This window comes from Zalophus californianus, chromosome 2 (assembly GCF_009762305.2).
Source record: "Zalophus californianus isolate mZalCal1 chromosome 2, mZalCal1.pri.v2, whole genome shotgun sequence".
Classification (NCBI taxonomy): domain Eukaryota; kingdom Metazoa; phylum Chordata; class Mammalia; order Carnivora; family Otariidae; genus Zalophus; species Zalophus californianus.
In genome coordinates this window covers 111,028,542-111,100,630 of record NC_045596.1, presented here as the reverse complement: position 1 = coordinate 111,100,630, position 72,089 = coordinate 111,028,542, and the positions used below count along the sequence as shown (strand labels likewise).

At 35.3% G+C, this 72,089-nt stretch overlaps 1 pseudogene; it reads right to left on the bottom strand.

Moving 5' to 3' along the window:
• Positions 1 to 35,145: 35,145 nt before the first annotated feature.
• On the bottom strand, positions 35,146 to 35,248 carry LOC113925994 (annotated as a pseudogene).
• Between the last annotated feature and the right edge of the window lie 36,841 nt (positions 35,249 to 72,089).

Sequence of the window (72,089 nt, the reverse complement as noted above, 5' to 3'; positions counted from 1 at the left end):
GGTAGGAGCAGGCAAAGATAAAACACTTTCAAAGTCCACACTCAGAGTAAGGGCACTAGGCATTATGAACTCTAATTTTGTACTCTGTCACTTTGGTTCTGTTACTTGGATTTATACATTTTCAGTGGAATTTAAGCAGGATTATTTCAATGATTGTTAAGCTGTCAAGGCTCTGATGTGATTTCCTTCTTCAGTTCAGCTCCTAAAATATAGGTTACTGTGTTTTATAGTGGGCATTTGAAAGCCTATGACTGCGCTTCATATTCTAATTTACACCCATTTCACGTGCTGTATGGTTTTAACTGACTCGCTTTAGAAGGATCCCAGGAGTTGCTAGGAAACCTCTCTGTTCTTTTCACTTTTCATATAGCATTAGTCTTTCGAATGATAAGGCTATACCTGTGGGTACAGGAGGATTTAATAGAATGAAAGAGTGACAGCAAGGCTATGGCATAGGTAACCACCCTTTCAAAGTTTCTAGTTCTTCATATAGATAATAAGGTATAATACCAGTAAAGAAAAGAGCAATACGTGTTTTCTTTAAATGCCAAATATTTAGGAAACATATTTTTTTAAAGTTTCAAGAAAATATACATATACACACATATATAAGAATTTAGTTAACCTACGTATATAAATATATACATATATATACACATACATAATGCCTATAAATGTATACGTATATATGTACACGTTATATATGTATATATAATGTCTGTTCTCATTCTTTATATTTTGGTTTTCTCTTAGATCTCTCCAGTGTTGTGAGACAAATGACATTCAAGATAAAGATGATGAAGAACTTCTACAGTTTTAAACTAATCTTCCCATTGAAAATATCTGTCATTCTCACACTTGGTGTATGGGCCCCATTTATATTTTTTGGTACAAAAATATTTTATGTTATTTTGCAGGGTTTTTTTTAATAGATGATTTTTTTAAAACAGTGCAATGAACCATTCTAATTCATCAAACATCAGATAAGAGAGCAGGTCCATCTGCAGTGGTTGCTTCTTAGCATTCTTGATCAAATGAATTTTTTTTTTTTTTTGGCACTTCAAGTCAATAAACATAGCACTCAGGAAAAGATTTGAAATAAAACGTAAATAAAGAAATAATGATCGAAGAGGTGATTGCTGCAACGTCATTTCTATTCTTTCTATTCTTCATTAGAATAAACAATGAACTTTTCCTCAAATTTTTCATTTGGAGAAAAGTAATACTTTTCCACCTTGTTCAAAATATGAATGTGTATGTATATAACAGATAGAAAAACTAGTTCAGTCAGGACGATTTTTTAGAATAACATTTCATAATGACACGTTTTTCTTAAACTACTGTATTGGTTCTTTTCAATAGCTTCAAATGGCATTTTTAAAGGTTAACTGCAAAGGGCCTGTTGAATCTATTCCTATTTCAAATCTTTTATTATTTTCCCATGGATGTTTCAAAGTCTTTGTTATACTGTCGAAGCTGTTCATCTGTGATTGCACTGCACTGAGCTGTGTATGTGTCAACTCATTATCCGAAACAATAGTTAATACAGCAATTCTGAAACACAACGTTATTGCGTGATTCTGGACTTAAAGAAAATATTTATCTGCTCTTAAATATGCGGGTACAGATACTAGTATTGTCTTCTTACTTAGGGAAACATTTTCATTAAAAGGCAGATTTATTTTTGTAATGGCTTGGCCAATGTTCTGAGTTTATTGTGTCTAAGATCTATGTTTCAATCATAATATTGTATACTGAACAATAAAGTACACAGCAAAATTTAGTAATTGTCTAGAAATTGGGTTAAAATGAGAAGCAAAAATTCTATTCCATTAGCATATTCCTAAAGGGAAACAAATACTCCATTTTTAAGATTTTATTTATTTATTTGAGAGAGAGAATGAGAGACAGAGCACGAGAGGGAAGAGGGTCAGAGGGAGAAGCAGACTCCCCGCTGAGCAGGGAGCCCGATGTGGGACTCGATCCTGGGACTCCTGGATCATGACCTGAGCCGAAGGCAGTAGCTTAACCAACTGAGCCACCCAGGGGCCCAAATACTCTATTTTTTAACATGAAAAATAAACAGGTCGATAGCTCGTGTGTTTATGTAGCTTATTTTAGCTGGCTAATTTTGAGGATATGGGAAGAAAATTAGAAAAAATATTGCAATTATTTTCAGTTATTTATGAAATTATTTCAACTTAACAGAATACTAACACATTCAAAACTCTTACAGTTCTAAACATACAGTCTAATACATTCTTTAAAAAAAATGTGTCCTAGTTATGAGTCATAACCATTGCTTGGTTATCCATTCAGCTAAATGGCTGAAATAAAGATATATATATATATATATATATATATATATATATAGACTCTATTACAGTGTTGATCTCTATCCTAAGGACTTCTCTATTATAATTAGAGTTTCTAGTGTGAACACATAAAACCCCCAAGTGGTCTGGAATGATGTGGCAGTTACTTATTTAAAATTTTAAAGAATGACTTTTTAAGTAAAACCTTTTTTACTGCGAACTTTAAAAATACATCACCAGGGCACCTGGGTGGCTCAGTTGGTTAAGCGACTGCCTTCAGCTCAGGTCATGATCCTGGAGTCCTGGGATCGAGTCCCACATCGGGCTCCCTGCTCAGCGGGGAGTCTGCTTCTCCCTCTGACTCTCCTCCCTCTCATGCTCTCTGTCTCTCATTCTCTCTCTCTCAAATAAATAAATAAAATCTTTAAAAAAATACATTACCAAATTTTCTTCATTAGTAAACACAATATAAAGAATTAGTTAAGACCATCTGGTTTTAGTTAAGACTGTTTGGGTTTTAACCCAAACTAGTTTGGTAGCCTACTTTGGCAAGTTACTTAGCTTTTCTGTGCCTCATTTTCCCTATCTATAAAGTAGGGGTAATAATTGTAAATACCTTATAGAATCATTCTGAAGACAGTGTAAGTATTTTTAAAATACTTGGAATAGAGCCTGGCACATAGGATGTATTATATAAGTGCTGGTTAAATAAAAATAAAGGCTTAAAATAAGAACATAAATCATGTTCTTGGACAGAAAGAATTGTTATAATCCAAATGAAAGAGGACTGTAGCTTGGATAGGAATGTTGGTAGTGTAGAGGAAAATAAGCAATCGTATGAAAAAGACTTTAGGAAACCTTTGGCTCTGAAAGATGGATATTATGCTTAGACTTGGCATAACTCTAAAAATGGTGGGAACATTCACCGATACAAATTGATAAAAGTAGATTTGGCCTGAGGAAGGCTATCTGCTCCCTGTTTTACACGTTATGTTTAAAGAAGCATTGAAATATCCTGCAAGCATCTGAAGCTCTGGAGCTCAGAAAAAAAGAGGTCTGTTCTAAAGACTTGAATTTGGGCTTCATTTTTATATGTGCTCATCACTGCAGCTGTCAGCATGGAAGAGCTCACCTAAGGAAAAAGTAAGGAGAGACAAGAGGGCCTAGAACTGACCATCAAAAAACTGCAACAAATAATGTCTTCATAGAGCAGGATAATCATTCAAAGAAGGGGAGATTGCCAGGACAGGGAAAGATTGCCGTGATTTAGAAGCAAAGGAAAAGAATGTTTCAAGAAGCGCAACAGCATCCAATGATGCTGAAATAATTATGATATGGAAATTAAAATATCCATTAAATTTAGTGATGTGGAGTTAATTGGAAACATGATCAGGAGTCATTATTCTTTTTGAGTAGTAAGAATGGAAACCAACACTAAATTTGGTGATGAAGAGACCAGAGTAGAGAAAGCAGAGATGCTGATCATTGACCATTTGTTTGAAGAGTTTGGCTGCTGATCCAAATATAGTAGCTGTACAATGGAGTACCCAAGGGGGGGAAATAGATCAAAATAATCAATATCTGGAATCTGAATTTTTTTTAGTTTTACCACTCAAGTATTTTTAAATTGGCCTATTTGTAGGCTAGGTGATAAATGAGTACATTGTCTACATCTTTTCCTGAAAATAAATTAATGAATCAAAGTTCATTTAACCTGGACAAAATTACTTCCTTGCTCTCCGTATTTCTTTGTAGTTTTTACCCAACTTATATAAGCAGGACTAAACCATTGCTTAAATTATCAACATCGGTAATATATGATTCTACTCCCAGAATCTTGGCCCACAGGTCTGTGATAATTGCATTAAGAAGATAATAAGAATAAATAACTCTCCTGATTTGAAGATATGGTATCAACTACCTTTATGTATCTTACCTCAAAGTTTGCAAATTTATCCTTATTAAGTAAAAATGCTACTGCCAAAAGAAGGTAGCTTATAACTTTTCCCAAGTACGTAGAAGTTTAAAGACAACATGTAAAAATGAACCTTTGATCTTATGATGATATTGATCATAAGATATTGATCTTATGATATATATTGCAAGCATGATGAATGTATTTGAAAAACTTCTTTTAATAGTGCACCCTGAATAACATTTTTGGACCACATAGTTGAATCAGTGAGTAATTACAATAGGCAGGTAGACAAGAAGTTTTATCAGACATTATGGTTTTTTTATACTAAATTTATTAATATCTAGAGATATTTTTAATTTTATAGAATTTTATAATTTTACTTGAAACCTAAGGTTATCTTGTAAAAATCCCTTGTTTCTTCATTTTTCACAAGTGTCTGATGCTATGCCCTTTCCCCATATCAAAGGAGATGACCTGGAATACAATTTGCTGAGCAATGGAATCCATCAAGATGGCAATCAATTTCCTATATGCTTCTGAATATAGGAAACACCTTTGCTCTATTTCCTCAACGTTGTTTTATGGAGGGAAATGCCTTTTCCCTCCACATGTAATTAAAAATCAGAAAGTCCATATTAGTCTTTCTCATCCTGAAGGTCAATAAAAGAAGTAAAGTATAAGGTGTATCTCTTTCTGGCAAAAGCATCACATATATATCCCAACATTGGTTTTTGTTTAAGTGATGGTTTCTTAAAACACTTCTTGAAGGAATAAGGTGCTACCATGATGGTTGTGCCGCTTATTATATATAAACCTTAGAGAGTTGTTTAATATTTTGAAGCCTCAGATGCCTCATCAGATAAATAAGGATATTAATAGTACTAACCCCACACTATTAGTGTTTTGTAGGGAATTAAATGAATTATTATATGTAAAGTATTTAGAGATAATAGTCTGTAATACAAAGTTTTTAGAACATTTCAGTGTTTAGTACTTCATTATTTTTGTTTTTGTTGTCAAAAATTTTTTAAGCTCCATTGTTCATCACAGAAAGAAGATTCTGGAAAAACAGTTTTGGAATGCAATTGCTATATTGCCAACAGTAAAAGACATATCCTACTTATTACTACAACATAGAGTATTGCATCATTGATAACTACTACTTTTTTAAAAATAGTAATTGTTACTTAAATGACTAGTAATTTAATAACGATCAATTTAATTAATAACAACTTTAATAATTAAATAATTATTATTTTAATAATTAATGATTACAAATAATAATGTAATGATTATTAGAGCTTATGGTATTAAATAATTATTATTTTTATTTATTATACATTATTGTAGCTTATATTTTACATGCTAAATATAAATGTTAATAAATGACAAAGCAAGTGAGTTAATTCTAAATATTGTACTCTAAAAATACAATTCCTACTTACTAAATTATATTGCAGTAGGAATGAGAAAGGACATACAAAGTTGACTCAAAATATTTTAGAAGGTACATTCAACAGGATGTGGAGTCTATATGTAAGACAGATATGAGGTAAATGAAGCTGTAGATTCCAGTTTTTAAAAGACCAATTACTTTTCCCATATCACTTGTTTTATAGCCTGTACCCCTGTACAAGGGTACAGCCTTATCTTGTGTCTTCTGGGTTTTTCTATCTTGTACTTTTAATTCAGGCATTACCCTCTACCACTCATGCAAGAATGTCTTGACTGGTTTCTTTTTTCTATTTTTTTTTAAGATTTTATTTATTTATTTGACAGAGAGATAGGGGGAGTGGGAGAGGGAGAAGCAGGCTCCCCCCCCAAGCAGGGAGCATGATGTGGGGCTCAATTCCAGGACCCTGGGATCATGACCCAGGTGCTCCCTTTGACTGGCTGCTAGTCTATCCTATCTACTTTTCAATATTATCCCCTTCTGGTCCTTGACGATTGGCTCCATATTTCTCTTGTACCACACACCTGGAATCAGGAATATCTTAATTATTTTCCTGTTCTTGGCTTTCTGACACTAATTTTATCTTGAGCAGTGCTATTAGCTATTTTCATCTTAAATGCCAATAATATATTAACTTTCATTGATAACTTTGTTTCTTTTTTCACGGAAGCAATAGAAGCAATTAGAAGATAACCTTCTTACCACCAAATTTACTATGCTACTGTATGAACTCTCCCCTTGAAAGTTGTACTTGATGAATTTTCCTCACCCAATTTATGCCATTCTCCAACTCCTGCACTCCCTATCTCATCTCCTTCCATGTACTTAAGGAATATATTCCTGCAGATATCTGTCTCTCTCATCCATTAAAAATACACATTACCAATATATTAAAGAAAACAAAAGGCCCCTGCTCATTTAAAATACACAGCAAATCATTCCTTTGATCCTCCAGATTTCTCCTCCACCCTCTATGGAAGGCAGAGTAATGGCCACCTGCCCCGCCTAAGATGCCCACGTTCTAACCCCTGGAACCGTGGCTGTGTTACCTGGCACGGCAAAAGAACATATCACAGATGTGATTAGGTTGGGGATTTTAAAATCAGAAGGTTACCCTGCATTATCTGGGTGGTCCCAATGTAAGTAATTAAAAGATGAAAGAGGGTGACAGAAGAACCATGGGAGGATGCGCACCTGTGGAAGCAGGGGCACTGAAATGGAGAACAGTGCCATGAGAGTAGGCTCGCAGGCAGCCTCTGAAGGCTGGAAAAGGCACGGAAGCAGATTCTCCCCGAGAGCATCCAGAAGCGATGCAGTCCTGTCAAAACACTGATTTTAGTCCATTTGGACTTCTGACCTCCAGAACAGTAAGATAACAAACTTGTGTTGTTGGAGTCACTAAATCTGTGGTGATTTGTTACAACAGCCATAGGACATGAATGCAACCTCCATTCCCTCTTCAACCCAGTCCTGTCAGGGTTTCCTCTTCGCAACTGGAGACAAAACACTCATTTCAAGGTCATCAACATCATTGTGCCTTACCTTTCAGCAGTCTTTGACATCAAGGTTTGTTTCGAAATATTTTCATTATTCTTTGATTATCAGCTCACATTCCTTTATTCTTTGTCAAATCTTTTAGGTCTGTTTCTAAAATGTGTTCTTTGAGAAAGGAAGAGTGTGTTATTTCTGTCAGGCACTTGCCTAGAGCCTGATGGTATAACCACCCTATGAAAAATGTTAATGTCAATTCTCAACTTGAGTCTTTTCAGACCACAGAAAGAATTCAGACACCCACTGAGTGAATAGTGGTGTGCAGTTAGGATTTATTCAAGGAAGCTCTTTTATTACCCCTGCTTTATTCAGAACAAGATTGAGACAGGAAAGTCTACTTTTGAGGGCCTTTTTCTCCCTGAGCTCAACAGTTGGGTCCTGACTCTATATGGGCATCTGTAACTCCATTTTCTGCCCAGATCAATCTACATTTTTGCCTCCTCTACTTGCACATAGATGGTTCTTCAAGTCCAGGGTCCAGGCCGCCAGGGAACAGAAGAATAATTTGAAGAAAAACACCAGCTCCAGTGTTAGTTTAAGTTTGTGGAATGCAGCTTTCTTGTCATTATTGGCATCTGGTTGTTTCCCTAACATTACCACCTGCTCTGTTTTGCCTTAAAAACAACTTTGTTTAAAATATTATGTCCATCACTCATAAGAATCTATACTGGGAGCATCTTTCTCTGTACATCTAGTGAGCCATCTCCTGGAAGTAGAAAACCCCTACTTCTTTAAATATTTATACACTTGGCTATGGAGATACCACACGCTTTGATTTTCTTCCTATTACTTTTGTGTTCCCTCTCAATTTCCTCTTCTATCTCCTCTTTTCCTTTCCAATTATTTGAAGTTGGGATAAACAAGGATTCACTACTAGGACATCCATTCTTCTCTGTATGCACCCACATTTTTTTGCTCATGTAGTTTCAAATGTTGTTATTATATTGATAACTTTGAAGACTCCAGTCCAGAGGTTGTCTCTAAGTTCTTAATTCTAAGATCTAGCTACATGTTCAAAAAATATACTTGGATTACTGGTAAGTATCTCAAAATTAATATGTCCAAAACAAAAACCCATAATTCCCCTGCCCAAACTATTTTCACCAATCCCCAGTGTTTACTTTCTCAATAATATTGCAACATCCTCTCTGTTGCTCAGAGGATCATACATCATTGGTTCTTCTTTTTCCCTCATATGCCACATAAAATTTATTATCAAGTTCTCCAATCTAGCCGCTCTTCACCACCTTGCATGTGCCCACTTCCCCAATTCAAGCTATTATTTCCTCTCACTTGTTTTAGTGTAATATCTTATATCATCTTCTTGTGCTAACACAGTTGCCCAGAACTTGACTGTATACCTATAAAAATGTTACCATAAATGTTTGACTTGAGATTTATTTTTAATTTAACACATGTCCCCTCTACTTGCCCAAATGTTTTCATCATCACATTCAGACCAAAATGGAAATATACGCAAGACCTGAATGAATGCCTAACTAAATTCCTTTTTGCTCAGTTCCCCCTACCCTTCTCCTCCCTGATTTGGCTCTAGCCACACTTATTTTTACTTATTCCTCAATATGTTAAAATCTTATCCTTGAAAGATTTTTGTACTTCTTTTTCTCTTTCCCTGAAATACTCATTCCTCTGTTATCAGCCATATCTCATTTTTTACCATCTCCCTGTGCTTCTTTTAATGTCCCTTTTCCAGAGAAGTTTTCATGACAGCACTACTTTAAAAAATTGTATTCTGGAAAATTTCAAACATATATAAATGTGAGAGAGTAATTTGGAAAACCACTGTTGGAGAGGAAGAATTTCCTATGCCCTTTGAGATTCTTTTGGCTAGGCTAAGAATGAAACTCATGCGACAAGAGTAACAGGAGAAAATCAAATTTAATAGCATACCTATGTGGAATCCACAGAGACATGAAGTTCCAAAAACAGTGAGACAGTTTGACACTTATATGAGCTATGGGGAGAGGTAGAGTCTGAAGATACAAAAGGGAGAAAAGCCATTAGCAGGAAGGTGAAAGGAAATGTTTGGAAAACAAAGGTTGCCCTACTATGTAGATAAGCTTCTTTTTTATTATTATTATATTTTTTTAAAGATTTTATTTATTTATTTGACAGATAGAGACACAGCGAGAGAGAGAACACAGGCAGGGGGAGTGGGAGAGGGAGAAGCAGGCCTCCCGCCGAGCAAGGAGCCCGATGTGGGGCTCGAACCCAGGACCCTGGGATCACAACCTGAGCCAAGGGCAGATGCTTAACAACTGAGCCACCCAGGCACCCCTGCAGATAAGCTCCTTAAGTGAAGAGGAATCACTGTTAATCGCTCTCTTCCCGGTACCAACAGGCAGTTGAGGGGGAGGTAAAGAGCTTTTCCTGAATCTGCTAGGTTTTGATTGCTTTTAACTCAAAATAATGTTCATGCCATAGTAGCCCATCTTGGGACTGCTTGCCCTTGTTTCTGACACCACCATGTCTGTGTTAGTTTCAACAATTGTCATCTCATTAAGCGAAGATTTCATCTTGCCGATGTTCAGACATTTAACTATGAATAGCCTAGATGCTCAGAACCAGGCTGGCCCATGACAGAAATCAAAATTGGCTCAGACAGTCCCTTAGCCAGGAGTGGCTTAAATAACCTCTTTTTCCCATCTTCAGAGGTTAAGGAGCCTGTTAGTTAGGTTTGACTTAAGCTCATCCTCTAAATCCTTGTTCCAGTACCCCCTGGAGGCCCACCAGGAAGGGTAGGAGGAGGCGGAGGTGCAATCGGGAACCAAACTAATCTGCAAGACTGTCCCTGGGATAAAGGGACACTGCAGGCACAGAGAAGGGAAAGGATCAGACCCCACACCAGGCACCTCAGGCAATGAGGATACTCACTGAGAAGAGGAATCCCCATAATACTGGGCTTTGAAAACCAGAGGGGCTTAACTTCAATCTGTGGGGCTTAACACCTGGAACTTTAAAAATCAGCAGGCTCAGCTCTGGGAGAACTAGAGGGTGTTAAGAAACTGAGTCACACCTTAAAGAGACAGCATAACAAAAAGCCCCACTGAGATACAGCATAGAAGAAGATCTATTTACTAACCTCAGAAGCTGTGCTGGATGGGCAGGGATCTTTAGGAGACTTCTCCAAAAACAAAAGAGCTGGCAGATACCATTTCCCTCCGCTGCCCCTCAGCCCAATACAGGGACACCTGTAGGAACCAGTATAGTGCTAATATTCTCACCTAGCTTGCTAACACCCAGCCACTGTGCTTCTCTGCCGACCTGTCCCCTCCAATCCAACCTCAGCAGTTCTTCAAAGAAGCTACAACACCCTGCCAACCATAGCAGACCTGCACAAACCTTGCTAACACTATGCGCCCTGACCTGCATTCTCCTGCAGACCCACCCCATCCAACATGCCCTCCAAAGCAGTGCCACAAATATGACAATGAGAAAGCAGCTCCAGCAGGGCCAGCACCATTCTAAAGTGACTCCTTCCCTGGGGAAAGAGGAAGACAACCACACAGACCAGTTCAACTGAGGCCCCAGCAGTGGGCTGGGGATAGACATCTAGTCTGTCTGCAGGCCCCACCCACCAATGAAAGTTTCTCAGGGAACAACACAGGGAGAGCACCCTGCTCTTTCATTTAACTCTAGCCTGGCAAACACCTCATCTGACTCAACTCAAGTCCGAGGTAGCCCCAGACTGGCCCATGAATAACACAGGGACCAAACCCTGCCCACAGCAGGCAAAGAAAACCATTGTAGATCACTACACAGAAGGCAAATGCAGCTCAGCCACAATGGTACAGACAACACACATAGAAGACACCCCTGAAGTGCCAGGTTCTGGTGAACAAAAGACACTGCACTGCAGGGCACTACAGGACCTCTTCTTCATAACGCCCATACCTTCAAGAGCAGGAGACATAGCTGAGTTTCCTAGCACATAAACAGACACAGAGAGTTGGACAAAATGAGGAGACAGAAGAAGAGACCTGAGGTAAAAGAACAGGACAAAATTACAGCAAGAGAGCTAAATGAGACAGATATAAGCATTATGCCTCATAAAGAGTTTAAAGTACTGATCATAAAGAAACTCACTGGGCTTGAGAAAAGCGTGGAGGACTTCAGTGAGACCCTCAAAAAAGAGATAGAAAACATAAAAAAAAAAGAACCAGATGATGAAGAACTCAAAATTTAAATTAAATATACACTAAATGGCATAAATAGTAGACTAGAGGAAATAGAAGAATGGATCAGTGACCTGGAGGACAGTGTAATGGAAAGCAATCAAAGTGAACAGGTGAGAGAAAAAAATTATAATAATAAATGAGAATAGATTAAGAGAACTCAGCAACACCATCAAACATAACAACATTCACATTATAGGGATCCTGGAAGGAGAGGAGAGAGAAAAGGGAGAAAAAATTTTATTTGAAGAAATAACACCTGAAAACTTCCCAAATCTGGGGAAAGAAACAGAAATCCAGACCCAGGAGGAACAGAGAGCTCCCAACAAAATCAACCCAAAAGGGTCCACACCAAGACACATAGTAATTCAAATGGCAAAAAAAAAGTAGTAATTAAGAGAGAATTTTAAAAGCAACAAGAGAAAAAGAAAGCAGTTACATACAAAGGAAACCCCATAAGGCTATCAGTTGATTTTTTACTGGAAATTTTGCAGGCTGGAAGGTAGTGGCATGAAACATTCAAAGTGCTGAAAGAAAAAAAATCTGCAACCAAGAACACTCTATCCATCAAGGCTATCATTCAGAGATGAAGGAGAGATAAAGAGTTTCACAGAGAAACAAAAATTAAAGGAATTCATCACCATTAATAAGTGAATAAATATATATATTCTAATAATCATTTTTCATCCAAATAACATTACCAGCAATATAAATAATACAATAAGGTAACTCTAAAATAGTGCTTGAATTTGAGATTTTTTTTCTGACTCAATGTGCTACTGCACTACCCACCTACTTCTTACCTGTGATTTGGGCTAAAGCCATTGTGGGAATGTTAAGTTGGTCTTCAAGGGCACCTGAACTCTGTCTTCCAGAGAGAGGTCCATAATTAACCCAATGCCATTATATCCTGTACCTATTTGACAGCATGGTGTAATGAAAAATTGCATTGAGAATTAGAGATGCGTGTTGTGGCCCTAACGGAATAACACTTACTATCATTTGGCATTAGGCAAGTCATGAGTTTGCAACTTAGTACATTTGTACATCCAGCTTATCTACAAAGGGGTTTCAAGGGTGATGCCATAAGTGAAACTGCTTTGATAGCTCTAAAACATGAATTCAATGCAAAATGCTCTACTGAAATTACAGCATCACCTGCACCTAAACAAGTCCCATGCCATAATGAGGAGTTTAAAGCATTCTTAAAATTCTGCATGTCCAAGTAAATATTGGAAATTTCTTAGTTCCCATGGGATTATTATGTGGTTTCTCCTATCAAATAATCAGAAATATTTACTGGAGTAACTAACCGAAAGAGGTGTTTATTCTTTTAAAATCCCCTCTAGGTAACATTTTGCTGGCCATTTAATAATGAGTTTTTAGGTATATATTTAGTTGCATGTAATATTAAGGAAAAAATTTCTAAATGCAATTTTGTCAGACCCACCATCTGTCTTATAATGCAAATGACACACACTCTTGGTTTAAGCATGCGAAACACACTCTCACTTAAGGTAGAGCATAAGGTAGAACTGATTATCTGGAAACCTGTAGGTCAACTAGAAAAAGCTGCCTGCTGGTGATGAACCCAAAGGCTTTCCCACACTCAGCCTTGGCCTCCCTCTCTGTCAGTGGTGGAAGGGCCAGCAGTCTACCACCTCATAGCTGCATCTATAGGAAAAAAGACAACCAGGGCCACAGAGCTCTGTCAAGCTCCCCCCTTTGGCTGGGTGTATGCTGAAACTTTCTTTAAGATATAAAGTAACTTACTTTCTTCCAGTCCTTTCCCACTTTTTCTTTTAGTCCTTTTCATTTGCTTATTGCTACTTTTTTTTAAAAAAGATTGTATTTATTTATCTGACAGAGAGAGACACAGTGAGAGAGGGAACACAAGCAGGGGGAGTGGGAGAGGGAGGAGGGAGAAGCAGGCTTCCCACCAAGCAGGGAGTTGGGTGTGGGGCTTGATCCTAGGAACCTGGGATCATGATCTGAGCCGAAGGCAGACACTTAAAGACTGAGCCACCCAGGTGCCCCTACTTATTGCTACTTTTAAAAATCTACACTGGAAATTTTTTTTAACTATATTGGAAGAAGAAAAAATAAGATGACATCTAAAGTCAAAATAAAAATAAAAATATCTGGAGCACCTGGCTCTTGGTTTCAGCTCAGGTCGTGATCTCCTGAGACTGAGCCCTGCATCCGACTCTGTGCTCAGCATGCAGTCTGCCGGAGATTCTCCCTTCCTTTGCCCCTCACCCCCACTCTCTCTGTCTCTCTCTCAAATAAATAAATAAATCTTCAAAAAATCTGAGTATTGATAATTTCAGTGGCAATATATACTCAAATGAAAATTCTAAAAAATTAGGAACACATAAGTTAAATGAAGACAAGAATAATGAAATAAGGATAGAGATGGCAAGTTGGCAAAACTTACAAATAATCAAAAATCTCGGTGAGAAGGAAATTTTTAGTCACAAGAGTATAATCCAGGAATAATCTTAGTAGACCTAAGGCAGTTACAATTGCGTTTCTCTTAAGACTTTCGGATGTTTCGTAAAATAGCGAGAGAGTATACTTGGATCAACAGACAAATCAGTAAACAAAATTAGACTTTGGATTAGGGCAAACCTATCTTCAAAGCCTGACTGCAACTTACTGGTTATTTATTTGATTTTAGGTAGTAAAATTACTATTTATATCTCCTGAGCCTCAGCATGTGACCTGACTCCTAGGGTTGTTTTAAGTAGTAAATCATGGACTTATGGAAGGTACCCATGGTGTTTTTCTGCCCAGCAAATGCTAGAACTGAACTATGTCATGCTTGTTGTCTCCTCTAGCATGCATTTTTAAAGCCTTATTCATTTTGGATTTCTTAATTCCTACAGAAGGCCTGGCGCACAGAGAATATTTATTAATGAAAAAAACCTTCCCTTGAATATTTGAAAATTGGCAGCAACTTATTTCAAAATGTCAATGATATTTAAGTACTTAACTCAAGTACTTAATTTTTTTTTATTTTATAAGGACAGGAAAGGTAGTCATAGTATTTTAAAAAATAACTTCAGAATTGTTGAAATACTCTCTTTTCTGTCGGTGCAAAGAATAACAAAAAACATTGTTTAAAAATCTAGACATTTGAAACAGAAGATTAGCAAGTGTGTTATTTTGGAACACCTTTGGAACAACTTTTCATTAGTTGACACAATTTCTGCCTGTTTAAAAAAATTTCTTTTTGTTCCTTAAATTTTTTATTGTTATGTTAATCACCATACATTACATCATTAGTTTTTTTATTTTTTTATTGTTATGTTAATCACCATATATTACATCATTAGTTTTTGGTGCAGTGTTCCATGATTCATTGTTTGTTCATAACACCCAGTGCTCCATGCAGAACGTGCCCTCCTCAATACCCATCACCAGGCTAACCCATCCCCCTACCCCCCTCCCCTCTAGAACCCTCAGTTTGTTTTTCAGAGTCCATCATCTCTCATGGTTCGTCTCCCCCTCTGACATACTCCCCTTTTCTTCCTCTCCTGTTATCTTCTTCTTTTTCTTTTTTCTTAAAATATGTTGTGTTATTTGTTTCAGAAGTACAGAACTGTGATTCAACAGTCTTGCACAATTCACAGCGCTCACCGTAGCACATACCCTCCCCAATGTCTATCACCCAGCCACCCCATCCCTCCCACCCCCAACCACTCCAAAACAGCATATAATCCAGTAAAGAAAATTTCTATAATGTCAGTAATTCCACTGCATCTCATAATAATTGTGCTATCTTTTGTTGCCTGTAGAACTCATAAAGTTTAATCTCTTTTCTATAAAAATTATTTCTCCTCACTCCCCAAAATGTCTAACAAGATTGATCATTCTTTACCTTTCAGGCAGCTATGATAAACACATACATACACTTACATAGACACACACACACACACACACACACACACACACATGCACACACATGCACAGATTCAAAGAAATTAAAAATTCAGAGTGCTTTGTTATGCTTTTATGTTAGTAGTAAACATGGCACACGTTAAAAGGGATGGTTTGTAACCTCACACCAAGATACACATGTCCGAAGTGCACCCAGGACTATTTCAAACAGCTGTTTTTGACATTGAGCTAAATTTGATGCAGTTTGTCTCAAGACTACTCTCAGTACCATTTTAAGTGACAATACAGCTGGAGTACCATCCAACTTGTATTAAACTCTCCTTTTCAAAATGTGTATGTAGAGACAGAAATACTGATTTGATATGAAATGTACTCACGTGCCAGGCCTTATATCTAATAGCTACTTTTCCAATGTCATGAAATTTTACATATTTTATAGAATTTTTTGTTACTTGAAAAATAATCACTGCAAAAGCAAGAATGAAGTCTTTTAAATTAGAAAATTGTATCTTTTCATTATATATATAAGAATTTGTTTACTTTCCAGAGCAGGGATCTGCAAAGTATGACCCCTGGGTTAGGTCTGGCCTGTGGACCCTTTACCTTTTTTATAGCTTTGATGAACTAAGAATGGTTTTTTAAATGGTTTAAGAGATATGAAATAAAGCCGAAGGAGAATTTGTGAGAAAGATCACATGTGACCTTCAAAGCTTAAAATATTTACTATGTGACCCTAGGGAGAAAAAATTTATAGACTTCTGTTCTAGAGTAATTCTCTAACCCTTACTTGTATTTACAGTATGTTTTAACAAAATATTTCAAAAGAACAAGAAGATTTTCTCCATTCTTCCTATGACATTTTGGTGATTCTATATCGTCATAATAGATGTAATTCCTTCCCATTAACACATTGATCTGTCAAATTACCATGATTTATAAAATTAGAGGCTTTAACTTCATATTTTTGTAGCTATTTCTCTCACTTCGGACCTAATTTTCTCAGTACATTTTGTTTTAAGTGTGCAAAATGAATGTTGACTCTATGTCTACACTGGTACTAATGTATACATTTTAAAAGGCTGAATTTAAGCCATAATTTTGCCATGGGGACTCTAAATAGACACACCAGCCTTCTAATAGATCTGGGGAAATGCTGAATTTTTATTTATGTCTTCAGGTGACAAGCCATGATGGATGGCCTGACAAGGTCCCATAGTCTAGCTTTGCACTGCCAGGGAAATGATCGTAGCATCAGGCTGCCAGTTTAGTTATCAACAGCTAGCAGCCTAAAGGCAGCAGTTTAAAAGTCATTTGTCTGCACTTCTAACAAGTACATTCTATTGTGTCATTTATTCAAGTAAGCATAATTTTATAACAAGTTCTTAAAGGCCCTTTTGTCAACAATAAAAGTCTCTTTTCCTCATATGAACAGTCCTAATAACTGAATATCTTGAAAATTGTATACTCTATTTAAAATCAAAGCAAACACTTCACTAAAGATTGTTAAAGTAATTAGTGTGGCACAGATTTTTGTTATTCTGCCATCAAATCCTTCTTAAGTAATATTTTTTTATCACAGAAATTGTTCATTTAAAGTGGATTATTGCTCTCTCTCTTATCATGAGGTGAAGGCTGTCATCCTGTGTTGTTGTCAGGGAATGCATATTTCCAAGAGGAAGGTATCTAATTTTAGCAGTCATAGCTAAAAATGATGTTACTGTTAGTTGTCAGAGAAGTGATCATTAAGGAGTCTATTTTCTCTTTGATGCAAGCAGTTCGGATCAACTTTTCAAGGCACTTCGAGTTGCCATGAATATTCCTCCAATTTTCACCTCATTCTTGCTACTGTCTTATCAATGTCATTTGTTATGAATGTAATACAAATAATAATAAAAAACATTGTTCTTGTTCACTTTTTCCAGATCTATCTTTTCTTAAGTCGATTACTTTTTAAAACCATTTGTGACACTTCTTTTAAACTGATCAATTTTAATAGGAAACCCTATTTTCATGTTTGTGCTATTAACATTCTGTGTGTTACATGACTTTCCTAAATACAAAAACATCTAGATTTCAATGTATTTAAATCTTACTGACAGGAAGCTTTTGCTTTATTTCCATGAGGAATATGATGGGAAAATATTTGGGTTTAATTTGGTGCTTCCAACATCCTATATCTGGGCTTAATACAGTAATCAGCTGATTGTAACTTTCTTTTAATTTTGTCCTCAGGAGTCTCAACCATTGGGTCGAAACTAGGCATCAGGGGCGCCTGGGTGGCTCAGTTGGTTAATCGACTGCCTTCGGCTCAGGTCATGATCCTGGAGTCCCGGGATCGAGTCCCACATCAGGCTCCCTGCTGAGCAGGTAGTCTGCTTCTCCCGCTGAACCTCTTGCCTCTCATGCTCTCTATCTCTCATTCTCTCTCTCTCTCTCAAATAAATAAATAAAATCTTAAAAAAAAAAAAGAAACTAGGCATCATATCTGTATTGTATTGTTCATAAAAATACTAATTTATGGGCGCCTGGGTGGCTCAGATGGTTGGGCGTCTGCCTTCGGCTCAGGTCATGATCCTGGAGTCCTGGGATCGAGTCCCGCATCGGGCTCCCTGCTCCTTGGGAGCCTGCTTCTCCCTCTGCCTTTCTCTCTCTCTGCGTCTCTCTCTCTGCCTCTCTCTCTCTCTGTCTCTCATGAATAAATAAATAAAAAAAAAATCTTAAAAAAAAAATACTAATTTATAGCACATTTTTCTATAAAGTAAATGTAACTATATAAAACAAGAAAAGAAACCAATTGAAAAGAGTTTTCATAGAGACATAAAAAGTATCTGAAAAATTTTGACATAACCTCCAGAGTGTAACAAATAAAAATAATATTGAATTTAAGACGGAGATGAACAGCTGTTTTCTCTTTTGCTCTTTAATGGAGACTGCTAGTAATATATTTCTAAGCCTAATACAAAGACTGAACCTCGTTCTCACTGGGTCTCAAATGACATTTAGCTGCTTGAGAGATCCTGCGCACTCCGCCACCTCCATGCACAGAGGAGCTTTGTTTCTCTGGGTGATGGGTTCCATAGGAGATACTTTTGATCTGAAGATTACTATCATCTTTTGTAGAGATCTGACTGGTGGTCGTGGAGCTGCAGAGTTGAGAAGGCAGAATGGATTCAGTTTAGTTTTTGGCTATTGTGTCCCCAAGGGCCCCCTGACCTACTCCGGGTTACATCACGGGCAACGAGTTGTTCTGTTATATTTTCATGTACACTCTCACATGGAGACTGATCCTTCACATTTCCTTCGTTTCCCTTACTGTCTACCCCTGAAGACTGCCATCTATTTGTTATGTTATGAAGATTCTTTCTATATTGTAGCATACATTTCTCTTATTAGCTCAAGCTAAGTTATCAGGTATTTAAAATTAAGTTCCAGTTTCTGACATGTCTGCCTCTATTGAGAAAAACAAAGGTATCCAAACACTTTTTTAAATAATGGGGAAACATACTGTTAGTTACAAGATAAAGTGTTCTTTATCTCAGTAGAACATCCAAGATTAAACAGGGCTCTTCTCCTACAGGTGGGTAGCACACAGATGATGGCACCCTGTAGAGGTGGGTAGCAAAACGTGAAGGAAAATATGTGTAGAAAGCAAATGTGCTTTGGGATGGTCTAGAAAATATTACAGACAAGAAAAGCTAGTGGGACCTTGGGAGCTCACATGGGGACAAACAAACACAATATGGGACTCCATGAATACTAACAGTCCGACTTTATCCTGGACCATAAGCCCAATTCCTCGGTTTTAAGAGGTAGGTTTGCTCAGTGAGACAAAGGCAGCTACTTTTGCAAGGGAAAGCATCCAGTTGAGAAAAATCCAGTCTTCCTTTAAGGAAACACTTTATTTGGAATTTATCAGATGTAACATGCTCATAATACTCAGTGTGCCATAGAAAAGGTAGGATTCGAAAGAAAGATATAGGCTCCAAGGGAAACTGGAAATAATTCGCTGGTAAGTAAAGAAAAGTTTAAGATACTGAGAGAGAAAAGTTGGGGATCTTGGTAAGTGAAATAAAAATGCCTCTCCTCCCATGAGAATCATCTGAGGTTCAACATCGGGGATTAGTGAAGGAAGAGGAATAGTTCAGATGTGTAATAGTTTAGAACTACACCTATTTTAGGGTGTGCAGTATAAGCATCAGATAGGAGTAGCAAAGAACCCCTAAGACTCCTCACATGCAATTCCATCCCAAACTAGAGCGTGATAAGGTCAGGAATGAGGAAGCATGTGAGAGAAAAAAAAAATTTTTAATTCGTACTTCCAATTAAGCAATTCTTTGAAATTTGTTTGTTTGTTTGTTTTGCTTAGTTGAAAGCCATTCTTTTACCCATCACTGAATAACAAAGTACTCCAAAACATAGTGGCTTAAAATAACAACAAATTTTTATTTTATCTCACAGTTTCTGTGGGTCAGGAATCCAGGTACAACTCAGCCATTCTGGCTCAGTGCCTCTCACGTAGTTACAATCAGGCGGTGGTTGAAACTTGAGGAGGGGGAAGCTGGAGCAGCTAGCCAGGCATCCTTTTCTTTCAAAGCAGTCTCAAGGCATTCTGTGTATAGCTTCATGTGTTCTTTCCATGTTAGCTAATTGGGCTTCCTTACAGCTTGGTGGCCTCTGAAGGTTTGGCCTGCTTATGTGGTGCCTGAATGCTTCAAGAGTTAGAATCCCAGTGGATCAGGCAGAAAGCAGCATCACTAGGACCTGGTCTCAGAAATCACACAGCCTCCTTCCACCCCATTCTATCGGTTATAGCCAAGCCAGGCGTCCTCACTGATGGCAGAATATCTAAGTCACATTCTAGAAGCAAATAAGATGGAGATATTGTTGTGGTTATATTTGGAAAATCTACCTCGCAGGCGAATGAAAACCAGACATACCATAAAGTGCTGCATGCATATTACTGGTATGGACATGACCGATATTATTGCCATTCTGCTCCTGTAAACCAGCTGCCGTTGCATGGCTGACGCCAAAAGCAATTCTCCGTGACCACTTAGATTTTGCATCACTGCCTCCCAATTCAAAGGTTGGGTCAAATTCATTTGCTTAATTTCAGATGCTCATGTACTAGTGTAAGAGAGGCTAAAAAGTGATTATCTTGTCTTTAGCCTTCAATGGTGCAGGGTGATTTATAACTCCCACCAGTTCCAAGACTCATTGCATAATGAGTCATTGCATAGGTCATTTAGTAAATATTCTCGAATAAAGAGGGATTCCTAGGTGGGGTAACCAAGAAAATTTCTATTTCACAAAGTACATTATTCTTATAGTAAATGGACACAGAAAAAGGTGGGGTGTATAAGTCTGGCAGTGGTTTATGAAAATTCAAATACAACATCTCTATGAGGTAGGCCTGAGCAAATTATATATAGCTACATATATACTGTTATATATATAGTTATACACACATATTATTTTAACACAACCTCTAAAAAATATTGATATAGAGTTTTTAAATTTTCCAAATGACTTAAAGAAGAAAGTCAGAAAATATAGAAAAGTTTTGCCCTAACATAATCAGTGAATTTGTCTAAATTATCAGCACAAAATCAAGTTTAAGTAAAAAATCTACTAGTTTTTTCTTGATAATTTATAGAGTACATACACATACATATTTACTTATTTGTATAAATGTATATTTACATGTAGAAATGTAGACTATTTTTATATCCTCAGTATTATTTAACTGCTTCTAAAATATTCACATAAGGATGTCTATGGAATAAATCTATAAATAAAATGTCACACACAATAACACAAAATTTAATACAGATAGACCATTCTTTCTGTTCTAGCTTACTCTGTTATGAATGCTGTTTCAACTACTTATGCCATCACTTTAAAAACTGTTTATTAGTAATTATATTTCTAACTACACTGAGCCTATTAAACTATTTTAAAAAAAACAGAAATAACACTGCTTCCTGAATTAAGGGTTTTTTTTAATCTTTAAATTCCAATAAAACAATTTTTAAACAAATTCTTGCTATCTTGTGAAAATCATTTATGTTAGCTCATCTTTAAGTGGTCCTAAGCTACTGTTTGGTAGTTGGATCTTTGAAGTGTTCATAAATCTTTAGATTAATGATGAATGCTCTAAGGCAAGCTTGTGAATGCAACATTCTGTTCCTCACTTTCTGTGAAAAATCATTTTTCTGCTATACTTTCAAAATCTATTTTTAAGATTTCCCATTGTACACATCCACATAGCTAATCACTTATAATAATGACTGCTTCTGAACGTTTAACCTGCTGACATACTGATGCATCTTAACACAATAAGATGGCAAAACTCCTTGACCTAGAATCGTTTAATGATTTACACAGAAATACATACGCATACACATGTCCCCAGTGAGCTGTGTAAACTCAAATAAGGGTAGGGACCGTGGTTGTTCTGTTTATCACATATGTAAATTTTTTTCACACTCCCTCGAACAAAGAAGGCACTCCAAAATTATTTCTTGAATTAATGACTAGATAAATTAAAGATCAATTAAGTGACAAGACTATAGAGCTAGGGGCATGATTGCTCTCTTGAGACTTTGAAATTACCAAGTTCTACTTTTCCTTTTTAAAGCTGCATCAAAGCTTTCAAGCTAAAATTTTAATTCTGTGGTTCAAACCCAAAACCCGGCCATCCGTTCTGAAGTTTATACAACTTGGGAAGGGAAAGTACACAAAGCATGTTTCCTCCTGGCCTAAATATTCTGATGTCTGTATTTCTTATCCTTTGCCCATCCTACACACCCCTCCCATAGACTATCCTGCTCTTTGCTCAGGCTTCCCCAATTCAATAAATGGCAAACCTATCCTTAAAGAGGTCCTTCCTGATTGCTCTTTAATCTCTCAGAAAAGCTACCTGGTAGATTTCTAAAACATAGGTCCATAACACCCCCACTTACACATGATTTTTTACTGCCACAACCCTGGTCTGAGTCAACATTGTTTCTCACCTAGATTGCTGCACTAAACCCAGCATGTCTCCTTTCTGTTCCCTTTACCCCAACCAAACTATTCTTCATAGTTCGATCCCAGGACCCTGAGATCATGACCTGAGCCGAAGTCAGATGCTTACCTGACTGAACCACCCAGGCGTCCCAGGATGACCTTTGTAAAACATGTGTCAGAGCATACTGAACTTCTAATTCTCTCAGTAATTTATCTCATAATATTAAGGATAAAGCCAAGGTCTTTCTGACAGTCTCCTAGACCTTCTGTGATCTGGCCCCATTTATGCCCCACTTCACTTCCCAAGTTCTTCAAATGTCATCTTTCAAGGATGACTGCCCCAGCTACTCTGCTGAATATGGCATACTTTGCCTGACATATTGTTTATTTTCTTTGCTTTATCTTTCTCTTAACACTCCTACCACCTAGCAGCCATTATATTTTAATAATTTGATATTTTATTTATATTGTACTAGAATCTATGCTCCACGAAGGCAGGGTTTTTGTTTATTTTCCTGACTGAATTTCAACACCTAAATAGTGGAGACAGTCAAGAAATCTTTGGTGCATAAATGAATGAGTGTTCTAGTTCACCAGCATCTCTCTTCACCTTCGGTGACTTCTTTCTGTGTCTTCCCTTCATGAGGTTTACAGAGGTTAAAATGAACAAGAACAGAATCCTCTGAGAACGCAAGGCATATCACTGTTTTTCCATTACTCTAATTTCCATAAGTCATGAGAGAGATCTGGACACCAAATTAATAATGGCTAATATAGTTATTAAGCATTTTTAGGCGGTAGGAAGCCGCATTGTGACATCCCTTATATTAGCTTAAAATGTCTATAAACCTACATAAACCCAATGAGGTAGCTGCTTTAATTATTCCAGTTTCATAAGTAAAGCCAAGTCTGAAAATGGTTAGGTAACCTACACAGTCATATAATCTGTGTGTTTGGATCTGAAGAGTCCAACTGCAGAGCTTTTATTTTTCAATTCAATACTGTAGCATCCTCTCACTGCTCCAACCTGCTGTGCTCTGGTCATTAAGCAAACACTCTTTTGTTCTGTCTTTCCGGTTTCTGTTCTCCTTTCTTATGGGTTACTACGGTTTCCTTGGCTTCCTTTGGCTTCCACCATTTAAGAGCTACAATTTTATTTGAGCTTGGAGTAGATATAGGGAAAAAGACAACCTTCAGTTGATTAGATTCTAAGCCCCTTAGTTCTGCCTAATTTAGATGACAGAGACTCCCCTCGTGGTCTACCCAAACCCAACAGAATCTGGTATCAGAATTTGACATGGAAGCCCCAGTCAGCAATAAAGAGTTGATTTGTTAGCTTTGTATTTTATGCATACACTTCCTTCCAGAACTTGTGGGAAAGGGAGATTGGGAATGGAAACATTTAAAATACTTGGGAATCCAAGTACGTGCTTGATTTGTTCTTCTTGTGAAGTTGTCCAAAAGCTAATAAATAAATAATTGTCCATAAAAAATTAAAGCAGAATTAGAAACTGCCAGTTTTAGTGGTTATAAATTCATTCTAGATTATATAAGACTATATATAAGAATAGCAGCACATTTTACCCAATGAAACAGTAGTGACCGCAGTACTAGTGTCTTCTATTCAATGCCGGGTAATTTGTAAATTATAATCATGCAACCAGAAACTTAAAATTGACTATGTATCCTTACCATCACTTTCTATTAGTCCAGGAAATGACACATATGACAGATCATTAAGTAGCATGGAAAAAATTATTTTACAGGATATTACACAGCTAAAGTTTTGCAGAATGTTCTTTGAAAGATCAAGAACAACACTGATATGTATAGTAGTGGTAATGTTAGTACAGTGATTGTAATAATAAATGTACTTAGCATTACATAGAATTTAATACATGCCAGGCACCTTCATGTTTCACACTGAGTAACCCATGTAAGAATCAAAGCGATCTATAAGATAGGTCCTTTTACTATCTCCCTTATACAGATGAATAAACGTAGTTATAAAAAACTTACCAAGGTCAAGAGCTAGGGAAAGGAGAAGTCCAGTTTTAAAATGGGACACCCAGCTCCAGAATCTGTGGTCTTTACCATTACATGACACTACTTTTGCAAAAAAAAAAAAAAAAAAAGTTTATCTAGAACTAAGGAAATAGGATTGGTGAGAATTTAGTAATTTCATCAGAAACCTAGATACAATTGTAGGTGAAGATACTAGGAATTCTCAGCAAGTTATTAAAAAAGATGCAATACAACTAACCTTTCTCATCTAGATTGTGTGGTTCATGTAGGGGCAGAGCAACCAAAGTTCACATGAATAAGTAACTTAATTAAAAAAATGCACTGCTGAGAAAAATCCATCTTTTCTAGGCATATATAAAAATAATATTATTTCTTTTCAAAGAATAATTAAAATAAATACCAGAACTTTGCCATACTTTATTATATAATATGTTATGTAAAACTTTGTTGTGCTTTTCAGAAATTGTATCTATATCACTCTAGAATGGTTTTGGTCATTTTTAGTTAATCTTGTATTAAATCTAATGTTAATGGACATCATACACCAAAGTTGCTGATTAAATGCATGAAAGGGTACCTAAATGGATTTTTTTAATGTAGAAAATACTGCAAGAAAGCCAATCAAAATGAATGGTGATTTTTAAAAATATTTTATTTATTTTTTGACAGAGAGAGACAGCAAGAGAAGGAACACAAGCAGGGGCAGTGGGAGAGGGAGAAGCAGGCTTCCCGCGGAGCAGGGAGCCCGAGGCAGGGCTCGATTCCAGGACCCTGGGATCATAACTTGAGCCAAAGGTAGACGCTTAACTGAGCCACCCAGCTGCCCTGAATGGTGGTTTTGTATTAGTCACTAGAGATAAAATGACGAAGAAAAAAATCTATTTGCATAATGGAAAATACATTTAACCATAGTCATAGGTCCCCCTTCTGTCTAAATAGACAACCTATTCAAATATGCAGCCAGTTATAACGTATTGGCATGGCAACCAGCCTTCATGATGCATCTCTACTCTGGGAATGTTTTGCTTCTCATTTTTGGAGTAATATTCACACAACCTTGTAACTCCCATGGAACATTGTTTCCTGGTGTAAAGCTTTGTCATGTATCTATCTATCAACTTTCATCTACGATTTATTTTTCAGTCTTATTACTAAATTTTTCAGCCTTATTACCATAGTTTTGGTGTAAATTCTTAACTTCTTTTACTTTAACTCAGCTTTGATTCCCCACAGCTTCTTGTTCCTATTTGAGATGAAGGAATGTTTCATCTTCTCTAGAATGTCCAAATTCTCGTCTTGGAAGAAGAGGAATTCACTAGCTTCTCCCTACAAAATCTGTCCTCCTCATTTCAGATTCATATTTCATCATTTTCTTTCATGTCAACTCAGCTTTAGACACCCCCAACAGCTTATTAGAATCATTTCTTATTTTATATTCCTTCCAGTCTATCTAGTAACTCTTAATGTGCTCGGATATATTAGAAAGTTGAGAATTTTCCACAAGGTCTTTCCTGTTCTTATCAAGATCAGCCAAAAGTCTTGCATTTAGTATATACACAACTTCCTTCTGTAAGGATGATCAAAATAGCCTACTACCATCAAGTCATGGGGGCCGACCAATAAGCAAGTGCACTTTGACTAGGGTTCATTCAGATACTAAGTGGACAGACTACTCCCTGGCCTCTACTCTGTAACTAACCAAGTTAATGAAATCAAACATCAGGTGTGGCTTTAACTAAGAAAGGGTTAAATAATCATTCTCTTTTTAGTACCCTAGACTTTCTTTCCATTTCCCACAAAGTCATATTTAATTGATTTTTAACAAACAAACAAACAAAAAAACATTAAGCTAGATATGGAGCATATATTCCAGACTACCCATATATAATTTTGAGCATCTTTAAAATAGCTATTTGCAATTTATAAATCTTTTGGTGAATATTGTAAAATGTTGACCCATTTAACAAGTAAGCCCTTTTAAAATTAATTTTAAGATTTTTTTAGAATTGATTTTGCATACAAGTCTTTTGGAGATTTATGTTTCAACAATGAATTTTACCAGTTTGTGTCTTGCCTTTTTACTTTTCTTAAGATTGTATTTTGAAGGTCAAAAGTTTTAATTTTTCTTTTTTCATCCTTCCTTTCCCCAATTCAAGCTAGATTACAGACACGTATTTCTCAAGAAGGTAATTTTAAAGAAGAAAAGCAGATTTTTAACAATCAAAAGATACAAACAAGAAATTTGGAAATGTTTTCCCCTGTTTCAGATTTTCTAAATTTTCTACCAGGTAAGAAAGCAAAGAGTAGATTCTTCTTCCCTCCAAACCACATGAATTAGCTCCATGCCACCCGTCAGGGCTCAGGTCACACAAGTCACAGGTCAGAGTATTTTCTATCTACTCCAGCATCTCCTTCCAAGTTCAAGGCATGCTCTTTTGTTAAAAACTTTATAGTTCTACCTAAGAGGGAGACAAATCATAACAGACTCTTAATCTCAGGAAACAAACTGAGGGTTGCTGGAGTGGTGGGGGGTGGGAGGAATGGGGGAGCTGGGTGATGGACATTGGGGAGGGTATGTGCTATGGTGAGTGCGGTGAATTGTGTAAGACTGATGAATCACAGACCTGTATCTCTGAAACAAGTAATATATTATATGTTCATTAAAATAATTAAAAAAACTTTATAGTTCTTTGTTCCCTCCCCCAATTTTTAAAAGAAAATTATGTTTTAATTTTGAATTTATTATCGTGATTCTTTTATTAATATGTCTTCCCACACTAAGGTGCAATTTTTGTAAGGGCAGGAATGATACCGATTTTTATTCAGTTTATCCTCAGTTATTAGAGCAGTACACGGCATGTTGCATCTGTTTAAAAATATCTATGTACCAAATGTCTGTGCTTAGTTAGGTCTGCCATGAAGCTGTACAATCTTCTGTGAACTAGTACATATATAGAATGATCTGAATTAGATGTGCACTATAAATTATATGTCCGATAAAACCTACATTTCTTGTTGTCTGTTGCTGATCTCTTCTTGCTTTTGGGCTCTCATGTCTGCTTACTACAGGTTAAGCCTGAGCTTTAACTCAGTACTCTGATTTTGAGATTCATTTAGCAAAGGTTTAGTCAGTTCAAAGTTCCTACTCCCTCTTCTGGCTGTTCCTGCCATCTCAAGATTTCTCCTCCATTTCCACATTTTCCCTGGTTGGGTACAAGGACGACTGTAACCATCCTGACGTCTAGGGTATAGGCCTTTCAGACACGTACTGTATTCTGCCAGGCCTCACTGAAATGTCTGCTAATCCGCAAGTCAAGCTGTGGTTGGTAATACTTTACTTCTTAGAAAGGGACATCCTAGCTCTATTACACTGAAAAGACTGTATCCAATGCTCTGCTGTTAATTGCTTTGTGTGTTATAACAGAATTCAAGATTATTCTTCTTTCTTAGTGCAATTTCAAAATGAAGAGGTTTTTTGGGGGGGTTGTTTGTTTGTTTGTTTGTTTGTTGTAGAACATATACAAGGGAGATAAACTGCTTGATTTAAAAATAATTGTTTTTGGGGCGCCTGGGTGGCTCAGTCGTTAAGCGTCTGCCTTTGGTTCAGGTCATGATCCCAGGGTCCTGGGATTGCATCGGGCTCCCTGCAGCAGGGAGCCCACTTCTCCCTCTCCCACTCCCCCTGCTTGTGTTCCCTCTCTCGCTCTCTCTCTGTCAAATAAATAAAATAAAATAAGATAAAATAATAAAATAAAATAAAATAAAATAAAATAAATAAAATAAAATAAAATAAAATAAAATAAAATAAAATAAAATAAAAATAATTGTTTTGGGGCACCTGGGTGGCTCAGTTGGTTAGGCGACTGTCTTCGGCTCAGGTCATGATCCTGGAGTCCCCATATCAAGTCCTGCATTAGGCTCCCTGCTCAGTGGGGCATCTGCTTCTCCCTCTGACCCTCCCCCCTCTCATGCTCTCTCTCTCTCAAATAAGTAAATAATTTTAAAAAATCTTTAAAATACAACTGTTTTATAAAAATATTTGTAATATGAAATTCAAATGATCATATTTATATAAATGTAAGATAATAATGGCAATAAAAGAAAAATGTATCTTTTTGCTTTAGAATATTCTAGGACTTGTAAAATGTAGATTCAGATTTAAGTGTAAGTATAGTATAAACCCAGGTATAAATTTGTTTTTAATGAATTCCTTGGGATACTAATCATGACTATATTGTATATCTTACATTGTTCTTTTCAGCATGATAATTAGAAAAATCATAGCATTATTACATATGAGTTGATATATAGGAATTATGATGAGACTAAATAAAGTTAGATCAACTGTACTTCTTCTACAACCTCAGTGAGCATCATTTTCATTGCATTCTATGTGAATGCTTTCTTGGAGCACAATTCCAGAGTACAATGTGAACGGTGTCCTTAGAAGTAATACAACTCAGAAGCCCTGGAGGAAATAAGCTGCTGTACATCTGTCTTGATATGCCAATGTAACGAATTCCTAAGGGAAGAGTTGCTTCCCAAATAACCCATCTCATCTGGGTCTCCCCCTTCAAAAATCCAGGAGAGAGCTGATGTTGTCTGAGATTAGTACAGAATAATAATAGCAAGAAAAGTGGCAAGTATAAATTTTTACAAAAGACCTTTAATTTATAAAAAAGTATATAGGGCTCTATGTTTATAAAGATATATAGATCAAAAGCTAATAACAATAAATTTCAGGGCGCCTGGGTGGCTCAGTTGGTTAAGCGACTGCCTTCGGCTCAGGTCATGATCCTGGAGTCCCGGGATCGAGTCCCACGTCGGGCTCCCTGCTCAGCGGGAAGACTGCTTCTCCCTCTGACCCTCTTCCCTCTCGTGCTCTCTATCTCTCATTCTCTCTCTCTCAAATAAATAAATAAAATCTTTAAAAAAAATATGTATAACAATAAATTTCAGAACATAAAAATTTACCATCATGAGAAGGCAAGCTCAGAAAAATATATTCAAATATTTGGAAAAATTGGAACATAAAGGAACTTCCTGGTTTTAAAATTCTAGATAGAAGTGCTTTTCCTTTTATCAGAAAGAATAATATTAAAACAAATATAATTATGAAGACAAATTGTCTCTATAGTTAAGTAGATTTTCACATTTTAATTACATTACTCATTATACAGTTGTAATCAAAAACAATGTGCATTTTTTAGACTCAACTGATTTAATGAAAATAAAACGATCATCCCTGACTTCCAAAAGTCTTCTCTTAAGTCAATTCTGAGGTCATAAAGTCTATATTCCTCTAAAAACTTTCATCTTCTTTATTTTTTATTAAGGCTAAAAAATATGGTTTCCTGCAGTTCCTGGGTGGCTCAGTCGATTAAGTGTCTGCCTTTGGCTCAGGTCATGATCTCAGGGTCTTGGGATCAACCCCGTGAGCCCCAGATTGGCTCCCTGCTCAGGGGGAGTCTGCGTCCCCTTCTCCCTCTGCCTCTTCCCTGCCACTGCCCTCCACCACTCATGCTCTCTCTCTCTTTCTCAAATAAATAAAATCTTTAAAAATATATGTGGTTTCTTTTTTTAGATTAAGCCAGTTTTCTTGCTGAGTTATATTTCCTTCTTTTTTTTAGTTTTTATAATATTCTAAATATTCTGAGTGAATGAACCCATGCTAAATCTAAATTATATTAGAAAAGCACTTGATTGCCTTTAACAAGTGATAAATACAATTACCATTAAATAATTCAGATATCATTTGAAGAACACAATTGTTTAATTTTCAGAGTATTTAACTCTAATTATTGGAAGATGACCAAGCACCTTTATAATTAGTATCCAAACCAAAATCACTATTTATAATGAATTATATTATCATTAGTAATGATGGACAGCTCCAGGGATTCATGCTACTATATAGGCAATTGTTAATTCCTGTTGCTGATAATCAAATGGGGACGATGATGCTAATGAACATCTTTCAGAAAGGCATACTTCACTCTGAGTAGATAAATGCAGAATACAACATTCACAATATCCCCCTCATGCCTCAAGTTTTTTGTACACAATTCCACAAATTAAAGGGGTTAGTTTAGATAATCTGCTGTTTTCATTAAATTATTCTTCTTTAAATAGAATCATCATAATAGCACTCATCAAGAATCTGTATATGATAAATGGCTAAGAATTATTGGGTACTCCTGTGTGCTAGGCTCTGTTGAATCACTTTAGAGTTAACTCCTTTAAACTTTATAAGAAGTCTATGAGAGGAATAACTATTGTTCACCATTGTACAGATAAAGGAGCTGCACAGAGATTTCCTCTTTACCATATTGCACTATACTATTCTACACTCTATTCTAGACTGCCTCTTCAACTGGAAAAACATCTTCTTGAATGAATTCTAAATGAATTACAATTAGAAATGACTGGTAACTTTAGAAATAAATTGAGCAAAATTTAAATAATGGTGGTTTGCTTCTCTGTTTTTCCAGTCTAATTCTTCTACTTTCCAGATACAACCTACTGGGTACCTGCACAGCCAAAACATGAGACCTCAGCACAAAGAGTAATACTGAAATCAGGAATAAGAGATCTGCACCCAGGAGAAATCACACTTTAAATTCAGAACTACTGTATTATAAGTGCTGATTAATTACAATTTTAGGGACAGGCAGTTAAAATGAGGTATTAAAAGTCTTCCAATCAAGTTATTTTGCAATTAATTCAATTTTATCCCCTTACTCTTGTAGACAAATATTAATCACCATTAAGCCAGGTGGAAGGTCCAGGACTTCACCATGGATGGTGCCATGATAACATAACCATAACCATTTTCAAACTCTACATCAGGGATTCTCCAAGATTTTATGTTACAAAACCATTTTAGAATATAGTTCTATTTCTAGAAAAATACACACTTATATTTAGAAGCACACATTTATATAATTCCCAGAAGTCACACATATTTTTCTGAAGACCATCCATGTCTTCTTGAATTACAAAACAAGAACTTCTGCCCTAAGCTTTTGAACACAATCTCTTATCTTCCTTTATTTATCTCATTAATTGGTGATGGCATTTATTTATATGTCTTGCTCTTCTTTTCTTCAACTCGACATATTGAGAAAATACAATATACTTGGCACTGCTAATTAATGACATAGTAATTAAAATAAAGTAAGAAGACCACACTTCACATTGAGATTATCAGAAACTTGTGGGAGAGACAGCCAAAAAATTTCCCAGAGTAGATTCTCTTAGTGCCTAGCCCAGTTCCTCTGGCCTCCATTTACCAGTTAAGTGAGCTCTACTCCCAATCATTATGGGTGTCGCTTCTAGCTAACATCTTAGAAGGCTTGCTCTTGGGTAAGTCAAGCCACCTGCCCTGAGTTGCCTGTATATTTTATCTTCTACTGATTCTTCCTTTTTCTTGGCAGGATGGCTGTTAGCTAATGGCAGATTCAGGCAACTAAGACTAAGCTTCCCTTTTGGGGGGCGGGGGAGGCATCAGGATAATCTCTCCAGTTCAATCTATGTTCCAGAGTTCTCATAGGATGAGGCTGAGAACAAAACACTACCTGAACCTACAGTCTTGCTTGACTTCTTATTCTTTCATTTCGTGTTGTCCTTAACTCCACACAAAGTAATTCCAATGCTGTGGAATCAATACTATTACTATTTCCACTAATAGATAAGCAATTTAAACTGGCTATTTAATGCATGCCAGGCATTTTTCTTAATTAAAGATAATTTAATAAGAGAAATTAAGATAATTTCTTAGATAATTTAAGTTTTCTAAGTTTGAAATATTTATTCTGATAAAAAATTTGTAATAATTACCGCTGAGTTCCTACAATGTGATTAGCTCAGTTAATCTGCATTTCAGCTGAATATGGGAGTTATTGTTTTCCCCATTTCATAGATTAAGAATATAGAGCACTGTGGCTTTAAGTAACTGCCCAAAATGATACTTCATAGATATTATTTAGTAAATTAATGAATCAACCATATCTGGTTTGGAAGTTCTAGAAGAAAATTAAAGCCAATGTAAAAAGTCATGCAGTTCTTTCTTTGTCCCTTTCCTGTCAGTAACTTAGAAAATAAAATATTATAGTAAAGGGACATTTTGGAAACCCAACCAAAAGTTGAATTATATAATAGAATTGTCTTAAAATTGTTTCATATGTAATTAAACCTATTTTTAAAGGGGTTTCTAATAATGTTACTGTAAAAAACAAGAATGATTAGTTTTTATTTAATAATATGCAGTTGCTTAAATAAGTTGTTTAAAGAGAAAACATATCTACTAAATATTACTAAGCAAAAGTAAGTATATAAGAGTATCTAGCCCAGTGACTAGATGGTGTGGGTACTGCATATACATTGTTCAAGCAAATCTGACTTTGGACCCAGAGCTTAGAAAGTAAAAAATCAACCTTGATGAAGTCCTCTTATAAAGGATTGTATTGTTAGAAGAAATAATTTATAGTTTTAGAATTTAGTTTAAATGTGTATAAATATATTGGGACAATTTATAATAAGAAAAATGAGAAAATATAAAATGGTAAACTAATTTAACTTCTCTTTATACAAACCAAGGAAGAATAGTAATCTCATATACAAACCAAAGAAAAAGTAATCACAGAAAATCAATTGAAAACCATACTGTAACTATTTTATAAGAAAGAGATAAAAATTCTGTTTAATGTATAAACTATTGGAAAGCATATATATTGTATATATGTGAAAACAATTTTATTACATAATTTAAAATTACCTTATATGCACTCATATGAAGGTTAAATGCAGAAATACCTACTTAAATATATTCCATCAAGTAAATATTTAGATGCAGGTAAACGTTTAACCAATGGGGGCGGTTTTCGTTCAACATGGTGTTATTCTCACTATCCTGTACACTAGGTATACTTCATTATATGTTTGTATTTAGCCCCTTAAAATTTAAGAAATGGGAGAAAATAAACCAAGAAGGAGAAACAGTAAAGAACTCAGAGTGGTATAAAGTATAGAAGAGATTTTAATTTTTTGCCTTGCAGAATAAAAGAATATTATGAAATTTCACTTAAATTTCATAACCGTCAGTACCTTTAAACCAAAATTGTCATCGTTGCTCTTTTAAATGTGGCAGAAGAAATCAATTTCTTCAGCACAAGAAAAGACAATTTTTACTATCAGATAAGAAGGATTCTGCAGACAGGAAATACACAAAAGTGCTCACCACCATCTTCAATCATAAAGGAAGCTGAAAAAAGAAAAAAAAAATTAAGAAACTATCATAAGTATGCCTCAAAGGATCAAGAAATAAGGGAGGCAGCAGTTCCTAAAGGGTAGTAATAGTTTTGTATTTAAAATGAGAGTACAGTCTTTTCACTCCATTTTTATGGTAGATGAAGGAATTCTAAGATGAAAGAAAAGACCCAGCTCTGTAAGGAGACAAAAGGGCATATCCTCAGAGCATTGACTTGATATTCTCTGGGAAGGTGCAGGGTAGTGAAAATATGTCAGGAGAGGAAGAAAAATAAGTACTGATAGAATATCATTAAAATAAAATAACAAATGAGTTTAAGATGTTACATTCAGCAATTCAAATGAAAGAGAAAAAGTTAAGGAATGAAATATTTATATATTAAGTCAATGCTGAGAAAGGAAACATACTTGGCGAGTAGTTTTTATGTTCTCAAAACCATATGTTACAAGTAGATAAAAAATTAAGTACACTTTTCTGCTTAAAATTACCTCGACCCATCCCCACACCTCAAGATCCAGGCGCAGCATCTATTCTACCCATGGATCCTGTCCCAGGGCTTTAATAATCCACCATTTTGCACCAAAAAAAAATTACCTCAACCATTTTGATTTCCATCATTTTATGAGTCTTCCTAACACCGAATCTCCGAAATGGGAGATTTGGTGCCATTTGAAGGTGTACATAGTCTATCAAACAGACTTTTCCAAATAATAGCAGTGTATCTCTATTTAGAACCTTAATGTTTGCTCATATTTTCTTTTTCCTGTTCTGCAATAACAATTGGTACTTAAAGTAATTTTTCTATTTGTTTAATTCTGCAAGTTACTTAATATATACCACATGCTAACAAAAAGGAAATCTTACATCTCCTCACTATTCAAGAGAACAGTAGCACTGCATTTGTGTGGTGCTGAATTAGGATATATTTGTATTGTAAATAGCACATGCATTTTACAGTTTGTGTACTTTTCACAAAGAAAATTGAGAGAAATGCATAGATTTTAACAAATATTTGGAAGTTCTACTAACAGAAATTTTTAAAAATCATAAATGGTCTGGCTAATAGGTGTATTTTTATATAACTTAATAAGGGACAATAATCTATTTTGACACATTTTATGTGGAACTGGTAGATGTAAAAAGTTTTAAATATGATGTCAATTATGTCTCAATAACAAGAAATTTTAAGTATGAATTACACTGCGTCATGACGAAATGGGCCACTTTATGTTTGTTTTCCCATACTTTCTGGGATTAATTTGCTAATATAATATTTTTAAATATTTTATGAATATAAGGGTCACTTCAAAATATTCAATTAAGAAATAATGTGAGAATTGTTTTTCTCTGTTCTTTTTGAATGATATCAATTCCTATCTTTTTAGTTTTATTTTATTGGGAAAGACATAATAGCCCTGGAACTATTATTCTAATCCTAAACTACATATTTTGGATTGTATATTTTGCTTAAGCAAACTCATCTTACATTTTGTTTTATATACAACTCCATTCATTAATAACTGCTATAGGTCTCATGGAATAAAACATTATGTTATTTGAAAATATAGAGTTACAAACTATAGAAATGATCCCTGAAAGTATAGTCTTAAAAAAAATCTGTAATGGACCATTAAGGGGGTTACCAGACAGAGAGAGAGAGAGAGAAAAACACGTGACCTTGCCAAGCAAGGATTGCAGTAGAGATTTTGTCTTTATCAAATGAACTTAAAGGAACAAGTTACAGTTAAAGGGCATGTGCTATGGTGAGTCATGTGAATTGTGTGATGAATCACAGACCTGTACCCCTGAAACAAATAATACATTATATGTTAATTAGAAAAAATAAAAATAAATAAATAAATTTAAAAATTAAATTAAAAAAGAAAGAAATCACACAAAAAATGTTTGAATGGGAGAGCTTGCCATTGTTACTCCACAGTAGGTTGTTGCTGTTCACCTTCCTTTGTTGAGCCTAAATCTTCATAAGCTTTTTCGCAGGTATATTTTGAACACCTCTATTCATGGTCAAGACAGGATCAGAGGCCATGGATACTGACAACTGATTTGTCTGTTTTTCTCTGTCTTTTTCCATGACTCGTCTTGCTTTATAAACAAAACCAGGAAAACACAAAAATAAGTGTTTTGTGGTTTATCTAGGAATAATACAGAAAATATTGCTGTTATATTTGGTGAAGAAAATCAATTTTGTATAGTTTATTTCAACCTAAATAAAATGTGAATTTTGTTTAAAAAAAAGGAAAGAAAATATGGAGTTACAAAAATACCATCAACATATCTTTTGCTTTCACTGTTTTTGCTACTTTGTAAATATGCATTCTTAACTTTAGTAAGATAATTTTTTATACCATATGCTAAATGAAATAACAAATCTACTGCACTGATAATGAACACTTTTGCAACTTCTTGTCCTCAATGAAATCTACCTTATTTATTTTATTTATTTATTTATTTTTAAAGATTTATTTACTTATTTTGAGAGAGTGAGAATGAGAGAGAGAGAGTACATGAGACGGGGGAGGGTCAGAGGGAGAAGAAGGCTCCTCGCCGAGCAGGGAGCCTGATGTGGGACTCGATCCCGGGACTCCAGGATCATGACCTGAGCTGAAGGCAGTCGCTTAACCAACTGAGCCACCCAGGCACCCAGAAATCTACCTTAATTAAAATACCATCCTGTAGGTTGTTCAGAACTGGACATTTTACTGTTTGAATAACCTTTGGAGGAGGTAGATATGTGGCATAGTCCTTATGCAGGTATTTTAATCATATTATGATATTAAAATAAATTTTATTGCATCTTATTATGCTACATTAAAAGATGCAAATAATATAGCATCTAATTATATCTAGGGTCATGTATTTCAGAGCTTGAGACAATCGTCATCAGGTAGAGTATACACTGCTGGAAGTGTGCGTGCATAAGTATGATCTTTATATAACTGAAGTGGGATCTTTTAGTATGGCATAAGTTATTCTCAAAAGTGGGGGAATCTTGGCATTCACATTCTCTTTCACAGTTAACCTGAAGAAGAAATCAGTGCTGAAGTGCCTGGGTGGCTCAGTTGGTTCAGCGTCTGCCTTCAACTCAGATCATGATCCTGGGGTCCTGGGATGGAGCCCGTGTTGGGCTCCCAGCTCAGCAGGGAGCCTGCTTCTCCCTCTCCCATTCCCCCTGCTTGTACTCTCTCTCTCTGTCAAATAAATAAAAAATAAAATCTTAAATAAAGAAGAAGAAGATCTTATTTCTATTCCACCACTGATTCCCTTGTTCATTTCCCTCTAGCCACACTGGCTTCCTTTATTACCCTTGACCCCACAAGTTATTTCTCTCTTCTGAATCTTTGGAATTACTCTTTTCTCCACATGAATTATTTTCTCTTGTTTTTGTGAGAGTTAACTAATTTCCTCTCTTGAATTTCACTAGAGTTATCACCTCTCAGATATATCAGCTTGATCACTCATTCAAAAACAACTTCACTCGGGTGCCTGGGTGGCTCAGATGGTTAAGCATCTGCCTGCAGCTCAGGTCATGATCCCAGGGTCCTGGGATCGAGTCCCACATTGGGCTCCCTGCTCCTGGGGAGTCTGCTTCTCCCTCTGCCTCTCTCTCTCTCTCTGTCTCTCATTAATAAATACATAAAATCTTTAAAAAAATAACTTCACTCTTCTAATCACACAGGTCACTCTCATGTCTTCCTCTTTATTCCCTTCATAACATTTACAACCAATATGCAAATGTTTAGTTTAACCCTGTACTTAATCTGTGTATTTCTTTTTTTTAAATTTTTTATTGTTATGTTAATCACCATATATTACATCATTGCTTTTTGATGTAGTGTTCCATGATTCATTGTTTGTGCATAACACCCAGTGCTCCACACATAATGTGCCCTCTTTAATACCCATCACCAGGCTAACCAATCCCCCTACCCTCATCCCCTCTAGAACCCTCAGTGTGTTTTTCAGAGTCCATCATCTCTCATGGCTCGTCTCCCCCTCCGACTTACTACCCTTCATTCTTACCCTCCTGCTATCTTCTTCTTTTCTTTTTTCTTAACATATGTTGCATTATATGTTTCAGAAGTACAGATCTGTGATTCAACCGTCTTGCACAGTTCACAGCACTCACCATAGCACATACCCTCCCCAATGTCTATCACCCAGCCACCCCATCCCTCCCACCCCCACCACTCCAGCAACACTCAGTTTGTTTCCTGAGATTAAGAATTCCTCATATCAGTGAGGTCATATGATACATGTCTTTCTCTTATTGACTTATTTCACTCAGCATGACACCCTCCAGTTCCATCCACGTCATTGCAAATGGCAAGATCTCATTCCTTTTGATGGCTGCATAATATTCCATTGTGTATATATACCACCTCTTCTTTATCCATCCATCTGTCGATGGACATCTAGGCTCTTTTCACAGTTTGGCTATTGTGGATATTGCTGCTATAAACATTGGGGTGCACATACACCTTCGGATCCCTACATTTGTATCTTTGTGGAAAATGCCCAGTATTGCATGCTAGATCATATGGTAGCTCTACTTTCAACTGTTTGAGGAATCTCCACACTGTTTTCCAGAGTGGTCGCACCAGCTTGCATTCCCACCAACAGTGTAGGAGGGTTCCCCTTTCTCCGCATCCCCGCCAACATCTGTCATTTCCTGAGTTGTTAATTTTAGCCATTCTGACTGGTGTGAGGTGGTATCTCACTGAGGTTTTGATTTGGATTTCCCTGATGCCGAGCGATGTTGAGCACTTTTTCATGGGTCTGTTGGCCATTTGGATGTCTTCCTTGGAAAAATGTCTGTTCATGTCTTCTGCCCATTTCTTGATTGGATTATTTGTTCTTTGGGTGTTGAGTTTGATAAGTTCTTTATAGATTTTGGATACTAGCCCTTTATCTGATATGTCATTTGCAAATATTTTCTCCCATTCTGTCGGTTGTCTTTTGGTTTTGTGGACTGTTTCTTTTGCTGTGCAAAGGCTTTTTATCTTGATGAAATCCCAATAGTTCATTTTTGGCCTTGCTTCCCTTGCCATTGGCGATGTTTCTAGGAAGAAGTTGTTGCAGCTGAGGTCAAAGAGGTTGCTACCTGTGTTGTCCTTTAGGATGTTGATGGACTCCTGTCTCACGTTTAGGTCTTTCAACCATTTGGAGTCTATTTTTGTGTGTGGTGTAAAGAAATGGTCCAGTTTCATTCTTCTGCATGTGGCTGTCCAGTTTTCCCAACACCATTTGTTGAAGAGACAGTCTTTTTTCCATTGGACATTCTTTCCTTCTTTGTTGAAGATGAGTTGACCATAGAGTTGAGGGTCCATTTCTGGGCTCTGTGTTCTGTTCCACTGATCTATGTGTCTGTTTTTGTGCCAGTACCATACTCTCTTGATGAAGACAGCTTTGTAATAGAGCTGGAAGTCCAGAATTGTGATGCCGCCAGCTTTGCTTTTGTTTTTCAAAATTCCTCTGGCTATTTGGGGTCTCTTCTGGTTCCATACAAATTTTAGGATTATTTGTTCCATTTCTTGGAAAAAAGTGGATGGGATTTTGATGGGGATTGCATTGAATGTGTAGATTGTTCTAGGTAGCATTGACATCTTCACAATGTTTGTTCTTCCAATCCATGAGCATGGAATGTTTTTCCATTTCTTTGTGTCTTCTTCAATTTCTTTCATGAGTATTTTATAGTTTTCTGAGTACAGATCCTTTGCCTCTTTGGTTAAATTTATTCCTAGGTACCTTATGGTTTTGGTGCAATTGTAAATGGGATCTACTCCTTGATTTGTCTCTCTTCTGTCTTGTTGTTGGTGTATAGGAATGCCACTGATTTCTGTGCATTGATTTTATATCCTGCTACTTTACTGAATTCCTGTATGAGTTCTAGCAGTTTTGGGGTGGAGTCTTTTGGGTTTTCCACATAAAGTGTCATATCATTTGCAAAAAGTGAGAGTTTGACTTCCTCTTTGCCGATTTGAATGCCTTTGATTTCTTTTTGTTGTCTGATAGCTGTGGCTAGGACTTCTAATACTATGTTGAATAGCAGTGGTGATAGTGGACATCCCTGCCGTGTTCCTGACCTTAGGGGAAAAGCTCTCAGCTTTTCCCCATTGAGAATGATATTCGCTGTGGGTTTTTCTTAGATGGCTTTTATGATATTGAGTTATGTACCCTCTATCTCTATACTGTGAAGAGTTTTGATCAAGAAAGGATGTTGTGCTTTGTCAAATGCTTTTTCTGCATCTATTGAGAGGATCATATGATTCTTGTTCTTTCTTTTGTTAATTTATTGTATCACACTGATTGATTTGCGGATCTTGAACCAACCTTGCAGCCCAGGGATTAATCCCACTTCGTCGTGGTGAATAATCCTTTAATGTACTGTTGGATCCTATTCACTAGTATTTTGGTGAGAATTTTTGCATCCATATTCATCAAGGATATTGGTCTGTAATTCTCCTTTTTGATGGGGTCTTTGTCGGGTTTGGGGTTCAAGGTAATGCTGGCCTCATAAAATGTGTTTGGAAGTTTTCCTTCCATTTCTATTTTTTGGAACAGTTTCAGGAGAATAGGTATTAATTCTTCTTTGAATGTCTGATAGAATTCCCCTGGGAAGCCATCTGGCCCTGGGCTTTTGTTTGTTGGGAGAGTTTTGATGACTGCTTCAATTTCCTTAGTGGTTATAGGTCTGTTCAGGTTTTCTATTTCTTCCTGGTTCAATTTTGGCACTTGATACATCTCTAGGAATGCACCCATTTCTTCCAGGTTATCTAATTTGCTGGCCTAAATTTGCTCAAAATATGTTCTTACAATTGTTTGTATGTCTTTGGTGTTGGTTTGATGTCTCCTCTCATTCATGATTTTGTTAATTTAGGTCATTTCTCTTTTCTTTTTGATAAGTCTGGCCAGGGGTTTATCAATCTTGTTAATTCTTTCAAAGAACCAACTCCTAGTTTGATTGATCGGTTCTACTGTTCTTCTGGTTTCTAGTTCATTGATTTCTGCTCTCATCTTTATTATTTCTCTTCTCCTGCTGGTTTTAGGCTTTATTTGCTGTTCTTTCTCCAGTTCCTTTAGGTGTAGGGTTAGGTTGTGTAATTGAGACTTTTCTTGTTTCTTGAGAAAGGCTTGTATTGCTATATACTTTCCTCTCAGGACTGCCTTTGCTGTATCTCAAAGATTTTGAACAGTTGTGTTTTCATTTCCATTGGTTTCCATGAATTTTTTAAATTCTTCTTTAATATCCTGGTTGAGCCATTCATTCTTTAGTAGGATGCTCTTTAGCCTCCATGTATTTGAGTTCTTTCCGACTTTCCTCTTGTGATTGAGTTCTAGTTTCAAAGCATTGTGGTCTGAAAATATGCAGGGAATGATCCCAATCTTTTGGTACTGGTTGAGACCTGATTTGTGACCTAGGATTTGATCAATTCTGGAGAATGTTCCATGGGCACTAGAGAAGAATGTGTATTCCGTTGCTTTGGGATGGAATGTTCTGAATATGTCTGTTAAGTCCATTTGGTCCAGTGTGTCATTTAAAGTCCTTATTTCTTTGTTGATCTTTTGCTTACATGATCTGTCCATTTCAGTCAGGGGGGTGTTAAAGTCCCCCACTATTATTGTATTGTTGTGAATGTGTTTCTTCACTTTTGTTATTAATTGCCTTATATAATTGGCTGCTCCCATGTTAGAGGCATAGATATTTACAATTATTAGATCTTCGTGTTGGATAGACTCTTTAAGTAGGATATAGTGTCCTTCTCCATCTCTTATTACAGTCTTTGGTTTAAAATCTAATTTGTCTGATATAAGGATTTCCACCCCAGCTTTCTTTTGGTGTCCATTAGCATGGTAAATTGTTTTCCATACCTTCACTAGCAATCTGGGGGTGTCTTTGGCTCTAAAATGAGTCTCTTGCAGACAACATATTGATGGATCTTTTTTTTTTAATCCAATCTGATAGCCTGTGTCTTTTGATTGGGGCATTTAGCCCATTTACATTCAGGTAAATATTGAAAGGTATGAATTTAGTGCCATTGTATTGCCTGTAAGGTGACTGTTCCTGTATATTGTCTGTGTTCCTTTCTGATCTATGTTGCTTTTAGGCTCTCTCTTTGCTTAGAGGACCCCTTTCAATATTTCTTGGAGGGCTGGCTTCGTGTTTGCAAATTCCTTTAGTTTTTGTTTGTCCTGGAAGTTTTTTATCTCTCCTCCTATTTTCAATGACAGCCTAGCTGGATATAGTATTCTTGGCTGCATAATTTTCTCAGTGCTCTGAAGATATCTTGCCCATCCTTTCTGGCCTGCCAGGTCTCTGTGGATAGGTCTGTTGCCAATCTAATATTTCTACCATTGTAGGTTACATATCTCTTCTCTCGAGCTACTTTTAGGATTTTATCTTTGTCTCTGAGACTCGTAAGTTTTGCTATTAGATGTTGGGATGTTGACCTATTTTTATTGATTTTGAGAGGGGTTCTCTGTGCCTCCTGGATTTTGATGCCTGTTTGAGAGGGGTTCTCTGTGCCTCCTGGATTTTGATGCCTGTTTCCTTCCTCACATTAGGGAAGTTCTCTGCTATATTTTGTTCCAATATACCTTCTGCCCCTCTCTCTCTTTCTTCTTCTTCTGGGTTCCCAATTATTCTAATGTTGTTTCGTCTTATCATATCGCTTATCTCTCGAATTCTGCCCTCATGATCCTGTAGTTGTTTCTCTCTCTTTTTGTCAGCCTCTTTATTTTCCATCATTTGGTCTTCTATATCGCTGATTCTCTCTTCTGCCTCATTTATCCTAGCAGTTAGTGCCCCCCTTTTTTATTGCACCTCATTAATAGGCTCTTTGATTTCAACTTGGTTAGATTTTAGTTCTTTTATTTCTCCAGAAAGGGTTTCTCTAATAACTTCCATGCTTTTTTAAAGCCCAGCTAGTGTCTTTATTTATTTATTTATTTATTTTTAAAGATTTTATTTATTTATTAGAGAGAGAGAATGAGAGATAGAGAGCATGAGAGGGAAGAGGGTCAGAGGGAGAAGCAGACTCCCCGCCAAGCAGGGAGCCCGATGTGGGACTCGATCCCGGGACTCCAGGATCATGACCTGAGCCGAAGGCAGTCGCTTAACCAACTGAGCCACCCAGGCGCCCCCAGCTAGTGTCTTTAAAGTCATGATTCTGAACTCTAGGTCCGACATCGTACTAATGTCCGTATGAAGTAGGTCCCTGGCTGACGGTACTACCTCTTGTTCTTTCTGCTGAGGTGATTTTTTTCGTTTTGTCATTTTGTCCAGAGTAGAATAGATGAATGAAAGAAGAAAATGCTAACAGGTAACAACGTCCCCAGGAAATAAACTCTATCCAAATCGGAAAAGACCTGAAACCAGGTGAAAAGAAAGGGAAAGAAAGAAAAAAGAAAGAGAGAAAAAAAAAGGATAAAGATAAAAACAAAAAATAGAACAATACAAAGAAAGCAGAATATGATCAGATATGATCAGTCTAGTGCATAGATCAGTGCCATACACTAGATTTTGGGCGTATTTTGGTCTGTTAGAAAAAAGTGCCTCCTAAAATTTTAATGTAAGAAAGACATATATGTACAAAATAAGGGTTGATACAATGAAGGGATGGAAGATGACTGTAAAGATGAAAATTATAAAAGATTTTTTTTTAAAGATTTTATTTATTTATTTGAGAGAGAATGAGAGAGAGAGAGCATGAGAGGGAAGAGGGTCAGAGGGAGAAGCAGACTTCCTGCTGAGCAGGGAACCCGATGTGGGACTCGATCCCGGGACTCCAGGATCATGACCTGAGCTGAAGGCAGTCGCTTAACCAACTGAGCCACCCAGGCGCCCCAAAAATTATAAAAGATTTTATAAAAGGACTTGATAAGATAAGAAGTTGTTCAAAAAAAGAAAGAAGATTTAAAAAAAAAAAAAGAAAGAAAAAGAAAGGGAGAGAATGTGATCAGGCAGGAGACTAGAACAAAGCCATACATTAGTGATTTAGGGTATATTTTGATCTGTTAGAAGAAACGGTATCTCAAAATTTTAAAGAGAGAACAACTTATATATATATATATATATGCCAAAAATAAGGGTAACTAGTATGAAGGGATAAAATATGACTCTAAAAATGAAAAATAAAAAATGTTTTTTTAAAAAAGGTATTGATAAGATGTTGGTTGAAAAAGGGAAAAAGAAAAATTAAAAAAAAAACAGTTAAAAAATTAACTCTGATTAATTAATGAATTATAGTAAATGAATTATGGTAATGAATGATGGTACTAATGAATCATCTTTAAAAAAAGCCATGAATTCTATGTGCAGTATTCCCCTAGCGCTGGATTTCTCCCGTTCTCCTTGATCGGTAAACTTGGTCTTGGCTTGCTGGCTGTTCCTGCTGATCTTCTGGGGGAGGGGCCTGTTGCCGTGGTTTCCAAATGTCTTTGCTGGAGGCGGAATTGCCCCGCCCTTGTTGGTCCGTGCTAAGCAAGATGCTCTGGTTTGCTCTCAGGAGCTTTTGTTCCCTGCAAGCTCTCAGTACAGCTTTGGAGGACCAGGGTGAAAATGGTGGCCTCCCAATCCCCACCCAGAGGAGCTGAGAACTCGGGGACCGCTCCTCAGTGTGCCCCCAGAGAAAAGCAGTCACTCCCATCTCCCCAGTCTCCGGCCTCACTCCGTGCTCACCCGGCCTGTGACCGAGCGTTTCTATCTCTGGCACCCGACCCCGTGTGGAGTCTCCAAACACAGCAGATCCCTGCGGTGTGCTCTTGCGCCGCTTCTCCTGGGGGAGGAAGGGGAGTCTCCCCGGTCCTGCCGCTTGTTGGGTCCCTGCTGGCAGAGAAGTGGCCCAACTGGGCCATGGATCACAGTTTATGGCAACCCGAGCTGAGAGCCCACGCCTCGGCTCTGTCTCTGCCGCCGGCTTCCCCACTCTGATACCTGGGAGCTCTGCTGCACTCAGGCTCCCCAGGTCTTTCTGTGACCCCAAGGGTCCTGAGACCACACTGTCCTGGGAGGATTCCACCCCCCGCTTAGCCACTGGAGCAACGTCCCTCAGCGGAGCCGACTTCTAAAAGGTCCGTATTTGTGCTCCGTGGCTCTATCACTTGCCAGAAGCGGCCAACGGAGGCTCCCTCCCCCTCTATCTATCCTCCCGAATATCGCCTCGGATTCACTTCTCTGCATGTCCTACCTTCCAGTAAGTGGTCGCTTCTCTGTTCAGAGAGTTGTTGCTACTCTCCTCTTCGATCTCCTGTTGAGTTCGTAGGTGTTCAGAATGGTTTGATCCCTATTCAGCTGAATTCCTGAGACCAGACAAAATCCAGGTCTCCTACTCCTCTGCCATCTTGCTCCACCCCTGACCCAATTCCTGTGTATTTTTCTAGTTACAAGTTCCTTAACAAGAGAGCCCTGTCCTGTGTAATTCACAGTTGTATTCTACCATTTAGATCAATAACTAAATCAATATGTACTTGTTAATATCTACAGCAAGAAGAAAATATCTCTTGAAAGAAAAAAGTTTAGAAATAATTGATCCTGTTTTAATTTCTCTAAGTAATTTATTTTTATAATTCAAAGTAAATACCATATAAGGACTAGCCTTATACTTAATGGTTTACTTATTATTACTATTATTATTCTATTTTATAAGAAAGCATGTGACAGGAAATTTAGTTGCAATTATTATATTTTAAAACTCAATTTTAGAAGATACTAAAATAATGTTATAATCTTTGAGACCTACATGCACAGTCTGCATTTTGCAACTGGACTTCCCCTAAAATATAATAACTGATAACACTGTAGACATTCATCATTAAGGGATGATTAATATTGCAAATTCTACGATTTCTTCTATGATGAAGAAATACATGTACATTAAATTGAAATAAGGATATATTTTATTTTATACACTTCACTTTTCTAAAATTGAGCCATCCAGAAGGACACATTTTCCAAAACTTCCAGATTATCAAGTTTTTCTTTGTTAGCTGTGGTCTCTGTAGAGATAGTTGCCCATCTTATATATTTGTGCCTAATTTAAGTTTTAAATATGTATGTAAAAATGTGTTTGACATGATTAGTTTGTATCTGTCTCACTAAATTTTTAAACTATAAACTGTAAAATACTTGGAGAATTTAATAGGTCAGACATAGTCTGCCTCATATTTGAAGGGAAAAGGAATGTCTTGTTTGGCTGAAAAATGGCAGCCTTTAATGAATTAATTGCTTCAAAAGTCCTAGTTAAATTATTTTGCAACCAAATTCACCACTGCAGAGACCTGCCTTACATGCATCATGACCTCTAGTTTTTATCTGATAAATTATTCCATCCAAACTTAGTGTCAGCAGTTATTTATTGTCCTGGTTACAAATTGGCTGTTATGCAACTGAATTAATTTTGATCAGAGATGTTTCCCATTTGTGCTATCATACAACCGAATGCTTTATGAAATCTGTACTTTCTTTTAAAAGAGCATGCTATTTAGAAGTTACACTTTTGATATCTGAACCAAATTGATTTCTTCCAATAAAATAAAGAAAGAAAATTGGAGAATGGAAAGGATAACCACTTAAATCACTAAATGTCCCAAATATTTAAAACATTTTTTAAAAAATAATGATGTAAGAGAATGTGTACCCTAGATTTATTCAAGATTTGGGGGCACCTGGGTGGCTCAGTCATTGGGCATCTGCCTTCGGCTTGGGTCACCATCCTGGGGTCCTGGGGTCAAGCCCCACATCGGGCTCCCTGCTTGGCAGAGAGCCTGCTTCTCCCTCTCCCTCTGCCCCTGCCTGTGTTCCCTCTGTTGCTCTCTCTCTCTGTCAAATAAATACAAATAAAATCTTTAAAAAAAAAAAAGATTTTGAAGACCTGCCCATACAGATTTATTGTAGTCAGAATTTAGATGTATGCTTCTTTTAACTATTGACTATTGACTTACTAAGAGTTATCCATGGGCCAGAAAGTTGAAGGAGAATAAAAATCTTTCAATAAATGTATTAAGTCAACACAACTTGCATGACATGATAATCTATGAACAAAATATAAAAAATAAAATATACAGTTACCTTAATTAGCATAATACTAGGCTGTAGATTTTGAGATAATTCCTGAGACTAATGGGAAAATAAATAATTACTGTGGAACTCAAAGTACAGAGCCTTGTGGTCAAACCTGATATGCAAAGCAGTGTTTTAAGAGAAGCACATATATCCGGGTGTTTAGGCTTGGATTCGAATCCTTGCTTTTTTATTTTCCAATATAATGACTTTCAAAAACTACCTCACTTGAAGGGACTTTTATTTGTTCAGAGAGGATATTGTCTCATCTCAGGGGTTGTTAGAAGCTATGAATGATGTGGTATGACACAAGAACTGTGTGAGACTATGATCCCTTTCTTAATAACACCATTCTCTTCATTTCTTGCAAAATGAAGTATTACAACCAATGGCCCATTTACCAGTCAAAAACAATAGTAGGTGTGAATAAAAATAAGTGTTTTTGTTTGTTTTTTAAATATTTTGGAAAGATTCTATCATTTAAAAAAAAAAAAGGATTCAACTAGAAATTTCTTGGATCTGAGTCCTGACTCAACCCCTTCTATTTCTGCATTGCTACTACAGTCATTTATTCAGCCTAAACTTGTTATCTTGACTACATAATTAGGGAGAATACCTCATATGCTCCAAATTTAAATTAAATGAGGTAGTGACTCAATATTTTATAAGTCATGTAGCAAAATAAACAATATAGTAATCTCAATTATCACTATTATAAAATTGTGCATGATTTCCAGTCAACAATATTCTAAGTAAGGGTTGTGTAATAACAGATTTTAAAAGATAATTTTCCATTGAATTTTATCTTATAAATTTTGGAACAACTAATTCATAAGGAAACTATGAGTTGTTTGGAGGAGATACTAGGAGAGAAATACTTTGCTCTCTCCTACAAATATACTGGTTTTGATCGAAACATTCACAGAATTATTTGTAGAATATGAGGTTGAAGAAAAATGGAATCAAAGCATATAATATCAATGTGAAATGAAAACATAGTTTAAGATATCCTGAATAAGCCAATAATTAAATAACTATGAAAGACATTATGGCTTTTTGTAATACATTTGTCATTACAATGATGTAAAATTATTTTATTCTAATACAAAATAAAGAGAAACCTAGAGAACAAAATTATACACTGAGTGCTTATGATACAAGAGAAATCACTCCAAAATACATTGAATAGCAGTTGTGAATATTGCCAAATTCATAAAATAGCATACAATTGTTTTGATGATTTATTTATTTATTTATTTATTTATTTATTTATTTATTTATTGCTAAGCAAAACACTTTTTCTTCTTTTAATTTGTAATTCCCTAGTTCAGCACATCTGAATTTTCCCAATGATTTGAAGGACCATTGTTTTTATTTTTGAACTTCAGAAATACACAAACCAACATTGAGTTTAATCTTTTGTATGTCTAACATTTTGAAGTGTTTCTATAATTAATTTTTTCTAGTTAGAAAATTCTAAGGGCAGGGGTTCCTGGGTGGCTCTGTCCTTAAGCTTCTGCCTTCAAATCAGGTCATTAACCCCAGGGTCCTGGGATCCAGCCCCTCATCAGTCTCCCTGCTTGGCGGAGAGCCTGCTTCTCCTCCTCCTACTCCCCCTGCTTGTGTTCCTTCTCTCACTGTCTCTCTCTCTCTGTCAAATAAATAAAATCTTTAAAAAAAGAAAGAAAATTCTAAGGGGAGATTATGATTTTAAATTTAAAATAATAAAAATAAGCAAAAAGTAAATAACTTAAATAAAAGTCACATAAAATCTAATTATATAAAATACATTCTGCCTTTTTAGCACATAGCATTTAGAAGTTTTGCTACAGGGGCACCTGGGTGGCTTAGTCGTTAAGCATCTGCCTTCGATTCAGGTCCAGATTCCGGAGTCCTGTGATTGAGTCCTGCATCGGGCTCCCTGCTCAGCGGGTAGCCTGCTTCTCCCTCTCTCACTCCCCCTGCTTGTATTCCCTCTCTCGCTGTCTCTCTCTCTGTGTGTGTGTCAAATAAATAAATAAAATCTTTAAAAAAAAGTTTTGCTACATATGTTTTATAATATTTATTACTTTTACATAAATTAAAATTTTAAATTATGGTATACATAAGCACAAGTATCCTCAAAATGCTGAGAAATACGATCGATTTTGATCGAATACTACATGATTCTTAACATAAGAATAATTAATATCTTTATACAATTAAATAGTTTGATCCCCATCATATGTCCCTTTATTAAAATATTCATTAAGGTATTTAACAGTGGTTTTTACTTATCTTCATATAGAACCTGTGCATTTCATACTTGTTGCAAATTATATATGTATACATATAGACATCTCATTTTGAATGGGTCAACATTGAAATTTATTTTCAAATGTTTTTATTTTATATTAAATCTATTGGTTTTTTATTTACCTGTTGTATGACCTCAAAACTTACAAATTATCTAATAAATTTCAATAGTTTTCTTCCAGTTAAGTATATTCTTTTAATGTTAAAAAATAATTTTTTTCCACTTTTCCAATATTGATATTATCTTTTTCTTAAGTATATTTTTATGTTTATACCAAGGTTAAAACTATTGGTCAAGAGAAGTCTATTTAACATTATTCTAATTTTAATTTCAATGTCTTTGGATTTTCACCACTAAGTAGACCATTGCTTTTTAATTTTAGTATTAATTTTAAATATTTACACATGGGATAAATGTGTGTATACATTAATAATATGAGATATTATTAGTTTTCTATAACTAAAAGTGTAATGTAGAGAAGGATGTTTAATTTGCAGATAACAGTATTGGAAAATTTGAATTTTCTAAAGCCAAAATTCAGCCTAGTTTGTCACTCTAAAAACTTAGATTCTCTGTGAGGGCAGAGTTGAAGTGGCCAGCAGGACAAAGATATGAAGAGTGGTAATTATGCTTACTTTGATGTTGTAATTCTATGGTTTAAAGGAGTTGGTTTTTATTTCTGTTTGTCTGGCAGTTTTCCCAGCCACTAAATTCATTTCAGTGGTTTTCTAAAGGACAACAGTGGCTTTTCAATATAGAAATCTCAGTGAGCTATGTTTAGAATTGAATTGTTTCCTATATTGCAACACTGGCCAGCTTCCATGCAATGGGAGTATCAAATCAGCCGTTTTATAAATGAGTCATTGAAAAGCATATGTAGTTCAATTTGTTGGGCAACATCAAAAATATAAAATCTTAAACTTCACAAATGAATGTTGGAGTGTAGAAGAAACTTACCAAATTATTTAACATTCTCTTTTTATAAGAAATTTCCTTTTTAAATATAAGAATAAAACTTCGGGGGGCACCTGGGTAGCTCAGTTGGTTAAGTGTCCAACTCTTGATTTCGGCTCAGGTCATGATCTCAAGGTTGTGAGATCAAACCTCACGTTGGGGATTCTCTCTCTCCCTCTGCCTCCCACCCCACCAACCCTGCTCACCCTCTCTCTCTCTCTAAAATAAATAAGTAATCTTAAAAAAAAGAATTAAATTTGGGCAACTAAAATTTTAACAAAGTTGTCTTAAAGATTTTCAAATAACTATTGTAAACTACATATATAAATATACTGTACATACTTACATATGTATATATATTTATTTAATTTTGTGCTTTTTTAATTGTATGTTCAACAACAGGAAGGTATTTCATAGGTGCTGTTAATTTCTAGTAACACGTACCCAAAAGTAGTTCTCTTCAGTCTAATTAAGTTCTAAACTTTCATAAGAATAATATAGTTAACTTTATAAGACATTTGATTTTATTATATAAAACACATTCTCCTATACTGTGTATTATATACAAAATAATTTTATGTACTGTATTACCTAAAGCATATTTCCCTCCCACTTTTTCTCACTAGTTCAAATATTGCATTTTTCCAGCCATTTATAAAATAATTCAAAGCAGTTTGCTAAATATTATTATGAATCACAAGTAAAATAGTGAATTGAATTCTTATGTTAAAATTGTTGCCCACTGTGTAATTGTAGGTGTAGGTGGACGCACCCCTTTTCTCCTCCCCAATTGTTCCTGAACCCAGACATGGCCTCCAGTTCTGCTGGGGGAGCCCTGCAGGCAGTCAACATTCATTAATGAGTGCACATGTGAAAGAAGATTTCTTTTCCATTCCTATATTGAAGAGTACAAAAGAGATCCAAAATGTTATGTCAGTAGTTTGGTCTAGGACACCACAGTTATGTAATGATGGAACAAACTGGGAAAGTGAGAAGGGAGAAAGTGGGTAGGGCTGGCTAATTATGTTTATGTCCTGTCTTTTTAATGAATATGCATTTGAATATGTGGTTTTCAAAATCTCAGTTCTATTTTTTGAAGGACCCAGAAATATTTTTGCAAATTCTATTTTATCTCCCCTCTTAAACTACTCTCTAACAGTTGTCCTTTTCCTGTTTTCAGCTATTACAATACAAAGCTCTGGGCAGCTAATTCTATATTTTGTGGCAAACAAGCATAGCTGTTTCGAATATTCAACTGCAAATCGTCTCCTTGACATGAAGAAACCTACTGCTTTCTTTCATCATGGAGCCAACTGAAAAGTTTAAGTTGGATTGTTTTTCTTTCAAGATTGTCTTCCTGGTGGTATTGCTAGCAAAGAAAGCGTTTTCTGGAAAAATTAATAAGACTTCATATTTCCTGTAAAATAAAAGCAAGGAAGAGAGGAAAATGGAAATGAGAAATCTTAAAGTCAGATTATGTCTCACAATAAAAAGAGAACAATTGGAAATGGCAAAAAGAAAGAAAATGATGAGAAGAATAAGGTGAAAACTAACTTAAGGGGAATGATAATTTAAAATAAATAGAGAGTAAACAAGTAAGAAACAAGGACTAGTATGAATTAATCATACATTTTAATTATCAAATATTTAATAGCTTGGAATTCAGTTGTCTCCATGAGGAGACTATGAGACGCTAATAAACATAGCATAAAAGATAGTGACATTTTGCAATGATGACATTTGAGATTAATGATAGTTCAGTTAGATAAACTGAGAGAGGCTTAGAAAAAACTTTGAGTTTTAATATTGGTAGAGAAAAGGCAAAGTGATTTCTCAACTAAGCCTCCTCTTATCATAGAAATACAGCTAATAATTAGAAATATAAATTTTTCCAAAGGAAATTAATTTGGGAATAAGTTAGTGTTTATCTCATCACCAAAATAAAAGAGAGGCAAAAAAATACCAGGTTCTAACTGAGCACAAATGTTTCTGCCTATTGAATGAATGGATTCAGGGGCAATTGGTCAATTACACAGCTCCCATCAAAAAACTGATAAGACATTTGTATGGCCTTAATTTTATGAATGACTTTAATTTTATGGCTAATTGTGGAGATTGTTGATATGAAATTTATTAATATTAACTTTGCTTTGTATATCACATCTCCAGAGATGCATGCATAAATTAAAGACTTTCTTTTGTTTATTGAAGAGGGGAAGGACTTATTACAAAGTTGTGAAAAGTCTGGATCTGGTGGAGTCTGCTTTTCACACACTTTTAAAAAATTTTACACACACACACACACACACACACACACACACACACCCTACACACACAAATTGGGACAAGGGCTGTGATTAATTCAATTAGGCAGGATTTTGATGAGAAAACTCATTACTGTAGTCCATTCTTCTTTCTCTTCTCTGGTCCTGGAGATGCTCCTCTTACTTGCTGGTTCTCAGAATTTCATTCTTCACTCAAATATGTGTTCTGCTGAAATGATGTGCAACATAACTCATCCTGTAAAACAAAACAGAAATGAGATGTGACACTGTCATCTCTCCTTGTATCAGCAATGAATTAACTCCTATGCAGAAAAAAATATATTGAATAAAATAATAACCAGATCTTATTGAAACAAGTTTTATCCCAGGCAACTGTAAGGATATAGGAAATCACCAACTCTGTATTACTGAGCCAACAGGTAAACAATAGAGAGCAACTAAATCAATCATTCTACATAAATACAAATGTCACTGATCTGTTGTTTTTCACTTCTTATGTCAGAGCTTGGAAGCAGTGTTTCAGTCAAAGTTATATGCATCTTCTCAGCATGGAGTCAAAATCTTAATAAATGTATTCTGTTTCTTTAGAGTTGCCAAAGTTCAACTGCATTAATCAAGATTCACTATTATTTTATGCATGGTGAATACAGTCATCAGTAAAATATGACATAAAATAAAAATATTTGCCACCTTCATTAGTCATTATTAAAAAGAAAGTGCATGTGAACTATGCAGTAACCAGCATCTCTCTGAAATATATATGTATATATATATTCAAAATTCAAAATATATGTTCAAAGTCAAAATTTTTAAATTAAAAAAGAACAAAGAATAAAGGATGGAACCTGTGATGGTTGATTTGTTATGTCAACTCGGCTCAGATACGGTACCCAGATATTTGGTCAAATATTATTCTAGATGTTTCTGTGAAGGTATTTTTTTTAAATGAGATTGACATTTGAATTGGTGGACTTTGAGTAAAGCAGATTGTCCTCCATAATGTGGGCAGGATGCATCCAATCAGCTGAACGCCTAAAGGAAAAGACTGACCTCTCCAGAGGAAGAGGGCATTCTGCCAGTGGTCTGCCTCAGGACTTGAACTCCAGTGTCAACTCTTCCCTGTCTTCAGCCTGCTAACCTACCGTGCCCAGTTTGAACTTGCCAGTCTCCACAGTTGCATGAACCATTTCTTTAAAGAAAATCTCTCTCTCTCTCTGTCTCTCAATCTAAACACACACTCGCATTCTATTGGTTCTGTTTCTCTGGAGAACCCTGACGAATATAGAGTCCATGTGTTTTCAGAATGGGCTCAAATTTATCAGAGAACATTTTATTTTATGAGAAGATAGGTAGGTGGCTGTTTTTAAGCTTCAGTAGAAGTTGTCTTATGAGAGCTAGAAGATTAATTTCTAGATAATCTATCAATGAAGACATAAAGGAAAACTCCTTTTTTAAAGATTTTATTTAATTATTAGAGAGAGAATGAGAGATAGAGAGCACGAAAGGGAAGAGTGTCAGAGGGAGAAGCAGACTCCCTGCCGAGCAGGGAGCCCAATGTGGGACTCGATCCCGGGACTCCAGGGTCATGACCTGAGCCGAAGGCAGTCACTTAACCAACTGAGCCACCCAGGTGCCCAAAGGAACACTTTTAATACCACAGTCACTACTTCCCACAGCAGTAAGTACTTCCTCATTTTTGAGGAAAATTGTAGTCAAGTACCAATAGTATGCTGACATTGAGAAATTTCCTTATAAAGATCCATTATGCTTTGTACAAACAGACATTTTATCTAATTCTTCAGTGCAAATACCTTGGTTATTCTCAAATTATATATAATCTGTGGTTGGGTTAAATAGGAAGGAATAGTAAGATGAGAGAAGCAGTAAGAAGCAATTGAATACAAATACAAGCTTTCATGTAGTGGGATTCAATTATCTACACTAGCAATTCTCAAACTCAATCACTTTGAAAATCAATGGAAAGGGACCAGAACAACTTTTCGCCAAGTTTGCAATTTAACAATGATGAAATAGGTCCAAGATTTAGATGAAAGGTTTATGATAGGTTGTAACTTTTATCTTTTTGTTGTTGTTGGGAATAGAAAGGAAAATAATTTCTGGCACTCTAAAGTAAAAAAGAACCAGGAGAAATTTCCTATATGCTGAAGCAGTAGAGGGTAGAGGTATGCATAAGCAGAAATTTTTCCAAAAATATTGGCAAAAATAAAAGTGCTGCTTACTTTCAAATTAAAAATTGTTAGTATTCAAAGAATGGATAGTTTCAAAGATGTTTGCTAACATTTTTATTTTGCTTCATGTTAAGGATATTAAAACTTTAAAATTGTATAATGAGGGAAATAAAATTTTCACATACTTTCTTGAGATATGAATTTAACGTTTAACAAATGTAAAAAAAATAAATTTATTTTTCTGTGAAATTTAATACTTTTTCTAAATGTACATTGGCTATATGCTTGCATTGAATTCACATTTATAATTTAGAAATAGGAGGTTTTAATTATGCTTTAAATACCTTTTGTAAAAGGGAGTAACAATGACTTCTTACTCTGTCAGTTTACTTTAAAACAGCATGTACAGATCTATCATCACAAATACTCATAGGTTTGTAAATTAATGCAAACTTTCCAAGCATTTAAACCTTCTTGGGCAGGGGGGAACATAAGTTTATTTTTTCTTCCATGTGGAAAAAATAGACAAGACAGTTTTTATACATCTCAACATTGAGTCAGAATGGTTCCTACTTCTAGTAAAATTATCTACCAAAAGTCTTTAAACAAAAAGTTTGTAATAGTGGACGTGCATGAAATTTGCTTTAAAGGCTATGTGAACATATATAATCTATAGGATATCGCTTTCCAGACATCTGCTTCTATGTGGACTCTTCTAAAACTGGTGTGAGAACACATCGGTAATGGAGATACCACTGTTTCCTTTCCTTTTACAGTTTCCTTTCTCTCTTTTCCCACTTGATGAAATAAACCATGTATTTCCTCTTGGCAGATTGCTTAGGGTGCCACACAAAGAGACAATATTCATGTCTGGGTAGACTCCTTATTCAAGGCATGAATTACCCATTGGAAGAATTTTTGCCTTCCCCTCTCTGATACAAATTTTGGTTTAGGAGGCAGTTAAGCAGAGATAACATAGTCATTTGACCCATGCTGGGAAATTCTGAATTTATACAACTTGTAGGATGGGGAAGAATTATAATAACTATTTTTTCATGATCCTTCCACATTCATCTCTCTACTGATGCCAAAGACTACTGCATAGCAAAAGTTATATATTATATACTATTTATTGTAGAAGGTAATTCCACAAATAGCATTTTTCAAAACTGGAACAAATAATACTAAAATTTATATAAAACCATGAAAGACCCTGACAAAATAGTCAAAACAATCTTGAGAAAGAAAAGCAAAACGGGAGGTATCACAATTCCAGGTTTCAAGATATACTACAAAGCTGTTGTAATAAAAACAATGTGGTACCAGCACAAACACATACACATAGATCAGTAGAAGAGAATAGCAACTCCAGAAATAAACTCAAGTTCTATGGTCAGTTGATCTAGGACAAAGGAGACAAGAATATCTAATGGGGGAAGACAGTTTCTTCAATCAATGGTGCTGGGAAAACTGGACGGCTATGTGCAAAAAAAATGAAACTAGACCACTTTCTGATATCATATACAAAAGTAAACTCAAAATGGATTAAAGACCTGAATAGGAGACCTGAAACCATAAAAATCCTAGAACACAGGTAATAATGTCTCTGACAAAAGTAGTTCCATATATTTATTTAGGTGAATATCAAAAAGAAGAAAAAATAATTGAACTGCTGTTAGACCCTTTCTGATTGTAATAATAAATAACATCCACTGAGTTTCACTTTTAATAAAATTTACTTGATATGTTTAATAACTACCAAAATGTGTTTTTAATTGTCTTATTAATTAATATAATGAATCAATAAAAGGAAAACTAAAGGTACAAGTACACAAATATGTGTAATTTATATACATTTTTAACATTCACTATATTTGAATGTAATGAAAATGTTGAAGTGTAAATAGAAAATTTATTAGTATTTAAAATTGGTCAATAATGAAGTGTGAGTTCAAAGAGAAAAAAGAATGTAGAATTCCTGATGTAAAAGATACTTCAGGTATTCTTTAAATATATGATATTGAATATTACATCTCAATGCTTAAAACTGAACACTAAAAAGTGGTTTAATAATTTTGTTTTGAATTCCAATATTTACAATATACCCCATGTCACATACTTTGCACTATTTTTTTAAATTATTTTATTTAATTTATTTATTTGACAGAGAGACACAGCAAGAGAGGGAACACAAGCAGGGGGAGTGGGAGAGGGAGAAGCAGCCTTCCCACGGAGCATGGAGCCCGATGCGGGGCTCCAACCCAGGACCCTGGGATCATGACCTGAGCTGAAGGCAGACGCTTAAGGACTGAGCCACCCAGGCGCCCCTTTTTTTAATATTTTTATTTTATTTATTTAATTTTGTTTAATTTGGCACTATTTTTAAAGTGTTATGAAAAAAGAAAAAGTCAGTTGTTTTAGAATTTCTTGGTCCAAACTCATAGCTGCATATAACTAAATTTAAATCTGAATTAAATTAAATTAAAATTAAGATCCTCAGTCATACCAACCACATTTCAGTTACACGAGGTTAGTGGTTACCATACTGAACCAAGCAGATATACAAAATTTCTGTCATCACACAAAGTTCTATTGAACAGACCTGTCTCAGGAAATTATATTTGTTTCAGGACTGAAGTCCCTTGATTTTATAAAAAACTAGATTTTCCACATTGGTAGCATATATGCTTTGTTTTTCTTTCCTCTTACTCATGAAGGAGGCCAAAATATGCATAGAATAGGAGTCAGAGATATGTTGACAGATTTACAGAAAATTTCCCTTTGGACTTTACACCTAAAAGTTTTTATAGCATTTTAATAAAAAAATACTATAATTAATTTCTGTGGGTTTTTTGATATACATATAAATGCCTGAATCATGAATAACTTACAGCTTATCTTAATTCCAGGAGATTATTTTTATTGTAGATATCCACAGTATGACTGGCCAGAAAAGATCACTTCTAATATTTATTATTTCTACTAATTTTATAGTTCTCAATAGATATATATTATTGACAAATAGAAGCAGCATTTGTGTTAACACTACTATTAACATTTCTAGCAAAGAATTACATGGGAAGAACAATCTTTGTGGTTTTAGATACGAGGTAATCACTAGCTGCAGTTATAAAAAAGACATTGCCCCCGTGATATAGAATTATACAATTAGGATTATACAGTTCAGTGATGTATGAGTGACATTTGTTATATGAAAAGGAAAATATAATTTTTTCACAAAATATATCTGTTACTATCTTAGGACTGCTATAAAATTGTCAGGGCGTACTTATAGATAAGAATATGAGTTATGTAAAATATAATTTGAGAATATAGCTACAAGAACATTGTCTTCGAGGGTTCTTATTCCAGGAACGCTGAGTACAAACAAGCTTCTTACTCTCATGCAATGCTGATGAGAATATAAACTGGAATAGCCAAGTGGAAAACAATATGGAGTTTCTCAAAAAATTAAAAATGGAAATATCATACCGTGCAATAATCCCACTGCTGAATATTTCACCCACAAACCTGAAAAAACACTGATTTGAAAAGATATATGCACCCCTATGTTTATTACAGCGTTATTTACAGTAGCAAAGATAGGGAAGCAACTTAATTGTCCGTTGATAGATGAATACAGGAGATGTGATATATATATATATATACATATACTACACAGCCATAAAAAGGATGAGATCTTGCCATTTGTAAAAGCATGGATAGATCTAGAAGGTATTATGGTAAGTGAAATAAATCAACTGAGAAAGATAAATACTGTATGATTTCACTCATGTGGAATCTAAAAATCAAAACAAATGAATAAACAAACAGAAAAAGAAGAATCAGATCTATAAATCCGAAAAACAAACTGACAGTTGCCAGAGGGAAAAGAGAGTGGGGGGAATGGACAAAATGGGTGGAAGTGTAGTGGGAGATACAGACTTCTAGTTATGGAATGAATAAGTCATGGAAGTAAAAGGTACAGCATAGGGAAGAGGGTCAATGGTATTGTAATAATGTTGTATGGTTACAGATAGCAGATATGCTAGTGATGAGCATAACATAAAGTATAGAGAGGGTGAATCACTGTGTTGTACACCTGAATTTAATGTAACAATGTGTTTCAACTGTACTAAAAAATGTTTAATAAAATAAAATATACCTAGTTTGCTCGCTTAAGGGAATTGATTTTTGAAACATTATACATTACAGATATTTTGCCATGACTCCTTTACATACAGTAAATACTGTAAAAATCTTCACTGATAAACTGATTAAAATTTTATATAGATCCTACTGCACTTGCCATTTTATTAAGCAAACTAAGTAATATGGGTCATTCAATTATTTTACTGTTTTTGGAGTTTCTGTTATAAGCCAGATCAAAATGACATATATTTATACATATAAATTCAGATATATACACATACTAATCTCTAGAAATTCAAAGATAAATTGAACAAATGCCCTCTTCTTCCGGGGCCACTTGCTCAGTGTCCTATGACAGCTTCCAACCTAAGCTTTGCAATATACTTTTTAATATAGTATAATTTTGTTGTATACATCGTTAATGTTTTATTGAGCAGATGTTTATCCATTATGTATAATCTCACAGATACCACTAGAAGTCATGTTCTGTCAAGGCAAAAAGATTTTTCTGTATAATAAATGACTTCTATGAGTAGGACTAATTGAAGATAACAGTTTTCAACATATGGAATATTTCAAGTTCGCTGTGCAACGTAACAAGAACTATGCCTTCTGGAAAAATGAAGGGAAAATTAATCAGAACACTTAAATATGGGCATTGCTATTTTAACATGCTAACTCATTTATTTGGATATATGACATTAAAATATTAATTTCAAATCACTTCATTGCCTATGTTTAAGCCACCTGCCTGGACAAAATCTCCATGATTGTCGGTGCTACAGTCTCAGGAGAGTCGTAGTTCATTGCAGCTTTGGCTCTAATTACAGGAAAATGGAGGTTAAAACTGGCTTGGGAACAGCAGTGCAATATTGTTTGGAAATATTTGGCCTAGTTACCTGGGAGGCACCCAAGGTTTGCCTACCAACAGGAGATTTTTGACAGCTTCTCAATTGCCTGAAGCACCCTCAGTGGTTGCTTTCACTAGATTATAATCCTAAGGATTATAACTGTTGCTGCAATAAATTTAAGTGGGACAACTTTGCAGTTCATTTTGAATATATTCCATATGTATATGATCTACCACGGGATAAAAAATCCATTTAAAGTCTATAAAAATTTAATTTTTCTAGGATTACAATTCCCCCACTTAAGCAACAGGTAGAGCTGAAATGATATATATTTATACATATAAATTCAGATATATACACATACTTATATATGTCATTATGTGTTGTATATAAATATATATGGCATTGCATCAGTGAAAATTATATAAATATTTATATGATATATTTATATATATGAATCAAAATATCACCTGGAACCAATAATGGTAAGTCATGATTTAGTGTTTGGCATTGATTATAAATTTGTTTGGAGCACTGTATCTCTTGTGTAGTATCTAGACCAAGTCACAGATCTGAAACTAGAAATAAATTTCCTTTGACTGTGTATAACATGTTTGCATGGAAAGTGACTTAGAAACTGACTGATGATAATATTCTCAAGTATATTTACATGATATATATTTATTTTTAATATAATACTAATTTTGAATGAATAAAAATTATCTATTTTTTTTAAGATTTTACTTGAGAGAGAGAGAGAGAGCATGAGCAGAGGGGGGGACAGAGGCAGAGATAGAAGCAGACTCCCTGCTGATGTATTCTTTTTCTTTGATTTTTATTTATTTATTTGAGAGAGAGTGAGAGTGAGAGAGATCACAGAGGGAGAGGGAGAAGCAGACTCACCGCTGAGCAGGGAGCTTGATGTGGGCTCGATCCCAGGACCCTGGGATCATGACCCAAGCCAAAGGCAGAACCTTAACTGACTGAGCCACCCAGGTACCATCTACCTTTTTGTATGCGGAAATTCCCAAATTAGCTTTGTCTGCAATCTAAATTTTTAAGGAAAGCTATACTACTAGATTATTTCTTGACTATTTCTTGATTTGTATTTTACCAACTAATTACTTTTGATTAATGTATCATTTTAATCATCATTGTACTTCAAATTATCTTGGCCTTTATTTTTTATTTGGTGAGTACCTGTTTGCACCTGTTTTTCCTTATGTTTAAAATTGTAATTTGGGTCAACACTGCCACAGCTAGTTGATTAAAGTCCATAGCAACAGTGATAAATCGGGTTCATAGTATGACTTCTGACATATGATGAAAATGGCATTTTTCCTCTGTGATCTTCTTTCTAAATTACATAACCCAGTCTAATCATGAGAAAAACATTAGAGAAAAACCAGTTGAAGGACATTCTATAAAACACCAAAACTCTCAAGGCCATCAAAGACAAGGCCAGCCTTAAAAACTATCACATCCAAGAGGATCCTAAGTAAATATGACAATAAAATGTCATGTGATGACCTAAATGTGATGCTGGAACAGAAAAAAGGCCTTCAGGTAGAAATAAAGGTTATCTGAATAAATTATGGAATTTACTTAATAATAATGTGTCAATATCGGTACGTTAAAAATAAGAAAATATACAAAATTAATGTCATATGTTAATAATTAAATAAGTGTAGAGTATATGGGAATTGCCTGTAAATCTTTGTAATATCTCTGTAAATCTAAAACTGCTTTTTTATGTTTATTTAAAAATCAAACATTTGACATGGTTGGGTTTTCTGTTTTGTTTTGTTTTTAATTTTAGTTGTTCTAATAAGTATGTAATGGTATCTCATTGTAGATTTAATTTACATTCTCCTAATGACCAATGATGTTCAACATGTTTTCGTATGCTTGTTATCCATATCATTTGAAGAAGTGTCTATTCAAATATTTTGTCTAGTTTTATTGGGTTGTTTGGGTGTTACCGAGTTTTGAGAATTCTTTATATTTTTCTAAATTTGAGAACTTTACAAGTATGTGTGATTTGCAAATATTTTCTCCTAATCCATGGAGAGCCTTTCATTTTTTTTTTTTTAAGATTTTATTTATTTATTCATGAGAGACAGAGAGAGAGAGAGAGAGAGAGAGGCAGAGGGAGAAGCAGGCTCCCAAGGAGCAGGGAGCCCGATGCGGGACTCGATCCCAGGACCCTGGGATCATGACCTGAGCCGAAGGCAGACGCTTAACCATCTGAGCCACCCAGGCGCCCGAGCCTTTCATTTTTTTGATGGTATCATTTGAAGAGCTAAACTTCTAAATTTTGATAAAGTTCAGTTTATCATTTTATGATTTTATGGATTGAGTTGTCAAACTTGCATCTAAGAATTCTTGCTAATCTAAGGCTACAAATATTTTCCTCTGTTTTTAACGAGAAATTTTATAGTTTTAACTTTTACATTTAATTCTACAATCCATTTTGAGTTCATTTTTGCATATAGTGTGAGGTATTCTTCAAAGTTTGTTGTTCTGCAATTGATAGTCAAATCTTTCGGTGCTATTGATGGAAAGATATCCTTTTTCCACTGCATTGTTTTTGCAACTTCGTCAAAAATAAGTCTCCATACATATGTGGATCAATTTCTGGACTCTATTCTGTTCAATTAATGTGTTTGTTTATCTTTATGCTTATGCTGCTCTGATTTGAATAAAAATCTCTATTATAAGTCTTAAAATAATATCAGTTATTGTTAGTCTTCAAACTTTGATTTCCTTTTTAAATTGTTTTGGCTATTCTACAGTCTTCAAATTTTCATATGAATTTTGGACACATCATGACAATTTCTACTAAAATATTTTATGGGATTTTCATTAGAATTACATTGAATTTATAGATAAATTTTCTTAGAATTAGCATCTTAATAATATTAAGTCTTCTGACCTATAAATTATATCACTCCACTTAGATTTTCTTTAACTTCTCTCAGCAACGTTTTGCAATTTTCAGTGTACAATCCTCTCATTTATTTTGCTAGATTCATCCTTAAATAAATAACATTTAAAAATTATTTTATTTTATTACTGCTCCATTGCTAGAATACAGAAATGTTAATATAGTGATCAAGTGTTCTACAGCCTCACTAACTTGTTAGTTCTACTAGCTTTTTTTATAGATTACACTGGATTTTATACATGGACAAAATTTAATTGCCTCCTTTTTTCTCTCTTTGAAATAATAAATAAATAAATCTTAAAAAATAATAGGGGGGGTGCCTGCGTGGCTCAGATGGTTAAGCATCTGACTCTTGATTTTGGCTCAGGACATGATCTCAGGGTTGTGAGATCAAGCCATATGTTTGGGCTCCACACTCAGTGGGGAGTCTGCTTGAGATTCTTTCTCCCTCTCCCTCTCCCCCTTCGCCCCCCCATCTCTCTCTAAAATAATAAATAAATCAATCTTTAATTGGCTCTTTTTCAATCTGGATTTTTTTTTTATTACCTAATTTCACTTGCCAGAAATTCTTATATGATCATGAATAGAAGTTGTGTCAGGAGATATCCTTGCTATATTCTAGTTTTATGATGTAATTATTTATAGATGTTCTTAATCAGTTTAAGGGAATACTCTTTAATTTTTAGTTTCCTAAAAGTTTTCATGATGTCATTTTTTTTCAATTTTTTTTTCTGAATCATTGAGACAATCAGTAAATGGAAATAAAACTAAAGCCATCTATTATAAAGTACAGGCATACCTTGGAGATACTGTGCGTTCAGTTCCAGATTACCTCAATGAAGTGAATATTGCAATTAAGTGAATCAAAGGAACTTTTTATTTCCCAGTGTATATAAAAGTTATGTTTGCACTATGCTGTAGTTTAGTATGTGTGTAATAACATTGTCTCAAGAAACAATGTACATATCTTAATTTAAAAATATTGCTAAAATATGCTTATCATCATCAGAGCTTTCAGTGAGTTGTAATCTTTTTGTTGATGGAGTGTCTCACCTCCATGCTGATGGCTGCTAATTGATTTGGGTGGTGGTTACGGAGGTTGAGGTGAATGTAGAAAGTCCTTAAAATAAGACAATAATAAACTTTGCCACATTAATTTTTTCCTTTTATGAATGGCTTCTCTGCAGCATGTGATGCTGTTTTATAACATTTTACTTACAGTACAGTCAATCCTCTCAACCCCTGCAGCTGCTTTATCAACTGTTTATGTAATATTCTAAATCCTTTGTTGTCATCTCAACAATTTTCACAGCATCCTTACCAGGAGTAAATAACATCTCAAGAAACCACTTTCTTTGCTTGCTCTTAAGAAGCAGCTCCTTATCTATTCAAGTTTTATCATGAGATTGCATCAATTCAGTCACATCTTTAGGATCCCCTTATTCTAGTTCTCTTTCTATTTCTACCACATCTGTACTTACTTCCTCTACTGAAGTATTGAACCACTCAAAGTCACAAATAACTTTCTAAATTTCTGAAAATGTGGATATTTTGACCTCTTCTTGTGTTCTGTGTTTCTTTTTTGTTTTTTTTGTTTTTTTTTTTAAGAAAGCACAAAAACAGTGGTGCAGGGGTAGGGATAAGGACAGAGGGATAGGAAGAGAGAGAGAGAGAGAATCTTAAGCAGGCTCCACTGCCAGCATGGCACCTGATGCGAGGCTTGATCTCATGACCATAAGATCATGATCTGACCCAAAATCAAGAGTCAGATGCTTAACTGACAGAGCTACCCAGGCACCCCATTGACCTCTTCTTTTGATCACAAATGTTCTTAATAGCATCCTGAATGGTGAATCCTTTCCAGAAGATTTTCAATTTTCTTTGCCCAAATCCATCAGAGGAATCACTATCTATGGCAGCTATAGCCTTACAAAATGCATTTCTTAAATAATAAGATTTGAGAGCAAAATTATTCTTTGAACCATGGGCGGCAGAATGGATATTGTGTTAGCAGGTATGACAACTATTCATCTCCATCAGAGCTCTTGGATGACTGGGTGCATTGTCAATGAGTAGTAATATTTTGAATGGAATCCTTCTTTCTGAGAAGTAGTTCTTAACAATGGGCTTAAAATATTCAGTAAACCATGTTGTAAATAAATGTCCTGTCATCCAGGTTTTTTTGTTCCAGTGATAGAGCACAGGCAGAGTAGAGTTAGCATAATTATTTATAAGATTTATTTATTTATAAGAGAGAGAGAGCACAAGGGAAGGGGCAGAGGGATAGGGTGAGAGAGAATCTCAAGCAGACTCCTTGCATGGAGTCTGACATGGGGCTCAATCCCAAACACCAAAATCATGACCTGAGCTGAAATCAAGAGTCAGACGCTTAACTGACTGAGCCATCCAGTGCCCCAAGTTAACATAATTCGTAAGGGACCTAAGACTTTTCAGAACAGTCAATAAGCATTGGCTTCAGCTTGAAGTCACCAGCTGCAGTAGCCCCTAACAAGAGGGTCAGCCTGTCCTTTGAAGCTTTGAAGCCAGGCATTGACTGCTCTCTAGCTAAGAAAGTTCTAAATGGCATCTCCTTCCAATAGAAAGCTGTTTCATCTATATCAGAAATGTTGTTTAATGTAGCCACCTTCATTAATGATCTTAGCTAATCTTCTGGATAACTTGATGCATCTTCTACATCAGCACATGCTGCTTCACCTTACATTTTGATCAAATGGAGATGGCTTCTTTCATAAGACCTCATGAACCAACCTCTGCTATCTTCAAACTCTTCTGCAGTTTCTTTACCTTTCAGTCTTCATAGAACTGAACAGAGTTAGGACCTTGCTTAGATTCATTTTTTTTAAAGGATAAATAGAGACGTTCCCACATACAAAAACTAAAAAATATCATCACCAGCAGACCCATACTGTAAGAAATATTAAAGGAAGACTTTCGGGTAAAAGAAAATGGTACCAGATTTAAATTTGGAGTATAAAAAGGAAATGGTAACTAAAAGGGTGATTTTCTTTTTTTAGATTTCATATATTTCAAAAAGATAAATGTCTACAACATTAGGTTGTGGGCTTTATAATATATATGTATACATAATGTATGACAACAATACTGTAAAGACTGGGAAGGAAGAAATAAAAGTATATTATTGAAAATTCTTACGTGAAGTGGTATAATGTCACTTGAAGAGAGACTGTGATAAGAAATGTCACTTTAGGACCTGAGGGCTTACAGAATGCCTGCTTTGCATGGATGAAATCCTGCATATGTCTCCTCAGAACAAGTGACCATTAAACACTTCGCTAAAGTGCCAGTTTGGAATGGCACCCTAAGGAGCTGGAGTGCTGTGCTCCAAGATGCTGTTTATAAATTAAAATATCAGATGATATGTGGTGATTTTTATGGTACCTAGCAGGAAAAGACATAATTTATATACTGGAGAGGATAATCTATCTTGATTACAATGTGTACCCAGCAGGCACATAAGAGTACGTCTAGGACCCGAGGAATTCACTAGGGTCTCTCTTGTTGCTTCCGTGTCTAGTGAGAACATTGGAATGGCAATTTCAGCAACCGTAGCCTGACCAGGGCAAGAAAACTAAAGGTTCTGTTCCCTCAGGAATTGAAATCTGGATGGCCTCACCATGCAAGCACTTAACCTAGGTAAGCTGAAGAAATGCCTGAAGCTGATGAAAACAGAGAACAGACCATCAGTGACAGAGGAAAACCATCAATTATGGTCTCAAGAACAGTGACAGGGTTTTAGACAATATTTGTTCCATTGATCTTCTAATTGTAAGTCTTTTTAGAGTATAAGAAACCACCACATTGAGTGCACTTAATGTGGGCATGCGCTGATTTGAGTGTACCAAGTGGGTGTTCGTGTCGGGACTTAGAGTGCCCTGATCCACAAATTCTTAGTCTTTAGTCCAGATTTCAATCTGGTATTATTTTCATTCCAGCTGCAGCTATAGTGAACAGTTCTATGTAACCCGGCAACATTCAGTTTCCAGGTGGTGACACTACTCTCAAATTTTTTACCTTTTTTCCCTAAAAAACTATAGGAGCATGGAGCAACCCAGAAATGTGAGGGATTAAAATTCTAAATACAATCATCTGTTGGGGTTCAGAAGTTAATGGATGAATTCACAGACATTCCTTCCTTTGTGGAGCCCCAAATGATGTAGATTGGCATAATTTTTCAGATGGATCACATCAAGATCTCAATCCAGTTTCTCATAGCAGTAACCAGATCAGCAGCTTACCCTTTGTTGGTGTTCTCTCTTTTCCACTTTCACTCTTCCAACTGCCTCTTCTCACTTCTTTTTTTTTCACCTTTTTGATGGAAAATGTATTTTATTCAATATTTAACATGTCACAGATTGGTGATACATTGCTTATGGTCATAAGATTTAACCTAGGTTGAAATATGTACTCATTTAAATAAAACTTCTCTGCATGTAAGATTCCAGGGAATTGGAGCCTAGAAGTTCAGGTGGTGTGGATTTATCTACTCTTGAAGCAAAAGCCTTCTGTGAAAGCTGGGCTTTTTGCAGCTCTTTCAGAAGTTGGGGAATGAGTTCATCCCTCTTTTTCAGCTGCAGCTTCAGCATTGAGAATTCATCTTTACTTCTACTGGCAAATCCTCTGCCAGACAAATGAAGAGCTCCAGAGACAAGAGAGCCTGTTAGAAAAATCCTTCTTGCTTGTTTCTTAAGATTGCCTTCTGAATAAACTAGCTGCCTGTCTTAAGTCATGATTTCATGAGAACCCAAACCAAGACCCTATATCTCTGAAGTGAACCCAGTTTTTCATAGTGTAAGCATCCCACTGAACATTTTAGTTTGACATCTTCTCCTTATTTTTTACTCTTTATTTTGTTATTTCTTGAGAATATACATTAGCATCATGGAATCAAAATATCATTATTTTTAAGGTTCCCATCATAACTGACACACTGCTTTTCAAAATATATACCAATTTACATAGCCACCAGCAGTGTATAGAGTTGGTACTTAAATGAAAATACTTTCCATGTCGATCTTGATAGAGTTACTGTGATTTTGGCCAGACTGAGAAAAAGTTGACATGCCAATAAAATAGTTTGTTCTAGTTTGTTTTTAAACATATTGCTTGGGGCGCCTGGGTGGCTCAGTCAGTTAAGCATCCACCTTCAGCTCAGGCCATGATCCCAGCGTCCTGGGATCAAGCCTCATGCTGATCAGGGAGCCTGCTTCTCCATCTGACCCTTACTCCGCTTGTGCTCAATCTCTCTCTCTCAAATAAATAAATAAAATATTTAAAAAATATGTTGCTTGTTTGTTTCCAATACTTTTAACAAATATAGTTTCTATTCTGATTTAATCATGAACAAATCTAGAAAAATTTGAGTAGGATATAGTTACTGTAATTAGGAAATAGTCAATTTTGATTATCATGTGTAGGAATATTACTGTTTCATATTGTGGGTCACATTATTTATTGTATTTTATTAGATAATTAATGAGCAAGAGGCTTTCCTTCCAATGGAATATTTTTTCGAACACGTAAACTTGAAAAACTTAGGCACATAAGATATACTTTAAGAAAATTAAATATTTTTGCAATAAAATATTTGCTATACAATGATATACATGACTAAAAATACAACCTCAATAAAACAATTCTTTTTTTTAAGATTTTATTTGTTTATTGACAAAGAGAGACAGCAAGAGAGGGAACACAAGCAGGGGGAGTGGGAGAGGGAGAAGCAGGCTTCCCACAGAGCAGAGAGCCCCATGTGAGGTTCGATCCCAGGACCCTGGGATCATGACCTGCACCGAAAGCAGATGCTTAACAACTGAGCCACCTGGGCACCCCTTGATAAAACAATTCTTGAAATCTTATTTAGCTGGTTAATAGAAATGTGAACCATCAGATATTTGTTCTCATGTACTAGTAATAGACTCTGTCTTCATAAAAGTAGATTTACATTTGATCTCCACTTTGTGATTATCTTGTTTATATCGTGCAGATATACTTTTAAAAATAATCAAATTCATGTTCACTTTGTGCCCTTATTGCATGTGTTTATGGTTCTATTTTGCCTTTATTTCAATTGTGTACATGTTTTCTTCTTTTTAGACCTTAAGTTCCTTGCAGAAGTTACATACCTGGAATCTTCTGACCTAGTGTACCATAATAATAGATGTGTATTAAATTTGAAATAACTTATTTTGTCAACTTTTCTTAATCATGATAATTTACTTTTTAAATGTGCTATCCACTTTAATTTAAATAAAACCAAATGCTTTTAAAAAGAGCAAACTGTTATTATATTAAGAGCCTTAGAAGTCAAAATTATTTTTGAACATATTTTTTATTTTATTTTTCAAATTTCTTTTTATAAATTTTATTATGTTATGTTAATCACCATACATTTCATCATTAGTTTTTGATGTAGTGTTCCATGATTCATTGTTTGCGTATAACACCCAGTGCTCCATTCAATACGTGCCCTCTTTAATATCCACCACTGGGCTAACCCATCCCCCCACCAGAACCCTCAGTTTGTTTCTCAGAGTCCATAGTCTCTCATGGTTCATCTCCCCCTCCAATTTCCCCGCCATCAACAAAAACCCCGAAATCTCATTTGCAATGACGTGGATGGAACTAAAGGGTATTATGCTAGGCGAAATAAATCAATCAGAGAAAGACATGTATCATATGATCTCACTGATAGGAGGAATTCTTAATCTCAGGAAACAAACTGAGGGTTGCTGGAGTGGTCGAGGGGTGGGAAGGATGGGGTGGCTGGGTGATAGACATTGGGGAGGGTATGTGCTATGGTGAGCGCTGTGAATTGTGTAAGACTGATGAATCACAGACCTGTACCTCTGAAACAAATAATACATATTATATATTTAAAAAAAAAGATAGTCCAACATATTTTTTAAATGAGAAAATAATCTATTAAGTGTACTGGTGACTCCTGTGTTGTTCTGGAAATACAACATCTTTTCAATTATTTTTCAAGAAGATTTATCTAAAACTAATTAAAATAATATATAGTATTATGTACATCTGTGACAAGAGGAGTCAAAGACAACTGGCTTCTATCTTGAGTCAATAAAATAATGATCTTCTGCTTTGGTAGAAAAAAATTTACATCCTTAAATCAAATTCATTATGCTGATAACAAATAATGAGTTCTTAATAATTATGTGCTAATAGAATTGATACATATTTAAGATACATACATATATTGACATTAATAATTTATATTTAAGTTAATAATTTTCTTAATATGTATTTAGGTTAATAATTTTCTTAATAATTAATTATTGTTTGTTACCGATCAAGATTTAGATAAGGATGCTAGTTACTATTTAAAACCAGTTTAATATTTATTTTCTTGAATTCATAATATTCTACAAATAATTATTTCATTTATTACTAGCATAATACCAATATCATTCTAAATTACTACAAGTTGGGCCATTAATAAAATAAGATTAAATAAATTAAATATAAACTTAAATAAAATTAAAATTAGAACTCATATTATCTTTATATTGACAGGTAAATATATTTATATATAAACCATTATATTTATTTTGATTTTTATATTACCTCCATGCTATGAATGAGCACTCTCAAGATATGACAAAAACAAGCCAAAATGTGATGATCTGGTGATATTTGAAGCAATATGACAATGCATAGGTACTGAAAAGCAAAATGAAACAATATAAAGCAACTTCAAATTAATCTTACCTCAAAAGAACTTCATATTAGTAGATCAACGTTTGAAGAGTATTTTAAACAAGCTTTTAACTAGGAACATTCTGATTAATTTCAATGAACCAAATTGTCAGAGACCTGAGTAAATACAAACAGAAAAGGGTAAAATGTCAGTGTAGTCTGAAATATTCCCCCCCTAAATCTTTAGCATTTTATTGAATTAAAACAACTGGAAAGGTATTTGAGAATTTGATGATAGGGATTTGATAAATAGTTTATCAATAATTTCCAGCAGATAAAACCACATAATCATCTCTTCCAGAAACAGATAACTAAATCGAACATGTGCTTTGGAAATGGTTGAGTCGGTTTAAGCCTTAAAGCAAGGGAAGAAAATCGAAGCCATTTCTGCTACCAAATTACATTATCTGGTCTAGAAATACTGAAATATCTTCTAATATTTTGAAATGAATATTTTGAAGAAAATACAGGCATGTCATTTTCAGTCAACATGCAACTGGATTGAAAATACTGCCTTCCCTCCAGGCAATACTGCTTTTCTTCTGTTATACACATACTAATTCCATTAAAAAAGAGAATTACTAATTTATGAGTAAATTGCTGAAGCTTGAATATATATTTAGTGCCTTTAAATGTTTAGAAAGTCTCTGTACCAACAACCATAGCTCTGTCTAAAAAAAGAAATCTTAGATTTACAATACAAGCAAACACAAAACCGGGCAACTCATCTAGATTTGCTGTTTTGGTCAAGAAGCTATACACAAAATTGTGACTAATTTCTACGTTGGCAAGTACTGCTGTATTTATTTTGGTCTTATTCCAGCAATCTTGTCTAATGTGATAAAAATCTTTGTCATCATCTGAGTTACAGCTTTGAATCATCCCCTTTTTTAAAAGCTTTTAAATTAATGTGATGAGAATAAAACATGAAATTTTCTACCATTCAGGAATTTGCTGGATTTGCAGAGAATTATCTTTGAAGCATTTGATAGAATTTTTATTGGGAAATATCACTTTTTTCCCATTCAAAATGAAATTCTCAAAGAACAACTTGTAGAAATGAGTTCATCTATGGCTTTGCCTCCTGGGTAGATCTTAAAAGCCACACAAATAAGGACAGGTTTTTGTTGTTGTTGCTGTTTTGTTGTTTTGTTTCTGGTTTTATTTTTTATTTAAGACTCTGTGATTACAAACTCACATGCTGCTAAGCACATAGATTTGATTTTTGAACAATGCAGGGGTTACGGGCACCAATCACCATACAGTCAAAAATCTACGTGTAACTTTTGACTTCCCCCAAAATCAACTACCAATAGCCTACTATTGACCAGAAGCCTACCAACAGTATAAACAGTTTACATGTATTTTGTATGTTGCATGTACTATACACTGTATTCTTACAATAATATCTTTTTCTATTTTTTTTTTGTATTTTTAGGCTATACAGTTTGTTTGAGACTTTTTTCCAAATTGTTTAAAATCTCCCCCAAATTTTCTACAGTATTTACTTATTTTTAAGGTTTTATTTATTTATTTATTTATTTATTTATTTATTTATTTATTTTAGAGAGAGAGAGAGAGAGAGAGAGAGAGAACACAAGCAGGAGGTGGGGCAAAGGGAAAGAGAGGGAATCTCAAGCAGTCTCCGTGCTAAGTACAGAGCCCGATGTGGGGCTTGATCTTATAACCCTGAGATCAAGACCTGAGACAAAATCGAGCATCGGATATTTCACTGACTGAGCCACCAGGAGCCCCTCCGCAATATTTATTGAAATAAATCCACATACAAGTGGACCTGTTCAGTTCAAACCCATTGTTGTTCAAGGGTCAACTGTAATTTGTCAACATGCCCATCTGGAAATGGTGATTGAAGGCAGAAGAAAGATACACTTCTGAAGACTTGTCAAATTTACTGCAGGTGAACATCTGTGGACACTTAGAA